The following is a 71,659-nucleotide window of genomic DNA, read 5'->3' on the forward strand; positions in this document are numbered from 1 at the left end:
GACTTCTCTGTTTTCACATGTTGTGTGAGTTCCTGACTTGGCCGTTGGTAACCTGTCACACTTACAAGAACTGTCTTAATTCCGCTTTTGATCATTATTTCAACATTCCACTTTCTGAACTATTGCCTGTTCATTATTTTTAGGATCTCTTCTGAGGTTGAACTCTGAGGTAGCCATACCAACACAATGGAATAAGTCGATGAGGCAATTTGAAATAATGTATTGATGTTTCATAGGTCTACATTTTGCTAATATGTTGGCTACACAACTGACTAACAAGGGCTAATGGCATCCTTGTTTGTTGGCTAGTTGTGCCATAAGTGTTGCATCCCACAGTGACAGCGGCCACACCTCTCACTTCTGCCATGCAAGAAGGGTAGCCTACTCATACCCAACAACCTACCCTTATTAGAGCACAACAGGGTAGGTTACACTGCAACCATCATACTAATACTTAACAATAACAACAAAGACACCTTGTGGGGCACCTCCCTTTCATCAGAGTTTCATTGAATTAGGCCAGGACACCTCCTGAAGACTCAACAATGGTGTCCAGTGGTGACACATGTCAATATCAGAGAAAAGCAACAAACACACCTCAAGTTAAGATACACCCTATGATTACTGAGTGATCCCCACAACAACCATGACGGAATGCCAGTCAAACCAGTGAACATTTTCCAGTTTCATTCTGGTTTGGCCACAGTGTAGGTTAGGCTATTGTATTACAAACACCCTGTTGACACCCTGAATATTCATACCTAGCATAATCACATCCATATGACGTGTGTTGACAGACCAAGTGAAGCATGTAGCATATGCAAAAGATATTCAAAGATCAGACCTCTGAATAATTCAGGTTATGTGTTCTTCTTCGTTATTATCCCATAGGCTACTTTGTGTTATGCCAATCTGAAAATGTTAATGTTATTGATGATCAAATGTTATCCTTTATAATTCAAGGTCTTGAAATAGCGGCTATTCATGAGATAAACAAACCTTGGTGCTTCCTCCCTAATACTGACTGATGACCATTCGTGATGAATGAACACATTCATTTATAGTTTATAACACATTATTTAATGAAACTATTACATTACTCATTCAAGGGACAACATATGGAGACATAATGTGAAAGAAAGATAGTACGTCTCATAGAATTGTCACCAGATGTCCCAAACAGTGTTTGTAATACTGTGTCACATGCACCATATAACCTCCAAATTGTGGTCAGCTTGTTCTATCGGTGTTTTGGCACAGGATATCTCTGACAGCCATGGGCCCATTCCTGTCAAAATAAGCCTCTAACTGGGCATAAGGTGGGACCATTAGCTTCCATTGGACACTACATACAGAGGCACCGAACAATGGCAATATGCTGAGGCTGAAAAAAGCCCTACACAATGTTTACAATAAAGTTTGGAGAGTTGCCTGGTAGCGGAATGTACACAATTAAAGAGCACTGCGGCGCTGCTCTTTACATGTGCAGAAGGCCTGAAAGAGCGGCCTTTGTGCTCATATGATTCTCATTCGTGGAACTTGTTGGAAATGAACAAAATGAGGAGCCAGAGCAGCAATAATACCCACCATGCTGCTGCTGACGGTCTCTGCCAAGAGATTTTTTTTTTCAAAGAGAGCGAAAGATGGATGGAGAGGGAGCAAAAAAAAGAGAAATGGAGGCACTCAAAGCCTCATCTGATCGTCAGAAGTTACCAATGAGGCACATGTGGGCCACTCAGGAAATGATGGTCTTGAATTTGTGCTTCCTGTGTAAACATGTAATCAAATAACTGTGCAGGCATGAAACATAAATTAAATGAAGACCACTGTGACTGCATCTCAGACTGAATATTGAAAAACCTTGATTAAATCTTTCAAACAATCATGAGGTGGCACAGGCACAGCTAAACTCCCTCTACACATAAAGAACAAACTAGGAGGAGGAGTACAGGCAGAGAGTATGACAAAGGAATTCATTTTGTTTCTTCATAAGAGGAGTATGTATTATTTATGACAAAAGCAGATACATTCATTATAATTATTGCAGTTTGATGTCTATGGCAGGGCCAGCTTATTAAAACGTCAGGGGAGACCGTAAGAAAGGTAACAGAAAATGAACCTGTCAATCAGCTCTTCTATGTAAGCAAGTTAGTGTTTTTAATAAAGTAAATTTGAATATGGCAGATTGCTGAATATAATTTTTGCATGCAATTTAAACGTGTCCACCATCACTGAAGCAATCTTTTATTATGTAGTCAAAACATGATGAAACTAGCTTTTTAATCTGCCTTTATTTATCCAAAGTCACATGCCACTCTCATCCACTGTCTTATGCTCTGCATTCAGTCCTGCCATTCAACATGTTCATAATGAGCAATGTTTATTAAAGACCTTGAATGACATTACGGCTGTTTCAGGCAATATGTTACACGGTCTATTAGGTAATTCACAAATATAATTGTGTGTGACTGTAGAAGTTATGCTATCAATACTGATGAGTGCAGACACGTGATTCTATTAAGGCATTGCCCTTTACAACATATGCAGTAGGTGAGCAAATGAAAATTTAAAGAGCAGAAACCTGACGCTCCTTTGTGGCACTGCATTCCCCTGAGTTCCTGTATTCTCCTTTCTCCTCCTTAAATCACATAACCATTTGGCAGCCCCGTTAGCCTCTGCTCCACCTTTTACCAACCCACTACTGAACCCTCAAGTCTCAACCACCCCCCCCCCCCCCCCCCCCCCCCTCCCCCAGAGCCTCTCAGGCAGCCAAGCGCCCGGATCTGCTGTAAGAATGTTCTCTCTTCCTGTCTAACAAGCACGCACATACACACATGTATGCAAACTCATAGGCACGCACACACAGTCTGCCCTCCTTTCCTCCTAGCTCGCCTCTGCGACCAGAGTGGATAGGAGCTTCCGAAGATGATTCTGTCGCCTCCCCGCAGGGGCTTCTGCCCCCGACCCCACTTCTCCCCGATAGGCTGGAAGGTAAATACTGAAATGTTTGTGGAACGTCACGCTGCTACGGTGGATTCATTGCATTGTCTCTAGACACAAGACGCACAGACTTTGTGACGCTAAGCCAAAGGAAGCTGACAGCTGAGGAAGTTGCTGTAGGAGAGTTTCTCAGAGGATGTTTATCAATGCAGCGTGAGAGCACAAGAGTGGAATGAATTCAGAGTTTTCAGATTAGGACAAGCTTCCTGTCACCCGACTAGAGAAGGTTGTCCGTCACACACACAGATGTTTAAAATACACTGTGTTTGTTTTATATTGGTTTTACATTGTGGTTAGGTTGTTGGTTCAACTCGTACTGTTGCAACATAAATGCATACAGATGTCGGACACAATAAGTGAGGAAGGAGCTGAGTAAGATTGCAGTACACCAACAGAAGAGAAAATGAAAGGGATACGTGATAGGGGAGGGGCAAGCCTGTCTGTTCGCTGTGGATGTTTGGATGTGCTGAAGTGACTGCATTCACTAGAAGCTGCAGTTCAAATGATTTATGCAAAGTTCACCATTGAACACAAATATTCTTTACTACCTTGACAGTGTTCTCTACAATTGAATTACATTTGGTTTGTGATTGACATTGAGCAGGTTCTGATGCATATGTGTTGTGATAACTAGAAAAAAGAAATTAAATTCGTTTTTCAATGCTCAAGGAATTGTGTCATCAAATATCCCACCTCTTCAGTTTCGTACAATTGCTGAATTAACGAGCTGTCTCAGACCAATCTACGCTTGCACTGACATATTGGCATCGCACATTGGCTTGAAACATTGGCCTGTAGCTCACTTAGTTAAGCTTTTATGTCTTTCCAGCTAGGGTGTCATGCCAAATGTGCCATTGCTATATGCATGTTCAGTTGGAAAAACAATACAAAAATTCCTATCTATGAACCATCTTTCATAGCATATCTGTCACTGTTAATCTGTAATATCCGCATACTAAATTCTTATAGCCGCAGTGAAATTTAGGCTTTGTAATGATTGGCTCTTTGTCTCTATCCCTATTTGTTTTAGCCAGTGTTGACATGCTCTGTTTGTCATGACTGCAACATCAGATGTTGCACAATCATATTAGCAATTGGTTCAAAGCATCTGACACAAAAGAGCAAACAAAAGAGTGTGCCGAGGGTGAGCTCTGGTACGATGCCCTCAATGGATGTGGAAATGAGGTGTTTACATCCAAAATGGCACTGGTCAACAAGTGATATCGATGTCAGGAGTGTCGAGCATATCACCGAGGAGGACCCATGCAATCTTGGAAAGACTCAAAATATACTCTGTACTCATCAGCATAAGATTGCATGGTATTTACTGTAAAAGTAAAGTGACAGTCTGTGTAAAAAGTAGTATATGTTGTACATTGCTAATTATATCGGGAACATAAGCCCAGGAAAGTAAAAGAATGTGCTTTTTTAATCCCTTATATCTCATATTTAGATGAATTCTAGATAGACCATTCAATACAATGTAAACAACACATCCTAAGACATAAAGGCAACAATTAGGTAGACTGCTAAGTAGACACTATAACAGTGGATTTCCTGTGCATGTCCATTACTTGAATGAAGAAGCATTGTGGGGCATATCTTTTATAAACTAAGATAAAGGCAGCGAATAGCAGAGAGATTCTCCTAGACTTACTCAGTGGAATTCATCGTTTCAAAATTGTTTGTAACTGAGTTATTCTTTGGTAATGTTTCACACATAGCATAATGCAGCCCTTCCATGCTTTTATGTTTTTATGATCCTAAAAATGCTTAAGAGCGCCCTTGAGTAATTGGCTCTTTTAGTCCCCAATTGGATTTTATAAATATAACTATACATTTCTATGTAAATGTAGAGTATAGATTATTATTGAATATTATTATGTAGAGAATATAAACTCTCATAAAGTAGTGCATCCAGAACTAACCTGCATGATTGTGAATTGGAGCATTTTGAGGGCTAGACCATATTGTTGTAGTCTTGCTCCTCTTGGCACAAACTGTCTTGTGAAATGTCAATAACAGTTTATGTTAGCCTACTGTTTATTAACGCATTATAGCAAACGACTATCATTTTGTGTTAGTCGGTTGTGATATTAGGGAAACCCTTTGTGGCGATAATGTAGAGAACTTTGTGGTTACATGCAAATGATTCAGTAAGCACCACATCTAGGTATCAACTCTTCAAACGTTCAAACCACAGAATACTTGATGGCCGCTCTTAGGAATGTTAGGTATGCCCGCTGGAATAAACTATCGACCGGGATAGGGGTAATGTGTGTTACAAATGAAACTAGACATTCACATTTTACACCTCACCAGGATGTAGAGGTATGTAAAATCTAGAGTAATGTGCACTGTATAATCTTGTGTTAACGAATAGATTTTAACACCATAATTACTTTGTCAAAACAGGAGCTTTTATTGTGACGGTAAACCCATTGTGGATGGCAGTGTGGTGTCGTCCCCAGTAGGAAGGTCCGTTCGGAGGGGGACTCAATGCAGATCAATGAACTCAGCTAAACAAACGAGTTGGGCGGTCGAAGTTGGGACAAATTCTGGAATGTATTGTCTTGGTTCGTCATTAACATAATTCAACCAGCGAGTAGTGTATACAATTAGTTAAAACAGATTGATGAGAACGAACATATATCTCTATGTTGTATAGAGTTACATTTACAACTTTACTCAGCCAGCCTGTGGAGACGAGAAAATCAAGTCAGCCAGAAATTCTGAAAGGAAACACTCCATCTATTGGGAAATTCGGTAAAAGAAGATGATTTTTGCTAATACTGGCAACCCTTTGAGGAATACGCATCGTAATAAACAGGTAACAGCATCGACGGGTTTAATTATTCACAAGCTGACTATTCACGTACTATTACACGATGGTGAAATACAGTGTCCTTGTGGGTGAATAACTTACAGAGCAACATTAGCTTGCTATCATCAGCAGCTTAACGTTAGCTAAATATCACATTTGTTTTGCCGTCCTTTGGTTGATGTTCGTGACAAATCCTGATGCTGACGGCGAAGTAGCCCAGCTAGCTAGCTAGCTAGCTCACTTGTAATTATAGAAATAATTGTTAACGCTGGTGCCTAAATCTGTGTTTATAAATACAAATTAAGTGAACCAAAAGCCTAACCAAAACAGGGTATACACATTAGTCCACGAGAAAGTTGGTGGTAGAATGTAAATAACGTCTGGTCTGTGTAGTAGAGTAACTAAGCCTATGGCTCCGGCGGTCTATACTGTAATTACATTAGTACGAGTTGTTAAATATTTTTAGTGAGGGAATAGAGCTTAAACAGGAAGTGTGGTTAAACTCATTACTAGTGATGTTAATGTTAAACAACCTTTAATGTCAACATTTTACAGAGGTGCAAACCGCACCGTTACCCCCGAGAAGATGATTGTGTCCTGAGGTAGAATTGGTGTTGACTTGTAAACAGACTTGGCTTCTAGTAACAACATCGAAAAGGCTGGCAACTGACTGCAATGCTACACTTAAATATTTGAAACAAATCTTACTCTCTCTAACAATCCCTTTACCATGTCGCGTAGGTCATTGTGTCAATGAAATTGACTGCCCGTCATGATATGTTGAAAGGTGGCCCTGAAATCTGCAGTTCGGCTACTGTAAATCACACTTCAATTTCCACCAGATTGGTACCTTAGAGAGGGTGCAGGAAATGTACTCAATCCCCTTTCCCGATTACCTCTGTATGGTGGATGATGACTTAATGTTATATGATTTGAAGGGTTGATTTAGTCGAGTAAGCACTGGATTACACTAACCACTTTTTTTTTGCCCTGCTGTGACAGCAGCACTTGGTGTTAGTGTTAGAGCTGGGCATGGAACAGTGTTTGAGGGCGAGGCCTCTTACTGGAAGCTCTGTGTATTTACAGCTCGGATATGACGAGCTCTCCTGGTCTGGAGCAGGCTGATAAGATGCCGTTCTCTCTCCACCATGGCCCTTCAGACTCCCTCTGCTCAGTTTCTCAGGAAGGGGCTTGAAAGCCACTTTATTTCACTGTACCCGAAGGGTGTCGATTTCACCTTTATGGAGTATGTCTTTTTTTCAGAGGATTTGTACTTTGTAGAAATGCTCTTTGACAACTAGAAGTCTTGACTGGGCCAGTGGTGTTGGGCCTGTCCTGCTGCGAGGTGATCAAATGATTGGGGGTGGTTTTTAAGACTCTCATGAGCCATCTCTGAAATGAAACCAGCATTCTTTTTCCCTTAGGAGATGAGTCAGCAGGGAAGAATACTTTGAATCCCTCTTTTGAGTGCACAATCCTGCTTTTAGCATACTAAAGTGATAATGTTAGTTTGTGTGCTGCCCACTCATAAGGTTATGTTCCCCTCCACCAAGTTAACGATTTTCAGCACCACTGCTTTCTTATGGACGAGCCTATCAACTCTCTCATCCTATAGAATCTACAGTGAATGCTTTTAACAAAAAAATATTTTGTAACGTGTATTCAGTATAATATTCATTAACGTGCATAAGTGGTGTATGGGTAATGATATGGACTGGAGGTCTGGGCAATGTGTGAGAAAGTCATCTTTTGCACAGGTGGAACTGTACCTTCAATGAAGCTGTTGTAGCCTGTGCCATGAATGCACATGCAGCTGATTGGTGGACTCAACAGGAGACTGGGGTACCTGTATAAATGGTGCCTTTGTCTGCAGGCCTCTATTGAATTTTTTTTTTTTTGACCAACGCATGTTTTCAACACCTTCCAATCCAAAATGAGCTCCATAGAACACTTACCTTTGATACAGGTATTAGCATTGCCTTTATAAAGCTGGAACTAACTGATGGATCTCTTAACATCTTTTAATATTGGTATTAGCTCAATAAACCCTTTAACTTATAGGTTTGTTTTTTCCGCCTCATCTACACTACATTTCTCTCTTTTTCTCCTCATGATCCTCACAAGTCTAATAGAAGGTTACCTTGGTCTTTGAACATCACAAATGTGTATGTTGGTTAATGCACTCTGTTTGGTCAAAAGAAACATACCGGTAGTCTATAACAAAATGAAAGACAAGTAGCCCGATAAAGTAAAAAGAAATGTCTGAGCCAAAAGTATTTCCAGTTGATTTAAACCACTTAGCTTGATCATGTCCAAGTGTGTTTTGGTGCCCTGTGCAACCAACTGATCTTCTTGTACAGAGGACTGTGTCGTCCCAGCTCCTCCTAAACTCTTGCAGAGTGACCTCAACAATGCAGAATGCATTTTGTGTGCCGAGAATCAGAGGATTCCTGCATTAATCTCCTCTGTGCCTCTGCCTGAACTGGCAGATGGGAGCTTTCCCAGATTTTTTAGAGGAGCCCTAGTCTGTTTTTATTACTGACTTAGCGCTTCTGGACTCTTCACAGCTGCCTGCCTTAGAAGGTGACAGGAGCAGAATGGAATTTGAGGTTGGGATTAATATTGTATTGGTGCAATTGTGTGTGTGGTTTCACATGAATGGGTTGATTTTGGATAAAAGTTAAGTCGGCTGTTATTTCTTTTCTGGAACCACTTGTGCATGCGTGCACGACAAACATCCGGATAAACACGATCGGCCTGAGGATTCGCGGGTCAGTGGACCTTTTGAGTGCACGGCCATTATTGAGTGTAAGGTCATGGCTCGGAAGGCAGCCCTCAGAGTTAATTGCGGGGGCGTCAGGCCCCTTTGTGGCAGGGCGGTGTTTTCATCCTCAGATCTTTTTGTTCACACTATGGAAAAATGGTAAGACTAATAAAGGAGAAATAGAAAACACACACACACACAAAACTCCAACAGGCCATCTGAGAAGGCCAGGCAGCTTGAGTTCTTGAAAAACAGGCTGCGGTCGGGTATGGAGGACTGAGCTGGGAGCACGTGAGTGTCTGGAAGGGAGCAAGTCCAGTCTAAGATTGCTCAATTCTGTCACCACTTCATTCCTGGGATTCCATCCTCTTCTTCACTCCCGCGATCTGAAGCGGGGGCGGGGGGAATGGGTTGTAATCAGTGCCTGAAACCGAACCGTATTAAAAGGGGGGAGAGCTCTCCAGATTAGAGCATCTGCTTCCATTGAAAAAAGAGAAAGGGCAGGCCGGATGTGATTGAGCAATCGCATAAGGGGCCTCTTTATAAGTGCAAGAATGAGAGGAGAAAGAAAGCCATTCTCAACAGCATGGTCACCATCTCATGACAGGCCACACAGCTTTTAGCCTGATATCTGAGAACTTGGATCAAGTGACATGAGCTCATGTTTACAAGAATTTCATACTTGCGTGAAATCAAATTCCCTCTCACAGTCCCCTTGTCTTATGTGAGAAACAAAACATATGGATTAATATTTGAGATTGCAAAGTCTCTCTAAAGACATTGCTACTAATAGACCTAGAGACTGGTACCAGCATTAATGATTTAATATCAGATTAAACAGTTTCAACTGAAAGACAAAAACTATTGAAATAGTTGAATGCAGTTTACATAGTCTATATAGTACATGGCTGAAGCCCAATGATTGAAGCCTTCTAACTCCTTGAATGCAGTTTACATAGTCTATATAGTACATCGCTGAAGCCCAATGATTGAAGCTTTCTAACTCCTGGTGAGGCCCACAGTAGTCTCATTCCTGGGTGGGGGTTGCAGGCCACTGCTCCCATGGCTGAGTGGCATTCACAAACATGCCTCTCTCTCTGGCTGCTTGGCTGCCTCTGCATATGACTGCGTCTGCATGCCCTCCCAGGAGCTCCTCTGAAGCAATGCTGGGAGTATGGAGCTTGACATGGCTGGGTGGGAGTCACTGGTGGGGTGCAGTGGGAGAGAAAGCCCCCTTCTCTCTCTCTCTCTCTCTCTCTCTCTCTCTCTCTCTCTTTTGCTCGCTCTCTCGACCTCTTAGCCTAGTCTCATTGCTTTGAGCCCCCATGGACTGGACTGATGCTGACTGCAGAAGTTGTGAAGAAGACTGCACTGCAGATGTACAACAGTGCTGTGAGATTTTCAGATTTCCATGTCAGAGACTTAGGCTAAGGGGCCCATGATGCCTACCTTGTGGTGAGAGAACCTTCAGTTATGTAGATATTTGGTGGTTAAACTAAAATAAATGCTTACATCACTAAAAACCATCACCTCTTGCACACCATTGCTGGTCTCTTGAAAGAAGTTAGCCATGAAACAGAGTCTGAAATCAGTAGCAACGGCAATGGCCAGTCCAGCGTAGGTAGTCACAGCCCAGTGACCCCATTGCAGTGGGTGGTTGACTTTCAGACCCACTTAGCCGGTCAACATATTGGATTATGTTCCATTTGATGCATATCACAGACATCCTACAACCACGCGGCCCTTTTCTCTTCTACCCCGAGCTGCAGGGCAGCCGTTGTTTGTTTGCCTTTCATACCAATCTGTTGTTCTACCCCCCTCCCCCTACTGATGCCATTTTGTGTGTTTCTCCTTTTGGCAGCCTCACGTGGCCCCTTCCTCACACCCCATGGCTCCACCAAGCCCCAGCACCAACAGCAGCACCAACAACAGCAGCAACAGCAGCACGGCTGGATGGGAACAGCTCAGCAAAACCAACCTGTACATCAGGGGACTGCCTCCAAGCACCACCGACGAAGACCTGGTCAAGCTCTGTCGGCCGTGAGTACACTTCCTTTCATTACGCTGCATATTGATTGGCTATTGATCTACCCTTCAGCCCCCGACTCCCCCCCCCCCCCCCCCCCCCCCCCCCTTTGACCTGAGAGGTTTGGTGTGAAAAGAAGGGGCGGGGGGATAAAAATCCTCACAGCTGTCCTTCTGGGTTTAGATTTGATAGAAGTGTCAGTGTTTGTTCTGTAGTCTGTCCTGTAGCACTGTAGTCCTTTTGTCCTTGAACTCTGAAGTGCCAAGCATAGTAAAGGGGGGAAAAAAAACATGCATCCATCGTTAAGAGCCTCACTAAATACACTTTATCAGGAATGATGTAGAGTTATTTTTCTACCTGACCTCTAGAAAGATACATTGATTAGGTCACCAGTCATTTATTTCCTCTCACATCCATCTTTCAGAACAATGTGAATCCAATCAGCGCACACCAAGCCCCAGTTACAAGGGAAAGATGAAGGTGTATTTTGTGTGTGTGTGTGTGTGTGTGTGGTTGCGCGCTTGCAGCTCTTGCATTTACATCATGGCTTATTTTCCTGTCTGCAAAAAAAAAAAAAAAGAGTTAGCTAGGGTATCTTTTAATCATGTTCAGGAATCCAAACAACTTTGAGAAAAATTGAGGGGAGAAGTCACTAGGTTGGAACCGAGGCTGGGCTCTTTGATCTGACCTGATTGAAGAAGGGGTGGGGGTGGAGGGGCCTTGGGGAATGAACAAATGATGAAGTCCAGTACAGGAGCAGGTTTGACAGGGGCGTTGGATTTTAATTTCAAATGAAAAATGATACAGATGACTGCAAGGGCAATGAGAGAGAGAGAGAGAGAGAGAGGCAAGCAGTATCTGATCCTAAACCTTGAGAGGGGTTCAGGTACGCTCAGTGGTGGGTAGGCAGCCTGCCTTAGCCTGGCGCTGAGCTCTGGAACTCATTGTTTCATTGTAGCCCTGCCACACACTGAAAGACCACACTGAGGTGACTTTGAAATCTCATTTTCCCAAACCCCTCAGACCCTCCCACCCCCCAAACCACTACCACTCCACAATGAGATGTTGACTTTGCAGCACATTCAATCTCCTATCCAATCCGTTGCCGCGTCCCCGTGGGTGTTCCACAAGGAGGATGGAGCTGCTACAGCAGGTGCTGGTTACAGCAATATCAGTTTTCATCTCATCTCCCACCCCTGGTGTTATTGCCGTCACATAATGCTTTCCATGTGTAATAAACATGACGGACATTTCTCTCGTTAGTTCATAGGCTAGTCAGGCACAGCGCTCCATTTGTTCCTGTGTTGGAGTCCGCTGTGGTAATGGGTGTAAAGGTTATCCCTCATTTGGTTGGACAGCGAGCAGTTGCCTCAGCTGCAAGCTGACTCCTAAATGGAACCAGAGATTCTGGGAGGATCATGTTTCGGGACCATTTTGCGGGTATTCAGGTAACATTGGTTTCCGTCTCGCGTGCCAGCTTTATCGAGCCGTGGTACACTGTGGTTAACCTACCCTTTGGACAGCACTTGCCTTTTGAAGAATTAGGATTAGCACTTGGGAGTTTAAAGTAAGTGTGAGGAGTTTGTGCTGCTCTAAACGTTAGATGGACTTAGCCCTAATCCTGTCTCGATAGTTAAAGCGGTTTTACCCTTTGACTTTTGGGTTTGCCCCATCCCGCTCCAGCGCTAAATGCCGTCTGTCCTGATCCTCCTGGCCTAACAGACGACATGTACAGAGTTCATATTTGACGAAGGGGAGTTTTGAGTCCTGGGAGGTTGACTCAGTTTAGTTTTCAGTCTTGCTAATTGTTTGTCTGGAGATTAATCAGCACAGTGACGACGATGAGCAGCAGAGCTCCGGTGACTGTGGAACAGAGCGGTAGGGTCTAGAAGGAGACCCAGCGGGTGAAACGGGAGAGCACCTACACCGTTCCCCCCAGCAGCCATTCTGATTGGCCTCTCCACTTTCATCCACTCCTCCAACAAATTCTGATGGATGCTTTTTTTTTTTTAAATGGACAAGTGCTGATGGGTCAAGAGGCTTGTTCTGTGCCCCTTTAGTTTCCTTATGTCATTCTTATGGCCTTTACTCACAAAGAGGATCTGTTTAGTTCTGTGCTGTCAGCAGTGTACCAGACTCCTAAGTGACTATACTGCAGTGAGGCACTCTCTGCTTCACCATATGTCTCCACCGCTCATTATGCTGAAGCTGTCCTCTCCATAACCCACCCCACCCTGCCTTACAGCACGGGTAATCCCGTGCCTTTTTTAACCGCTCATCTTCCAGTATCTCTTTGCTCTTGACTGCGGGGCCAGGGGTACAGGGGGGAGGGGGGGAGGGGAGGTTACTTGTAATTGATTCATTTTGGGTCAATTAGCAGGAACCTCCGGTGCTGTGTGCTCTCCGTTCAGTGCAGAGGCAGAAGGTCAATGTGGCCCGCAGAGACCGACACGTGCTCTCAACGTCAGCCTTCGTAATTGGATTTCAACCCTCATGGAAGATTTCTTTTTTTTTTTCTATTTGGTCATTAAATACAGGCCCGTACTCCTACACCACGGTGGCAGTCCGAAGGTACAGACATATCAAAAGATCCTGACAGGGTATTCTGGTGGCCCTGGATCGTAGGGAGTCGAGATTAAAAAAGGAAAATAAAAAAAAAACAGCTTCCAGCCCTCCACCTCCCAATGCAGGTCAAGGGTCATGCTCTCAATTCCATTCCACCGCGGCCCCTCTGCCTCTGCTTTTTTAACGCCCCCATAAATCATCTTTTTCATGACACCATTTTAGCATAACAAATATATCACCTCCATCAGGTAGCACATGTGGGTGCAGGAGAGCAGACCCCAGCTCTCCATTCTTGCTCTGACAAAACCAGTGGCTTGTTATTGTGGAGAACCTCATCACTGTCATCTGTGCTTTGGTGGCCAGTGCTAAATTCATTCGTCAGAGCTGTCAACCACACTGCATGACACAATAAAGCACTGGTGGTTTCGCACGGTGACGTATCAGCTGTGTGAATGAGGCTTGACTATTGCCTGCATTTTAAAAGAGAAATGAGAAGTTGAGGTTTAGGAAGGGGGCTGGCAAGTTGTGTTGGTTTATATCATTCATCTTTATGCTCACTACTGTGAATGAAGGGAACTCAATACAGAATTGAGGTTGTTAATTTTTTTTTGTGTGTACCTGGAATAAGAATATTTCATAAAAGTTGGATAGGTTTAAAATAATAAAAATATAAATAACACAATATCATTTTATTTATCTTTCATGTTTTTGTCCCTTGGTTTCACAAAGTTTTGTGACTGTCCTTCACATCATTGCCTGCAGTCGTAAATGCGGTGCACGACACTTTAATTAGTGGAGTCTTGTGCTATATGGAATGCTCAAACACGCATGGAGACAACTTCCTGCCCGGCGTACTTTGGGAATGATGTCATAAATTCTTGTGCAAGCCTCCCTCTTTTGTGTGTTTTTATGGCAGACTCCCACTTTCGGCCAGCTAATCCTGCTCGACAATGAACCTCTCACTCACTCTGTCTCTCTCTCTGGTCTTTTTACAGGTATGGCAAAATCGTATCAACAAAGGCCATCCTGGACAAGACGACAAACAAATGCAAAGGTGTGTACGTCCTGTTTTCTTAGGGGTGTTCAGCCTCACGTTTCAGGCATTCCTCTCATGCCTTTCATGCCTTCCTGGGAAAACATTGCTTGTTTGCGTCACAAATGAACTAGGCAGGGCTGCTGCAGCTGAGGACTAACTGAGAAGGGTCATTTCTTGAAGCTTCAAAAAGGTCCTTAATCCTGACACTGCGTACTCTGATATTAAACGTTTTGCATTCAGCACAAGTAGTATGGGAGTGTCCATGGTGTTTGATATTGCAGTGCTCACCCTCGTATTTGTAGGTATTGTGCCAGTAAGTGGCTCCAGAGCTTGGCCTCCTCTGCTCTGTTTCATTTAGCTGCCCGGAGGGTCTGATTAACCGGATGAATCAGGCGACAGGCAAAGACCCAGGCAGAGGTCTCCTGTTACCCCCACCCCAAGCTCTCAGTGTCCCCCCTTCCTGGGGTTATTTTTGGTCCCGGCCTTGATTGTTGGGCTGTGAGTGCTATGGGAGGACCTTGGACTGAAGTGACAGATCCTGCACCTCCCTGTGCAACACACCTACCAAGACCCCGGGCAGAGAGCCCATCAGGGCTGCACTGCAAGGGCAGGCTCAGGGCATGTTAACACGGAGCCTGGATTGTCTGAATCCGAAAAGAAATGTTATCGGATTGGCCTCTCGTCCGCACGAATCTGCCGGATTGGGTCACTGAATTGCAACCTTTTGAATCCGGTCTCCAGAGTGGGTAGATTCGAACCCTCCAGCTGATCCGTGCACTTGTTCGTTTAGACGCCCAATCCGCACACTTTCTAACCCAATGACGTAATTGCCCCACGTGAATGCCTTCTAACCTCAGCCTGAACCCTCATTAACCATGCTGCTTCACTTCATAACAGCAACAACATAAACTAAATCGATGTTGTTAAGAAGCTGGTTAGGAAAGGGATGACATTAAAAAGCCACACTTTAATATATTACTGTTTAATCTATTTCCATCAGACCATTGTTTAAAAACAGTATGACGAAGTGCGCGATTCTAATTAGTCCTGTTTGAGTGCTGTGGTAACACTTTATGCGCATGCTCCATGACGTCTTTACAGCGGATTCAACCACTCCGCTCCAGCGTTTCCGTCTGGACACAGATTTTTCTTGACACGGCTCTGTGTGGATGCGATAAAAATCATGGACATGATATTTTAGCTGCGCTGTGCATGTCAGGTCCATTGGCTGCTTAAGTTAAAGTCATAATGATCTTCCCATTTGTCCACTCAAAAAGTTATAGGCCAGTATCGTATTATTGTCTATGCAAAATATGACTTGATGTCTCAATTCAGATACATTTAAATACTTTGCATATGATGAGGTATGTTTACCTACTATTTGTTCAATTCACTGTTCATTTACAAAAATGCAACGATTACACCACATTGGAATATTGTGAAATATTTATTTTTTAATTGAAATCAATTAGCTAGGCAGACAGGATTCTTGCTTCTCCCGGTCGATGGATATATCTGCAGAGCAGAGGAGCTATCTGTGGCGTTGCGGGTGTCTGAAGGTTACGTGTCCGCAGAGTCGGGCCTTTAGTGTAGCCGGGACTGAGGTTGAGCCCGAGTGCGCTCCCAGGAGACAATGAGCCCACCTGATCTCCGAGCACCAGGCCCCCACAATCTGCAGCCTCTGCACTTTCCGCCTGAAAAGCTGGAGGTCAAACGGCCCACCCGCATGTCACCCCACCGCTCCCTCACCAAGGCTCCTGTTACACCGCGCGCACACATCTACCCTGCAACGCTATTAAGCAGATTACCTTTTCCTGCTGTGCTGCTTTAATATCGCACGATGTGATATGCAGTGGATTTATTGTATGTTGCCCCCTTCCTGTCAAAAGATCTACCATGTTATTGGCCTGTATTCTGTATTCTCTGTATTCTTATTTGCCTACTGTCTGCATTCCCCGTACTCATATGGGTCTCTGCGTCTCCAGGTTATGGCTTTGTGGACTTTGACAGCCCGGCTGCAGCTCAGAAGGCCGTCACCGCCCTGAAGACTAGCGGGGTCCAGGCCCAGATGGCTAAGGTGAGCACATGGCTGACACACATCCTCCTCTTCCCCCCACCACCACCCCCACCCCCCTACCCCATTGCCCCTGCACGAGTAAAGAGCCAGCACATGGTCAGCGTGGCTCTGTCATCCGGAATTTCAGAGCACAAGAGTGTCAGCTTTCATTCCAACACCACAAGGGTCTGGGATCATGTCCCATTTATAGCTGGCCTGAGTTGAAGTGGATTACTGAATCGGATAGGCATCCGTCTGAAAGGGGTTCATGTCCCCCTTCGGTGGATCTCGGTGTGTTGTTAGAGGCCAGAAACATGAACCTTATGAGTATGTGTGTGTGTCTGTCTGCATGGTGGGTTTGTGTGTGTGTGTGTGTGTGTGTGTTGATGTTTTGTTAGGGCATTGTGTAGAGTGTGCAGTGTAAAGCGAAAGTCGTAATTTTTCAGCTGCGGGCCAGCATTTTTTACAAATTCCAGAATGTTTGCAAATCATAACTGGGTGAATGCGGCTTTTTAAAATCGACAAAATATTGCCTGTGGTCGTTAAATAACTGCTTGAGTTAACTGTAGTTAAAACGCTGCCTTTGTCTGTTGCTATCCGAGAGGTAAATGGACTACAAAAAAGTCACTTAGCTAATGCGTCACTAATTTCACAAGGTGAGCAGAAGCTAGCTCCGGGGTCTGGGATCCCAAGTGTTCTCACAACAATCATGCAGGTAACTTAAGTAAACACATTGATTACCTAAGGGTTTGAAAGACGCAATCTGTTCCATAGAATAAATCAAACCGTTTAACGCTTCTTTTCTTCTTAAGCATGTTGGTAGCAACCTCACACAACAGTTAATTACAAAAGACAGACCAATATCTACATTTTAACTTGTGTTAAACTTGTTGTTATTTCACTCAAACCAACTTTGCAAAAACCCATTCATTTTTCATTATTCATTATTGCTTTGGAACTATGTTTAAATGCCAACTTGCATACTTTTACATGGGCTGCATTTGGTTTTTGCTAGCCTGGATACCAGCCCAAACCCCGCCCACTAACATTTTTGTCAGGGAGATTTGGTCTGGCTCTGGGTTAATTGGGAGAGAGTTTCATCGGTAGGATCAAACCGGACCAATCAAATTGGCAGGGCGGGCTTTATACGTTGATGGACAGATACCAACGCTTGAGTTGAATTAACCGGTAGATTCGAACTCCGACCAAGATGGCCGCGTCTCGGGTGCTTAGTGGGGAATATTTTATGTGAATTAAGCTATCTAGCCTACACGACTTTTTAATGTCTACATTGACTCGGTTAGTTGTGCATGTGCAACACGAATGTTACAGAGTATTGTTTGTCTTAACTAAAGTTCTCTAGACCATTATTGTTATATCATTGCTAACGTGTACACAAAAAACCCATCGAAATAAACTGTAGCTTGTAGCCTTAATGCTAATTAATTAACGTGAGCAGGCATATCTCAACAGACATTGACAGCGCATTCATTTTGAAAGAGGAACAGAGAAACGCGATTGAGGCATTTGTCATTGAAAAGATGTTTTTGCCGTCCTTCCTAGGGATCAGGTAAAAGTTTAATCTATCAGATGGTAATAGGCTACTACGTTGCTCTGATTGGTTCTAGGTATCCAATTCAGCGAATAGGCATTTTCTTTCCTGGTTCGTTGAAACACGCCCCATAATCACAGCCCAAAGGTCCGGTATCAGACTCATATTCTGACTAGAATCATGAGTATGACATCGTCAGGCTAGGTTTTTGCTATACTTTATTCTTGTCTATTCCGTTGTCGTTATATTTAGTTTCTGTAAATTGCAGACATTGCGCTTAGTTTGTGTGTCTGAGTGCATGTGTGCGCCTGTGTGTGTGTGTGTGTGTGTATGTGTTTGTGCGTGTGAGTGAGTGTGTGTGTGGGCGTATGAGTGTTTGTGTGACAGCTCCCTCTTGTTATCAGATGAGGGCTGACCAGGCTGCAGAGTGTGGTGCCAAGAGACTGATTGCTGGTTGGAGCCCACACACACCAGTGATGTGCTGGTCCACTCACAAGTGACCCAAACTCACCCAAGGCTTTAATTCTCCCTGACCGCAACTCCAAACACTAATATGTTGCCTGGCCCACTACCTAATTTATCCAAAAAAGTGCAGTCTTGGTTACATTAATTCATGCATTCCCTTGGCTAGGTAAAACCTCTACTTTTAAACATGATCAGAAAGCCCTGTCACACATTAGCTAAGCCTACCTGGAACATTTACAGTCAAATACATTTGGCACAAATACTTAACTTTCTTGTACATTTCATATTAGTCTATAAGGCAGTTTAGCTGACAAGTACCATGTGTGGAGATTATTGAATATTTTGTGAGTTGCCAACAATGCTTGTGAAGAATAACAATATTTTACTGGGCTACTTATCATTGGCCTAAATCCTGTGTTAAGGCTGTTGATAATTGTCCCCAATGCTGCTGTCATCTTTGCATCTTCACACACTTTCGTCATTGTGTGTCTCTGTACTCTCCTGATTTGAGCTTTTCCCGCACTGTTTTCCGGCATCTCTCCACACACACACATGCAGTTGTCAGTGGTAAACATACGCTGCATCTTCTTTCAATTTGATTCCTTCAGCCAATGATGCTTTTGTAAATTATTTCTTAAATATTGATATTACTCTTTAAGTTATATGTGACTAAGCTGCAAAAACTTAATTTAGTCGACTTGCCCGCAAAAAATATTTTAGTTTGACTCATAACTGCGGGTATCCGCCCATTCCACATCACAGAGACACACACACCGACACACACAGACAGTGTTGACAACAGGGTGACGCATGAGGAAAGGAATCCTCCCAGGGGACACGTGTCCCTGGCTCACTGAGAGCTCTGAAGAGCACGCTCATCCCCCACAGCCCCCTCACACACTCTGATCCATGCTCACTGCCATAGGGGAATACTGTTTCTTAAAGGCTCCCTCACACTCACTACGTTCCTTTCCTCATGGGCAATAATAGTGTCTGAGTGAATGCGTGAGTTAAGAGGCATGTAGCTGACTTTGACTTTTTGGTTTCGGGGAAGCACCAGTTATGGGAGGAGTGCGATTAGGGTTTGCGTAAAAGGGAGTTACTCAGAGTTCTTATGAAGCGGCTTTTTTACCGGTGCTAACCGCTTGCACACTCATTCAGGAAGCAAGGTTCATTCCTGAGGGGAAGTCACACCAGCTTGTGTCAGAATGAAAGGGGTCAGAGAAAGAGGGGAAAAAAACATAATGAGAGGAGATTAAGGGAAAGGATTTGCAGCTGTGCAGGTTTTCCAGGCTGATATTTTTTTCCTTTCTTTCACAATTAGTCACAATTCTTTTATTTCTTTCTCTTTTTTTTGGTCTCATATACCTCCTGCTGGCTCTTTGGGTGAATATGTGATTTGCAGACTGTGACATTGGTTGGATGGACCACAGAGCTCTGGCAATTGTGTTAAAAGTGAACTTTTTGTGACTCCCTGGTTGTGGTGGGAGTCAATTGGATGGAGATTTCACATTGTTGGTCTTCAAAGGGCAACAGCTCGGTAATGAGTGGGAACAAGGTAGTTTACATTCTTGGACAGAAGAAAAGGAAGTAAATAATTGGAGGTCGCCATGGCAACTGGCCCTCTGAAGCCATGGAGCCCAGGCCTGTAAAGCCCAGCAAGAACACTCCGATTCAGGACCCCGTGAATGTGCAGGCTCTGTGCAGGCTCTCTCGATATGCCTCCATGCACCTATTTCATTTCCATTTAAAATAAATCTGGCCTTCCGGGGCCTATTGTTAGCCTTCGCTTGCGAGGAGGGTCATGGAAACAGAGGATTTTGTGTGAACTTTTGGTCCTTGACTGTTCTCAAAACTTTGTCTAACTTTAGTAAGGCTGTGGTAGTTGGTTGAAGGAAATTGTATTATTTACTTTTTTGCAGTTCTCCCTTATCTAGCTCGAAGAAAAGGTACTAATTGCGAGAATATCTGAAGTTTACAAGCAGTTTATAAATAACCTTACTTAATTGAACAGATTCAAACAAGTATTAAAATACATAATCCACACATAAAACAATGCCGTTATGAAGGCTTGACAATGCCAGCAACCGACATTTGCTAATAAGTCGTATATAAACATACATTTCAATGCTGCCAGACTGTTGTTAAGTAGCAAATATAGTCCTTTTCATACAGAGATCCTGTCATTATGCAGGCTTCGCTTGTTTATACTGAACCTAACAGAGGTGGCATAATTACGCCTCAGTGTGTCCTTTTGCAGAGCATTCCAGTTTGCAGAAGCAGAGGCGTCATGTTTACCATATCATGTAGCTTCACCTATAATGCACCGTTTGAGACCACTTTGAGAACTTTGAGAAAATTGTACTAGAACACCACTTGAATACAACTCAGAAACTCAGAGAAAAAATATCCCCTGGTACTTTCAAAAACAATGACTTAGTTTCGAACTTAGTGTCGGCAGGCTCGTGGCGTATACATTTACCAAAGTTGATGTGCTTCATGCTTTTCATATCAGATATGTGTGTTCTGACACCTCAGTAGTCCTGCTTCATTTTCGTTAGCTGCTAAGCTGCGTCAGACCCCTGTTCCACCATTGTGACTGTCCCTTTTACACAGACTTGTGTCCGCCTCTATGACTACCTCCACTGCTGGGTCGATGGCGGAACAAAAATGACCCCTCAAGTCCGCCTCCATACCTTTCTACACAGAATGGTGAGGTGGAATGACAGCGCTATATTCGCGCCTTGTATAAAGCCTCTATGACAAGTGATTGACAGTGATCTAATATAAACCAGCTCAGTCAGATCGACAGGTCTCACTCCTGTCTCACCTTCTCCTGATCTCAGCTCTCTTTGCCCCATAACCTCAAACCTCCCACTGAGAGTGCTCTCTCTCTCTCTCTCTCTCTCTCTCTCTCTCTCGCTCTCTTTCTGTCATTCTCTCTATGGCTGTTTGTCTCTTTGTCCCACTAACTTCTTTCCATCTTTTCCATTTCTAACTCTCTTTCTTTATATCTCTCTCTCTCTCTCTCTCTATCTATCTATCTAAACCGCTCTCCCTCACACACTCTCTTATTTTCTCTTACTCTCGCTTCCACCCCCAGCCTACACACTCTCCCCTCCCCTACCCATTCTCCCCTCCCCCCCCCACCACCTCTGAAACGCTAATCCCATCCCACGGTCACGCTGGCGCGAGCTTTCTGAGCACGCCGGGTCACATGACGTCCGATGACTGTTTAGCTGCTGACCCCCTTTTTCAGTACAAAAACAGATGTCTTATCTGCCTGCCAAAAAACCGGGGCCGCCACCGCTGCACTCCAAGAGCAGGTCCTCACGCAACCAGGCTCTGCTCTCCCCGCCCTTATGTCACTGGCAGGATAATCGAGTTTATCTGTTGGTTTCGCTTCCAACCTACGCTATGAAAGCTTTTCTGTTCTGAACACACAGCAGTGACCATTCCCCATCCTGACCTTCTTTGAAGCGCCAGACCACATTACTCCTCCCCGAAAAAAAACCACGTGTTTAAATGCATTATCGTGTTGGCAGGTACAGAAAGCTCGCTGTTGCAGAATTCTGTTTTCCTCATTTCTGCTTCAGCTCCTAAGTCCCGGAGTTGCACAATGTTCTCTTTTCGTGTTGTTTACAGCTGTTTCGCAGACGTTAGCTGCAGAGACACCCTGGCCTCATATGAGCAAAGAACCCAGAGCAGTGTTTTCCAGCAGACGATGTGTGCGTGGCTCTGTGGAGCGACCATAGCTGCAGAGAGGTCCTCTGGCCCAGCTCAACCTGGCACTCCTCTTCTCTCCTTTCCTCTCCTCTCCTCCGACCGAGCACTCTTTCCAAGCACTGGTCTCTCCTTTGTGGTCTCGGAAAGTGATTCATTGTTCCAAATAGTTGGCTGTTGATTTTTCTGTCAATGCATTACTTAGATAATCCAGCCTCGTCCTCTGTGAGCCTGATTGCAGCATGCAGCTGATGAATATTAATGGGGAGTGGACGGGCTCCCAGGAGAGCTGTTTCCGTGGCGTTGCGTTTCTGCTGACGCCGTTGAAATACGTGGGGGAGGAAATCAGCTGATGTGTGTGTGTGTGTGAGGGGGTCAGGCAAGAGCTGCATGCAAATCACCGCTCATCGCTATTCACACTATCCCTTTTCTCTCGCTAAAAGAAACAACAACAACAAAGGACGAGGTAAAGAAAGGAGAGAGAGAAAAAAGAGAGTTGTCATCAGAGTGTGGCAAACAGAGGGTGAAACGGAGAGCGAGAGTAAGCGGGATAGACATACATGAATGAACAGGAAAAGGGTGCATGGCTAAATTGTGTGTCACCTAGTCATACAAAGCCAAATGTGACCGGAGGTGTGCCATTATGTCAGCAGTCCAGGTGTTCTGTGAGGCTAATCAGTAAACAAGGTCTGTGCGACCGTGACAGAGAATCCAGCTCACGCAGTCACCTGTCTGCACTCACAATGGAACAGGCTAGGATTTTGCACATTCGCATATTTTAGGCGCATTTGCAAATTAATATGCGAGTCTGTGTGTGTTTTCATTCACTGTAATGCGACTAGCGTTGGGATCAAAACGCTGTTAAGGCAACTTCTACATGGGAAAAATGAAATTGCAACAAATTCAGATTCCCCCGTTTCCAGTCACATTATACCTTATGCGAATAGAGAGTTAATCCACCCTTCTCAAGCAAATTGATATCTTATTAGTTTTAGAAGATTGTATGCGAATATGAAGCATGTCCACTCCAATTGTCAAAATTCGCATTAAGAAGTTGGAAGCCCAGCTACTCTCTCCTCCAGACGACTTTGCATTACCGTCTTAATTTGATTCTGTAGAGACTAGCCCCCACTTTCTGCTGGCACACTTGACACGGGCAGAACACCATCAATTGTATCCAGTGTAGCCTAGTCGGAGTGCAGTGCTGAATTAATAAATAAGCACCTTGCAAGCCGCTGTAACAGTAAAACTCCCATAACCGAAGAGCGCTGTCATCACTGCCACTACATCTTTTCGTACTGCACACTTGGCGTCAATTAGAGGTGTGGCTGCTGATTCGGTCATCACTTCAGGGGAAGTCGCGGCCCTTTAGGGGAAAAGGTACTGTAGGCTGTTATAAGGCTGTTTCGCTTTTCAAACTTAAACGTCCTGGTAAGGGATAGCCAACGTTTTGTATGAGGATTATTACTGGACATTTTCACTGGCAAGTTTTTAACTTATTGGTTAAAATGTACCAGGCAAGAAAACGATAGTTAAAGGGAAACCCTGCAATGTAAGTGTAAGGCCAACGTGGGAGATGATGAAATTTCACAGAGTTCTGGGTGTTTTTTTTTAGCTGTCTGCTCCTTCGATAGATGTTATCAGACTTTCCGTTTTGTTTTCCCTTCTCCTCACCCTCTGCCTCTTCTGGTTTCTCTTTCGTTTTTCCCCCTCACAGCAACAAGAGCAGGACCCGACAAATCTCTACATATCCAACCTGCCCCTGTCCATGGACGAGCAGGAGCTGGAGAACATGCTCAAGCCCTTCGGTCAGGTCATCTCCACACGGATACTACGAGACTCCAATGGGTCCAGCCGTGGAGTGGGGTTTGCCAGGTGAGGTCGTAAGGTCAAAGAATAAAGTATTAGGGGTTTGAGGGGACATTGAAATGATGACCCCTTCTTTCTTTTTCTCATATCGCACACAATCAGAAACTTCCTCTGATTCTCTTTGCCCTTAAAGACAGCATGTCTAATTTTAGCACTAAGTTTACACCTTCATTTGTCTCAAGGAGGAAAAACAATGATCGATTCCATTGCAGATTTGCAATGAGACCTTTCAGAGGCTCACAGAACTGCACACGCACACACACACACACACACACACCCACTGTACAGGCACGGTTTCATTATGACCAGCCTGGGATTATTTATAGCTTAAAAAAACCTGGGCCACTTCACTAAGTGTGCTTACGTAAAGGGGAATCTTGGGTGACAGCACCAACCGAAAAATGCTGTCAATGATTTACACACAACTTGTGTGGGTGCGTGTAGTTGTGTTTGAGCACTGGTACTGGAAGAAAAGCTATGCACAAGTGGCCAGGACACGTCCTCACATGCCTCTGCTCCTCGAGAGCAAGGGAATCTTTGTTGACCTCACATACTCCACGGCGCACCTGAATCACAGGATTAAAGTCCACTGCCATTGAACGCCCCCGTAGGAGATGGAAAAATATAACACAAACATTTCACCCAAAGATCCCCTCCACAGGCCCCAGCTCCCCTCCTCTCCCCCTCAACCCCCTTTGGCCCTCCGCAGATTCGACGGCTCCTCTCATCTTTGTCTTTTTTGTGTTCCACAGGATGGAGTCCACGGAGAAGTGCGATGCCGTGATTAATCACTTCAACGGGAAGTTTATTAAAATGCCACCCGGTGTTCTGGGTAAGGAAGTCATACATCTATTTCAGCCTATTCTTCAGTCCCCGGCTCCACCCCCAAAGTCTGATAAATCATTCGTTTATAATTCATGTAATCGCCTCTCCTGTGAATGAGTGCGTGCCGTGGGCGTAGTGCTCTGACAAGACTACAACTCAGCCGGCACATCTGAATGAGTTCGATTGAATTAAGAGAGGTGGATTTCAGTTAGGGATAAAAAATGGATCAGTTGCCCTAATCAAGACAGTTGTTTTTTAATGGATATGACTCACAACCATTTCCTTTAACATACTCTGACGACAGCACAGCTTACACTCCATGCACCCTGTTGGTGTTAGATAAGAGTTCGTAGCAGTGGAAAGGCCTTCACCTCCTGGATGGAGAGAACCATTTTGAAAAATATGTCTTATCAGGGCCATCCTTTCTCTTTCATCATGTTTTATGATGTAGAACTATGGACAACCGTCTACAGTCCCTCCAATATGTCTTTGTCATTTGATAACTGTGTAACAAATAGAATTAGAGCTCTTGTAAGAGCTGACTGCATTGCAGTCCCTAGAAACCCAAGAACCCTAGAAACACGAGCGTTCCTAATCCCGGTGCCAGGGAGTGAGTGAGTGAGTATTGATTTGTTTTGTTGTGATGCAGTGTCAGTGGGCTTGTTTCTGAGACGGATGGCTGTGAAGCGAGCCATGGAAGTGCAGGGGAAGTAGGGAAGTAGGAGGAGCGGGAGCGTGGGGGAATGGCCTGGTGCGGCCTTCTTCCCAACTCTAAGCTTTTTAATTGGATTATTAGACTGGAATAGTCCTCATTTGGCCACAGAGCTTTGAGGAAAGGGATGGCATGGGATGGGGGTTGGTTGGGGTGAGGGGAGGGTGTGTGTGGGGTGGGGGGGGGGGGGGATTACTGCATGGCAGCTGCCAAATCAGATGTCTATATTCTTTCTTGTTTATTATGAGTGAGGGGGGGGGGAGTGGACGTTTTTAGCATGAGCACTCACGGTTACTGACAGTACTGAAAGCTGGGCGGACAGTGTCAAGTGTATTTTGGGCTATGTTTGAAAACCCCTTTTCCTTCTCTCTCTTTCTTTCCTTCTTTCTGTGACTGTCTTTCTCTGTCTTCCTCTCCATCTCTCTCTCTCTGTCTCTCCCTCTGGATCTCCCCTCTGCAGCCCCCTCTGAGCCCTTGCTGTGCAAGTTTGCTGATGGTGGGCAGAAAAAGAGACAGAGCCAAAACAAATATGTTCCGAATGGCCGTGCGTGGGCACGAGATGGCGAGGCCCGACTCGTAAGTCTGCCACTCTAGCTCTCTGTCCACAGTATGTCTGTGTGTGTGTGTGTGTGTGTGTGTGTGTGTGTGTGTGTGTGTGTGTGTGTGTAAGTGTGTGTGTGTGTGTGTGTTTGAGTGTGTCTATTTCTACCTGTCTATCTCTTCACTTGTCTCAAATTAAACAAAACCTGTATGGATGTCTAAAGAGAACCTGGATGATAGACTGTAAATGTAAACACTGTTTATAAGCCATGTTGAACTCCAGTCCACCTAATGAGACGTGGGGTTTTCCATGGGCGGACAGGTTGGAGGATCACATTCAGATAGTCACTCCCATCCGTTCAGGCAGGTGTTTGCTCCAGCCATAAAAGACCTCTTATCCACCCTGAACTACCCTGACTGACCTGACTGCGGGCTCACGTTGCAAGCCCTGCAGACATGGTTGGCTGGGTGAATGTACAGCTCCTGCATGCGTGACATGTAAAAAAAGGCATGTCGCCATGCATTGTTGTCGCTGAGCGAGCCGCAGAGAACAGATTGAACTCCGAAATGCATGTGCTCTGTGTTGTTAGCTTCGGTCTCATGTTCTATTGACTTTCTCTGCAGGCCGGAATGACTCTGACATACGATCCCACCACAGCTGCTATGCAAAATGGGTAAGAGACACCAGGAAGGAAGGAACACAGAATTCTCCATTCGACTACTGTGTCCTGTGCTGATGGATCCGTGTCCTGCTATATAAATCTTTTCCTCATTGCTCTCTCTCTCTCTCTCTCTGGCGCGCTCTCTCTCTCTCTGCAGATTCTATCCGGCTCCATACAGCATTGCAAACAGGATGATTGCCCAGACTGCCATGTCTCCATACTCCATCTCGCCTGTGTCCACATACCAGGTTAATATCTGCTCTCTGCTTGGCCCTGTTAATCTCGTCGTTTGGCCGATGATGTCAGTATAAAGAGTAATTGTGCGGTCAGGGACCATGGGCTTGTTTGCATCGCAGTTAAGTACCTGTGAGAAAGTCCCTTGGCCCTGATAGTGCTGATCTAAACAGCAAAAAGTGAGAACGCCCAAAAATAGCTCTTGGCAAAGCAAGCTGTGTTTACAGTGTGTGTGTGTGTGTCCGTGTGTGTCTTTGTGTGTCTGTGTGTCTGTGTGTGTGTGTGTGTGTGTGTGTGTGTGTGTGTGTGTGTGTGATGTTCCAGGTACAGAATCCTTCCTGGGTGGCCCACCAGCCCTACATCATGCAGCACCCGGTAAGAGCATATCAGCCTCACTGTTTGTTTATCCACCACTCTATCTGTCTTTCTCGCTCTGTCTCTTTATCTAACCGTCTGTGTGTCTGGCTGGCTGTCTGCCTCTCTCCCGACACCATGCCAGTTCAAAAGTTTACTTTCTACAACAATTTCTTGTCTGCCCGTTCTCATTCTGGCCCTGTGGTTGAGAGCTTTGGTAATGTTCCGGAAGGCGAGCGCCAGCCCCGCTACGCAGAACCCACTGCAGCTGTAGAGAGTGTGCTGCATTCACCACATGCCCACCATCACTCCGATGCTGAAGACAAATGTGTGTTTGAATGGAGACAGATGAGACAGGCGATCCTGCTGAGTCATGCATCGTGGTGGTGGCCTTGTGGGAGATTGGATGCTGCAGGATTAGCAGGAAAAAGACAGATTTCTCTGTTTCACTTGTGCTGCTCTGCTGCTGAGCACAACCCGTCCTGAGCCTGGCTACCTGCTACTGAGCCTGTGTGAGGATGGAGCCCGTTGGCGTTTGTGATGCACAACAACTGAATTTGTTCCCCAAGCTCCAGTTTCTGTAGAAAGGCATATGTATTCTCAACTGCTATTATGCATGACTAAGAAATGCTAGGTACCAAGAAATCCATTCTAACACCCATCTCGGCTCACCTTTGTTTTTATCGGATGGTGGCCAATATTCTTGCAGTAGATTGGAAAACGATACCTTCTGATTGATATATACTGTATTTGGAAGTAAACCCTGATAACAGAAACAGATGGTTAACAGATTTAACAACAGAAAGGACCCGCTGTCAAGACATCAAACCAACTTCCTGTAATGCAACCGTGTAAGAGAATGTCACGTTTGTGAGCCGTGAGATGTGCATCCAGCGAAAGAGGCCTGACACGTCCTTCTGCTGCTCTCAGCTGAGCCCACAGCTCGTCGCCGCAGCAGTGCAGGCTAGGCGTGGGTCTGGGAGAGGAAACGGTGGCGGTGTTGCGCTGGAGGAGATGCGTGAGTGCGGTTGCAGTAGCTGGTTAGAGCAGCGCTTCCTGTGCGAGTGGGTGGGTGGCGGGCTCCTGGCGGACTCCTGTCGCTCGGCGGAATTTTTCCTGTCGCTCTGCGGATGTGAGGTTGCAGCTGATGAACCCCCTGTGCAGGGCTTGGCACAGATGGAGCAGAGGCTGGGCTCAGAGCCACCCGATTGTCCCGAGTTCTCTCTTCTCTGCCCCTCTCTCTCTCTCTCTCTCTCTACACTTCCTGACCCCTCCGCCCCTCCTCTCTCAGTTTCAGTTTCATCTGCTTTTTTGCATTGAATGCAAATTTGAAATGCGGATAAAGAGCAGGTAGTGGTGTGGGGAAAGAAAATGCACAGAAAATGGCTTCCAATGCAGCACCTAGGGATGGTGCTGCAGTGAGCCTGACCAATGCAGTTAGCTGGTGGTGTCTCTCAGGCGTAGGCACAGCTCTGGGTTTCCTTCCTCTCTTTCTGTCTAATGGTCTTTCTCCCTGTGTCTTTGTACACTATCACAATGTATACAACATACTCTGTTACTCCAAATGTTTTTTCTACGATCCAGCCACTGCAAGCCAAAAACACATGCATGGAAGTGAAGTTAAACCGCTTTGATTGTATCTGCAGTAGGCACTTTCTCTGTCTCTCTCTCTCTCTGTCCCTGAACTCACCCTCTCACACTGTGTCTGTGCCAGGGAGCGGCGATATCGCCCTCTATGGACTATTCTATGTCACTGCAGCAGTCGTCCATGATGAACCCTCTCGCGCAGCAGATGAGTCACCTCTCTATGGGCAGCCAAGGAACGGTGAGCGGACCCCTCAGGGCTCAAACCCCACAACACACTAGTAGGGTCAGGAGAGAATGACTCACATAATTATTCACATTTCTGTTTTGGGGCGAGGGGGAAGACTCCAGTAATTTGCATCATGTGCTCACATAGGTTCCCTTAAGTCTAAGAGAGTAAACTAAATGTTTGATTGTTTGTTTGTTTATTTATGTATTTATTTGTGTTGTGTTTTGTTTCTCATCTCACAGTTCATGGCCGCTAACACAGCTATGCAAGGAACCTACATCCCCCAGTATGCACACATGGCAACCACAGCCGTCTCTGTAGAGGTGCGGTTGGGTTTTTTCACACTTTGATGTTTGTGTCAGTGCTGTGCTGGTTTACAGTCATAATACATGAGAAACAATCTATTGTATATCTTGGGGTACATTTTTATGACAATCTTTCCATGATAGCTCTGTACTTGAGGATAATTAGATGGCGTTTTTATTTTATTTTAGGAAAACAGTCCACAACAACAACAGGTGGAGTCACCTGGGGATCACTCCCCATACACTTATCAACAAAACAAGTGATGACGAGGTACGGCACGGCCTTTCTAACACACAGCATCGCCTAAGCCTCATTGTTTGTCCTATAAAGGCCTAGCTAAAAGCATGCCCCCTTATTCTATTTTCTTTTGTGTTTGTGTGGTGTCCTTCAAACAGATAAGACTGAGGATCCCATGGGGGCGGAGTGACGGCTAAAACAATCATAACTTCCTGTGATGAACTCTGGACACATCACCCTTTTTGCACAGGTTCAACAGTGACTCGCTTCCGTTTGTCAAAACGAAAACAGCCGAAAAACTATTTTCAGTAGTGCAGACTGTGTTTGATTTGACTTTCATCAGTGGATGCTAATTCTGAAAAATTGAGGAGGAGGAAAAAAAAAAAAAAAAAAATGTTTTATTTTATTAAAAAAAGAACGTTTATTTTTTACCATGAATTGTCACATGAATGCTAGGACTCCAATGGGCATGTGACACAATGTTTAAGATGCATGAGAGTAACCTTATCTGTTGTTCATAATTTTTTTCTATGACTTTCATTTTGTTCTTTCTTTTTTTTTCTTTTTGTACTGAAATAGATTTGTGTGTGTGTGTGTGTGTGTGTGTGTGTGTGTGTGTGTGTGTGTGTGTGTTGGAAAGTGTTTTTTAGCCAGACATCCTGAAAAAAAGGATGTTTTGTGCTTGCCGTGTGAGTGTTGCTATGGTGAAGTGTTACATGTCTTTGCTTGTAAAGTGTTTGTTTAGTTTAGTTTTTTTCTTTTCTGTTTTATCATACAATTTGCCTTAAGATGTTCCACACTATAGCTGTACAGGCAACCTCTGGAGCTAGGACAGAGAGCAGGAGAAAGCAGCTTTAAACGCTCTTGCCTTGTAGATCAGCTGGATAGGGCTTGTTTTAGGATTTAGCTGAGCAAATTCGCTGTGGTTTTGTCGTAATTTTTTGCTTTATCTCCCTGATCTGTGTTGTGCTTCTTTTTTTTTTTTTTTTTTAGATTTTTGAAAATGTTTCTGAGTGATATGACTTCCAGGATCTGATGATTTGTGTGTGTTTGTTTGTTGGTTTGTGTTTTTTAATAGGATGTAATGTTAATATAATCAGAGGACCTTCTGACCCTCTGGTTGTTTGAATGTGGTAGAAATTCTGCTGAATGATCACATTTGAATTTTGCCTTTCTAGATTACTTGGTGTTGTAGATTTAGCTTTGACTTTTAACATGTTGGGGGTAGGGATAAGGGTTCACTTTGGTTTGGAGTCTTTTTGAGGGGAACCATCCTCTGTCATTTGGCAGGATGTTTTTTTTCTTGTTTTCCTTTAAGCATTTTCAGTTGAAATGCAAAAACAAACTTGGTTGTGTAACAAAGCCTTCCATTGCACCCTCTGCAAATGTTCAGTGGCGTTTTAAGTTGAGAGAATATGTAGATTTTAGAGCATCAAGGTTTCTTTAATAGGAAGCTAAAAAACAACTTGGCACTTTCAACCGAAGTTTACTTCACCAAAGACAGTGAACTAGTAAATAATGGCAGATCGTGAGATTGGATTATTGTCCATTTTTCTTCTTGTGAAAACAGGATGTCATACACTTTTTGCTGGACTAGGTCGCAGTTTGGAGAATGTGCCTTTTTTGTACATTTGCATTCAGTCGTCTATAGTTGTTCAAAAATGGACACAAAAAAAACGCACGACAGTAGGTTTGGATCCAACAAGTGCCACGCCGATTTCATCACTACAGACACAAACAAATGTTATTATTGCATTAAAGAAGTAATGGCAAACAACACAGGAGCGGAAAACTGTTTGAAACTATGAAATGAAGAACGCAATGATGAATTTGCATAGGCATCGTGCGACAGTAGTATACCACAAAAAGTTGTCTATTGTTCTATTCAGGCATGATAGGCGTAACAACAGCAACAAAAAAAGGCTTTTAAAATTAAGTTTGTCTTCCAAAAGACTGTGTTTTTTCCTTTTTAACCTGGTGGTCGGAGCGACCAGTTATCTACCTCAGAGTTTCTTTTCCTCCTCTGTTTTGCCGGCCGGGTTAGCAGGTCCTGCCCGGTCCACCAGACCAAACGGCACGCTCAGGAGCTGGCCCAGACACAGCTGTTTCCTTTCAGGTTATTTTAAAAATAAATTAGATTTTTTTATTTTCCTCTCTCTCTCTCTTGCTCGAAGATTTAAAAAAAAAGAAAACATTTTTATTGACATATTATTATTATCATCATTATGAGGAACATTGTGCGTTGAACGTGTTTTTTCTTTTTTTTTCATTCTTTCTTTCTTTTTTTAAAGATTGTGTCTAGACATTGTTTCATAGTTTCAAAAAATTAGAGTGAGGAAGAGGAGAAACATACTGCTGCTTAAACCATGAGAGACATATATCTATCCCAGTACCTGATGAAGTCCAGAAAAGAGATTTGAATGCCAGAGGCTTTGAGAGAGTTGTGGTATTAACTGCATCTGTACTCCTTCTCTAAAATCTCTGTCGTTTTGTCCGAGTCCCTTGAGAGACTTGCAGCCGCATTTTGCTCTGTGGTCGGCTTGAAGTCCAGCTACCAAAACAGAGAAAAAGGCCACTGTGACTATACTTGAGATTTCTGTGTATTGCCTGCGACTGAAACGAAACAAAACGACGCTGTTTGAGTTCTTGCAAGGGTTGTGCTGCTAGTAACACCTGAAACAAGTGCCATACTGCTTCTGGGAGAGAAAACGTTGGATAAACTAAAGCATACATGCAAGGAAGAAATGCTCATTAAATTAAACCATCATGTTCTAGACAGCCATTAAGTTATAAGTGAAAAAAAGTAATAATTTATGAAGCAAGAAGTTTTGTACAGACTGTTTGAAGAAATAAAAGATTTTCATAGAGATATCTATATGAGAGTTAATTTTTTATTTTTTGTTTTACATGTGCCACACACTTGCCAGTGGTAACTTGTATGTCCGGTTAAAGAAAAGAAAAACCTTCCTCTTTACTTTTGTTTTGTAGTGTTTGTTAAAGCCAAAAAAAAAAAAAAAACTTTTTTCCAGTAGATTGTTACTTAAGCTTTATTTCTGTTCGATTCTTTGAAAAACTTTAAATAAAAATTTCGATTGAATGTGGGATGTCTTGTTTGTGTTTGGTGTGTGTGGAGCGCTGTAATTACAGCATTTGAGATTTCACACACAGTTGCTGAAGTCATCACACATCCCTGTATCAGGCAGCTTGCATGTGCTCCTAACGTGTTACAGTGTAGTTGCAATCAATCAACACAGGAGCTGACATAGATTTGTTGAGAACTGCGATAACATTCATACTAAGGAAGCTTGTTTAACTTGCAAATGAGCAGAGTGTTAACGCTATACGCAACTGCTATGAAATGCATACAAAATTCACAGGCAAATCAACAGAAGGCCAAGGCATTTTCTTTTTGGTTAGATTCGTACGTGATTCTCATGACGGGAGCTGAAAAGTGTCACACAATGTTTGTTAATTTGTTATTCAGTCATTTAAAGACATCGCAAATGCCACGTTTGCTTCAAGGATGCATGAGCAGCTGTGATGGAGAGTATAGAAAAGATCCTTTCAATCAAGATGCCTTGATCTGTACAGGCTGAAATAGAATGGGCAACATGAATGCACTTTTGTTCCCTCCATAGTGCTGTTGGCCAGGGAGATAAATGGGCCTGCCGGGAATGATTTCATCCCATCAGACTGAAGAGATGGTTGCATGTCTCTCTCCATAACCTTCAACATGCGCCACCCGGCAGGGGCGTGTGCTTATACACTCAGGATCTGGGTCATTGCACCTGGACATTCATGCACATGTATGTTGTATTGCCACTTAATGCAGTCATCCTTACTATGATTTGATGTAGTGCCTCATTGTTGCTGTTCATGATGATGGAGAGAGTAAAGAAATTATATGTTACAGGGGACCATTACTTTAATAGAATTTGCTGCAAATGGTCAGAACGGATGTGGTGTGGGAGACGGAGTCGGCTTAATGCATCCTGGTGAGTTACAGGACCACGGAGCTCCTTTATCCTTATTGTGAGTTGTCCATTAAATCAATCATCTGCCTCCCGTGAATATCAAGCATCTCAGGTGTCAGCAATGCTGTAAAGGTTCAGAAATTGTAGATGTAGCCTTGTTATTGAAGGTGAGGCCCTTGACGGAGGCACATGCCACACAGCCCTGAGCCTTTCTGTGCAGGGGCCTTCGGCGCGTCGCTCACTCTGAGCATCTCTGTGAAACTGTAATCCTTGAGTGAGATAGTGCCGCTGTCGACTGTCAGCCATCACGTCTGCATCCAAAGCAGGGAATAGATACTCCCTCAAGGCCAGGGAGGAAGACTATCCCTATGCTACTTCTTCAAACCCGATGGGAATTCAAGTCGTTTGTCTCAGAAGACTGACACTGACCTTACTGTGTGGAGGAGGAGGATCTGACACCTTCCTACAGAGATACCATCTCCGTTTGATTGATTCATCCCCATCTTTCTCTGTACGTTGCCCTGTCCACCTCCATTTCTATTACGGCAGGCCCCATACATTCATCACCTCCATTAATATGTAACAGGAGTTGATGGTTGTAATTTAGTATATGGGGCGGTTGAATTATACTCAGGCAATCACCGTAGTGTTTCTGTAAAAAGCTGTGACAGCATCACAAACGTCTTCCGAAAGCCACCACAGCGATGTGATCACGTTACCCTTCCCACCCATATCTGTCTCAAGGAGGAGTTAGCGGAACACAAAAACCAAAGTGTGAAAGTACCAAGTTACTGGGAAAGAGGAAAAACGCTGACATTTTGAAAAAAAGGGAACACGCATACACAAAGCCACAGATACAGTGGAAGACGACTCCCGGGTTGGCCTGGGTGTGGGGGGAGGGGTGTTTTGCTTGATCAGCAGCAGAGGGGTATTTTATGTCTTGTTATTGTTGATCTCTGTGGTGGATCAGAGTACGCGGCCGGGGCCCGGTGCTGTTCCTGGCTGGTGCCGGGCAGCGAGGGCTGGAGAGGGAGCAGGCCCGGGAGCAGATGGGTCCTCAGTGGGATCCTGAGGGGTGTGGGGCCACCCCATGGGGAGCCGCGAGGAACAGACGAGGAGCGAGATTGGGGCTGCAGCTGCCCCCTTCTCTGCCACCTGCGCCCGCGGGCCACACTCCTCTCCTGCCACCAGACACAGACACCGACACACAGACGCCCACACACACACACACACACACACACACACACACACACACACACAGCCTTTCTCTCCGTCCTTCCCAGTCTCCATTTAAAGTCTCTACCTGTGATTATATGCACTCATGCGCTCACCTTTCTATTCCTCTACCTTTCATGCAATCAAGGACATCCTGGCGCTGTTTTACACTGAGCCATGGATTCATACGTTAGTTAACAAGAACAATATCGGGACACTTTTCAGCATCAAATTCTGTGTTACTACCTGTAACTTAACCAAGGTAACACTTTACATACTAACAACACACCTGTTATCATGGGGCAATGGCATTCATTAAAGATTTACACATGCAACATGTAATAGCACATTGATAGTCTGTTACTACATGAAGGGACAGTATGTACAGTGACTGTGTACTGAACAATCACCTCTTGTTCTGTTTCTACATCAACCTGAAGTCCCTAGTATGTGGACACGCCCTTGCGGTTGAACTGTTTGTGCTATTTCTGGAGGCATTTGTGTTTCAGTCTACAGTCACTGTGTCTATGTTCTACCACACCTCCTAGGCACGAGCGGGATGTCACTACACCTGTCAGTTTTGTCTTCATGGCTCAAGTACGTCACTGAGTGCACAGAGTTCACTTTGAGATAGACGCTCCACCACGGCTGCAGACACCCACAACACTGCCACACCCACACCCTGTTCCTCGCCATGCTGGCCCTGGTTTCTCTCTATAGCCAAGCCAGGATCAGACTGCACCAACCTCCCGCTGGACAGGTTTGGCATCTTTGCGTTACTTAAAATAAACACGAGCATTTGTCCTTCTAGAAAACCTGATACGCTATGGCACCCACGTGAGGTCCAAACCTGAAATGAAATGTGAAGTACTAACTGACAGCACTAGCTGAGCTTAAAAAACACACACACACACACACACACACACACACACACACACACACACACACTTCAACATTATCACTGCATTGTAATAGAAAATGGCCTGTATAATTTTCAATCTGCCAACATTATGCCATTGAAGTCAACCTTTCAACATGAAGTGTTCTTGAAATAATCTGTGAAATGTAAATATTGTAAAACTAATCTTGGTCCTCTGTGGATAAAAAGCATTGATCTGTATTTACATATCTATAAAAGCACTTCGTCTTTAATTTACAACACTCCAGACCCCAACAGATTTAAGTACTGCAAAGTTATTTATTATTGGCCGTTAAAATAACCGACATTGTTGGCATTGCTTCCCAATGTCTGGAGTGACATGGTGTGACAAATAGACACGGTGGCTTTGTTCCTACTGAGATTTTCTTTCTCTCTCTCTCTCAGTGAAGTGTTTGCGTTTCTTTTGTGTGGAACTGTTGGATTCCCATACCCCACAGAGTGGTCTGTCAAATCAGTTCTCACCAGCCCTCTTCTCACTCCTCGTGCTCAGTATCCCACCTCATATGGCCCTTCAGTTGGCCCGTAAGCCGTGTGCAGCTTTGAGTGAGAGAAAGCTCTAAAAGACTTCTTGTTTGTGTGTCACACAGCACCCTCTACTGTACTCCAGATACAATTCTTTCAACATTGACATAGTAACTGCAACACATTAGAAAAAAGTATACTATTAATGTACTTAAAGACATTTGTGAAGTTGTGAAAGTTAAATATGCATCATTGAGGTTTTTTCTGTCTGTGATGATGATGTATCATTTGGCCAAAATATTCTTTTTGGCTGACCGAGTATTAAGTGAGAAAAATAGAATACAATGCATACTTCATATTTATAGCAGGCCTACATCATTTACAAATCTTGTAGTATACAGCTGATTTGCAATACAATCGACACAATAACAATATTTAACATATGGTTTAGACCTAAGTATAAATCAGAAGCAGCATACTGCTGTTTTATTAATCTGACATTAGGCTCAATGAGCCCCATTTTGCACTAAGAGCACCACCTAAAGGATTATTCGGGTGATTCAGAAGACTACATTTACTATACTATCTTTTAATTACGTGGTAATGTTTACGCTGTTCCCATGTGTACTCGCCATTACTACTAATAAGACAACCGTCATTACTAGATTATATGGCTTACCTTTTCATCAGAGCCTAACAGTTTTACAGTTTTAGAATGGGGGGAGTTCTTCTTCTTTGCGTCAAATTGTGTAATGTTGCAGGTAAAAGTGTCTGTGACACTTGTAAGAAACAACGCTTTACTAACACTTTACTTAACGCTTTACTTCAGTGGAGGTTAGTTTGTGTGACAATGGGTCATATGCCTTTTGCTTGTGGTGAATTCTGGGATACGTCTAGCCCCCTGCGTCTGAAGGCACGTACTGCACGGTTTCAGCCCACATAAACTTTGGTGTTGATATTCGTCTTCACAATTATGGAGTCAGTGAGACGATATCACCTTTCCTTGTTGTGCCGCATTGTTTTGTTTGCGGTTCTATGGCAGTCTACCAGAACTGGTAAGTGAAACCTTTTAGGCTCTATATTTTGGAAGTTAAAAGCCTGGCACTGAAGTTATTCATGTAGCGAAATATCACTTACGAGTGTACACTGACAGCGTGATTATTTTGTGAAATATATCATAGGCTAGTACTTTTTCTCGTGTATTGGACATAGGCCTTCCAAACATGACGCTTTAGTTAAGTATCCCCGAATCATTCTAGACTTTAGCCTATTTGTCTTAATGTGTTTTTGGAGTTGGGGGTAGCGTAGCAGCTATGCATGTGTTTTGGAGAGCTCTTATGCAATGCATGCCCATTCGTGTTGTAGCCTAAGTTAAGAAGTTAAAGTGAAGTGTTGAGTCTTAAACATGTTTCCTCGTTCTTTATCACGAGGTACGACCTAGAACTCTTTAAGAGGAAGTTGGCATCAACATCTAAATCAGAGTGTTTCGCAATTTCTATGTAAACGCAAATGTTCTGAAATAAAAAGTTGGCATGTCTCTTTAGAACATACGTTTGTTTGTGTATTAATTTTGTTTGTTATTGTCAAGGGCCTTTCTTGTGAATTTTGGGAATAGAACATGATGCTGACTGATCGAAAAACTGAGTAAAGGTCGTGTTAGAACAGGTTCCTGGTTTTCGTTGGTCATCAGGATTTGGTGTCTTCAAAACCGCAATATTCCTGCACATGATTCCCAATGGTAGCATGTCACGTACGCAGCCGCCCACAATGGGTCAATTAGTCAATACGATGCGTAAACAAGATGCTTCACAGCTCTGTTTGCTAAGCGTGGGCTACTTTGTGATGCTGTTGCCAACTGTGAAACGGATAAAAACAGTTTATAAAAGTAAATTAATAACATATACCATACCTTTTTCCTAGATTGCCCTGCCGATGGACGCACCTGGGTGCCTTTTAGAAATAGCTGCTATCATTTTGTACATGGAGAAGAAGATACAGCAAAAGGTTATACTATTACAGAGGCCAAGAGATTCTGCCAAGCAAATGGTAAGCCCTAGTGGTAATTGTTCACAACGTATAGTGACGCTTATTACACATCGTTGCCTTCGAGACAACAGTCTCTGCAGTATTAATTTATCCACCATATAGGTACAGGACTTCTGCAGATCTCTAGTGCAGAAGAAAATGAATTCATCATTAAATACAGTCCCAGTGTTTGGAAAGGCAACCTGAATGCGTGGCTGGGCATGTCCTATGATGCCAAAGGTAAGACCGTTAAAGATTCCCTGACTCTGGAACTGTAATGAAGTCGACTATAGCCTACTTGTTTCTGTGCATGTTGACGGGAAACCTGAATCATGTAAAAAGGATTACTGAGCTTAGCATGACCACTTCCTCTTTCTCCAAATGGAATGTTACCACTCTTAATCCACAACACCAAATGACCTTCTGTGGTTGTTTAGCCTGCCCCACTGCGATAAGTGTGTTAAAATCACTTACACGTGTTGTTTGAGAGCATGTAGCTCACTATGCTTGTTACAGTGCTAAAATTGGTTGCAAGAACATGGAGGGTGGATCAAGACAATAACACTGCATGGAAACACACAGGACAAGCTATGGGGTGGCTACCTCACACAAAAAATGATTGAACAACATCAGGAAATCCTGTTTTTTGTGAAAGCAGCCTCCATGGCGAAGGCTAAAGCAATGGATGAAAAGAAAAGGCAATTTACATGCAGATATGAGTAGCTTTCAAGTGTGCATTTGAAGTACATATTATAGATGCTATTGATGTTTTCTTTCTTTTGCATGGTTATTTTAACTAGTGTTATCTGTTTCCCAAATATGACATCTGAAACAGACTCTATTGTCTTTTTTTGTTGTCAAATTGAGCAGATTTATAGCTTTGATTGTATTTCCCCCAATTGTCTTTTCAACATCAAAAACAAAAACAATATATGATTTTTAACACATCATTTGTGTCCTTTTTCACATTTTGCCTAGAGGAATTAGTAAAAATGCACTGATGCCTCAGATTTTGTCTCTCAGTGAAGGCATTTCAGTGGTTTGATCATACGACTCTGAGCTATAAGAACTGGGAGAACAGTTTGGACCTGTCACCTGTCGACACCTGCGTGGCCCTCCACCTGAGCACAGGCATGTGGCTTAAAGTGAGCTGTGCCGACGACCCAGAGCATGGAGTGGTCTGTCAGGCTCCAGGAGGTAAGAGACTTGTGCTGCTGTAACCACAACTGCATTGAAGTGTATTATATGTCTCATTCGGTGTGTTTACGTCACTTAACCTCTTACCCATGCTAATTAATAGAATTAGTATTAATAATAGTAGTAATTCTTGTGACAGTAGTAAAACTAACAAGTGCTTTTCGAGTGCAAGGAACCTTGAAAAAAGGCTCCATTCTCAGTCATTGTCATTTGTCATTCTCAGAGGCGTTGGAAGATTGTCCCAACGATGGGCAAAAATGGGTCGCCTCTGGGATCAAATGCTACCTGTTTGTCCAGGCAGGAGAGGGAGCACAGTCATTCACATTTGAAGCTGCCAAGGCATTATGCAAAGGCCACGGTAGGGCTATGAGAAGGAGCCTGCACTGCACAGTTCATCTTCAGCTGCATTTCTGTTATGTTACTGACTTATTACTATTTTGCTACTTTGCACAGAGCTTCTGCAGATAACCGACGCAGAAGAGAATCAGTATATTGTTGATTACAGTCCCAGTATCTGGAAAAGCAACATCAATGTGTGGTTGGGCATGTATTATGACACCGATGGTAAGACCTCTTTCACACTGAATGTATATGTGTTGCCCTCAAGTATTGCCAGTAATTTAACTTTATTGACATTGATATTATTTAATCATTATTTGAATGCCATTTTCATTATTTTCCCTCTCTGAACCATTAACATGGAGCAACTTTTCTCCATCCTTCGGCAGCGGATGGTCTCAGTTGGTTTAACAATGGATCGACGGCCTACAGGAACTTCGAGGACGACGACAACACGCTTGATGAGGACACCTGTGCGGCCATGCACCTTAGCAGCGGACAGTGGATGCAAGCGAGCTGCAAGGACAACATGCAGCACGGCGTGGTCTGCGAAGCTGCTGACAGTAAGGGTCTTCAGGTGCTGAATGTTGTCACATTTTGCTGCCAGGCCTTCCACTAACCTGTTTTTTATGTCTCTTCTCTCTCAGAACCCGTCGAGACAGGGAAAACCAGTGAGTATCTTCATCAGTGTCGCTCATCAGTTTGTTTTTGTTATAATTCTGTCATCTTCTCCAGGGTTTTTTTCTAACCTAGTTTTTGATTTGTCAGAGGGCAGTCCTTTGATGTCTGCGCTGGTCATCCTGAGTGTGGTGGCCATTTTGGGCATCTCCGCGGTGCTCTGGTTCGTGCATCAGAGGAAAAACCCCGGCTCTTCCATCCTCAGCGCCTTTGAGTACCACCCGCCGTTCGGACCGGCCGGTGCTGACGAGACGTGCCTGGTAGAGGCGGAGGAGAATGATGACCAGCCTTAAAAGTGTTGCTTAGACAGAGCTTTTGAACACACATTTCATTCACTTGATTCTGTCTTGTATTCTTTTCATTTCATCGTATTGAGTCACATTCTCTTGATTGTGTGTGAAAACACTATGAGATTACTGAAGAACGTTTGTCCAGCTCTGATTTGCACAGTCCTAATATACTTCAAAAGGTCATGAAGAGACCGGAGTATATCATACACACAACACACGCGCACCCACGCACACACACACACACACACAACACACACACACACACACACACACACACATACATACACACACACACACACACACATATATTGCATTCTTCACATGAACAAGATATTTTCTTGCTTTCTCAACTTGTAACACTGGGCATGTGACTCAGTCTGCAGCCACATATAAAAAAGATAGATGGATAGATGGATACTTTATTGATCCCGAGGGAAATTAAGGAAAAAATGTGCCTTAAACCAGTTAGCTCGCATACATGAAGCAATACTGCTTTCAGTATGTGGTTAAAGCCTGTCCTCAAATGTTTGTGTGAGAACAGAAAGGTAAATTGGAGCACCCTCATGACTCTTCCCTTACTTTCTTACATCCCAGACATGTTTCAGCATGCCACAGAAGGCCACAATCCAATCTGCATCTGGGCTTGCACAGTCGAGACAATCACAGAATAACCTTGATGAATGCAGCCTAAATGTTTTTTAGGTTTTTTTTATTCAGTGTTTTTATCCGCACCTATAATCATTCAGGATCTTTAGGAGGCCGTCCCATTCTGTGGCCCGTTTTATTGTGTGTTTGTCTTTGTCACTGCACCTCCCCAGCCCCACAGGTCAGTATGCAGTGTGTTAAAGGATAGGTGGACCTTGACTTCTGTCAAGGATTGTGCAAGGGATGTTTTCCCAAACATTTGGGTTGAGGCTTGTGCTCAGGAAAAAGAAAACAACAGCCCAACGCCCTTTGGAAATGTAAGAATTGCTTGCCTTTCATGTTCAAAAGGCTTTGGGGTGTTTGTTCTTGTCTCCATTTGTTTTCTTGCTGCAAAAATACTGATATAAGCGCTTGCACTGTAGTTACATGGTTGCTTACAATTGCAGAAGCTCCTTTACAGCTGTTGCTAATCTTTGAAACAAATTGGGGCTCGGGCATTCTGACACAATTTCAATCATTTATTTTGCCATTTGTGTGATTTGACAGTGTTTTGTGAACGCTTTTGTGTGAATGTTTGAAACCTTTTTTTTTTTTCAACTCTAAGGACTTGCTGTTCCCTTGAGGAGTAATACGGTTCGTCCTGAAATCCCACTGTGCACTATTTGATAAGAACTTCCTTCAGTTCAGTGCTTTTTCTTTATTGAGCATGGCATCCAAGCACTTTCATTAAAAGCCAAACTAATTGGTTGACTATTCCTGTACAAATTTTGTTCATGTTTTTCCCCCCTGTCTGTGAACCAAATGTAAACCAAATCCCTTATTATAAATAAAACCACTTCAAGGCTGTTTCTGTCATTTGTCACAGACATGAATAAAGAATGGTCTTAGTCAGTGTGTGAGTGCTTACTTTTTGTCTTTGTAGGTAAAAGCTATGTAAAAATATTTCACAGAATACATTTGATATACATGTATATAATATTAAAACATGACTGGGTGTTGACGGTTCAATGCAGAAATCAGAGAGCTCATTGAGCAAAGTCGTTTTTGCATTTTCCTCTTATCATATACATGATGCATTTGACTTTTCCCATAAATACTTTGTATTTGCAGATATGGGATTCATTGACAAAGCTGTAAATCACAGCTAAATATACATCTTTCATTGCATAATTAACTGGAATGTGATGAATTGGGACAGCAAATCGAGGCCAGACTAATTGCCCCTGGAGGGACGTATAAATCACTGTCAGTGTCACACCCTGGAAGTGTCAGTCTACCTGTTCTACATCTGTAGGGGCTTCTCAGGTTCACTTTCATCCAAATGGCATTTTCTCTGATATACTATTATGTAGTTCTGAGTACACATCCACACTGTCCATGTTAAATGGCGTTATAAGTAACCAAACATGAAAGTGATTCCATCGCCCCACTTCAAAGAGCATTGTTGTCTATTTCATATGCCTACTTCCTGGTTCAACAGCTATATATAATTACCAGTCATAGCAAAATATGGCCTTAATTTGTTAAAGCACAGTATTGACAGCAGTATAAAACTCATCAATGCTTTCGGTGATATGGAGTTTGGTGAAGGACAGGAAATTAAAATGCATGTTTTTTTTTTAACTGGTAGGCTATTCACTTCGCAGGTCAGACGTCCTCGTGTCACCTGACAGTCCTGGGAAGGTGTACCAAGTCATTTATCCTGTTGACCACTAGGGTGTGCTGTGACTCATGTAAGACTGCCTCCCATTCTGGCTGTGAAAAAGTAGAAAGGTCCCCTCTTTGTGTTATCAGATTGTTTGTGTTATCATTGTTGGAATTGTGTAAATGGTTGTAATTGGGTGAGTTGTATGTAGTTTATTAGAGATGATCAATGTTGAGTAACACAAAAACACGGAGAGTTCTTACATGCCATTGCAGACACACACATTATTTGAAAAAAATTAAGTTACCCCCCACTACTGTTTATAAAGATAGAGAATCACTTTTTTGTCCATCTATACATATTTTAAAAGCACACAGCGCCAACGAGGCAGAAGAAAGAATATCTCAGGCAGTCTGTGAACTAATCCCACAGATCAGATGGCAACAAAGGCTGAGAAATTATGTGAGGCGACACACGGAGCCTGGTGAACCCTGAGGAACATTTTTCCCGGACTAGTGTTTCACAGGTCATGTGATCTTCCGAGACCCCCAGCAGGCCATCCACTGGCCACTGCAGCCGCTATTTGTACCCTGTGTGGAACAGACAAGACAGAAATGTTTTTGCTGGAGTTTTGTCACCAAAACAAATGGTCTATTGATGCAGTGCAAGAGTGCCCATGTTAGAGACACTGTTCTGGCTTGTGGAAATCCCATCATGTACATTTGCGCCTCATGAGAGGGAGAAGAGGGTGACTGTACATATTTCATGTCTGCTTGTGGTCAAGACAATGACTAATACTCTGGCCTTTTCTGTGTGTGCTTAAGTAACAAGCTGAATGCAGTCCGATCGCAGCCCCTTTGCTGTTCAAGTTGTTTTTCATCTCCTGTTTCGCACCAGAGTTGTCACAAAAGACACTTCTGGGGTGGAAATAAACTGACAGAACTCGAAAAATGAAGTCCTGTCTGAGTCTCAGCAGATGTCCAACCACTGAGGAATGCGTTGTGACTTTTCTACTAGTTCAGCCCCTCGCAAACCTGCCCTCGACCTTCCCAGGGCCCAGGATTCAGTTGCACACTCTTACTGTGGGTGAGGGAGGCATGAATATGCGACAAAGCGTAATTTATTAGAATGAAACACAATAGCAGCTCACTGAGAGCATTGCAGTCACACTCCTGAACACAGGGCAAGCTCAAAGAGCACTTGCAGGAGGCTTTGTGTGGGGGAATTTTTCTTAAGTGAAGTGTATCAATTTCCACATAAAACAATGTCATGAAAAATGTTTGTGGAAATATAGGTTTAGCTTTGGTCAGTAAGAGTATTCAGATATCATATACTATGTATTGTTGATATTGCTGTACATGATATCGAAAGAGTATTTAGATATCACATATCTATCGCTAATTGAGGTTAAGGTTCACAAGTCATTCTTCTCTCAAAGTGATCTTTTCATGTAACAAACAAGTAAATAAGACTGATTCTAGAGTCATGTAGTGTGAGGAAAAGCAGAACCAAAACAGAATGTGCATCTTCATGATGGGTTGGTGTGTAGTGGTCTGTGGATGGTTTGTTTTTCATGCATTACCATAATGAATTGCGCTTCTTAATATGAAAATAAATAAATCAAGAGTGGGGGAGGGAGAGAGAGGGAGAAAGAGAGAGAGGAAGATAAGGGGGGAATTGCCAAGAGATTCCTGAAAATGATGGGACTAGCTTACACGATAATTACATTGTCTGGCGTGGTCCTCTATTTTTCAGACAGTGCTGCACTTTCGTGCTCCATCTTGCTTTTCCCTCCGCTCTCTCCTTTCTGTCCCGCTGTTTCATCCTGAGATGGATTGCTTGAGGAGAGCATGCATTACAGGAGGGCTGTTGCCATTATGATTATGGCGGTAATGGCCTATTTTTGATCAAATAACACTGAAGGCATTTCATTCACACGTCTTCTTTCCCTGGCAGCCCGGAGGAAGATGGGGTTAGCGGTGACCTGAAATTGCTAATTAAAATAGACAGTGGTATGCATAAATAAGATGTGACACAATGTGACAGTTGGCATAAAAAATGTGCAGGGGGAGAACCCCGGCTACACACAATATATTTGGCTAACGAATGTCTCTGAGCTGTGTAACCTACCACAAATGTACACATAGAAACCTTCAAAACAAATGGTTGGAATGAATGAGAAAGTGTATTCTCTTTTTCCTTAGCACCACAGACATCCAAGCCGTTTCTTCCTCTAGTCACTCGTTTGTTTTGGCCCCAGCCAAAGGTTTATTTTCAAACTCATTGTTGCATTAAGATATCAATTCCTCCAGGCCTTTATGTGGCCGTTGCCTTCCACCTTTTCAGAGATAGGTGCTGGTCGGAGAGGAGTGTCGAGCAGCTGTTTCCCATGTTCTGGATATCTCATGTTTCCTCTCCGTCCTCCCCCTTGGAACATGCTCCAATTAACAGAACAAAAACAATGGGCAGTTTTTTAAATGGCCGCCCACTGCAGGAGTCTGAAAGAGGAGAGCGGCGTGTCTCTTTATTTCCTCTGCCAAGGGTGGACTGCATAATGCAAGTCTTGTGATACGAGACTCATTTATCTCTTTCAAATAAATGGGTGTAATGTGTGCTGTGTTGGGATGCGATGCTTTTCCTAAATAGAACATTCCTTCTGAGATCTTTATGTTGTGGGCTTGATGGAAGTAAGGGTCACTCCAATGTCATATGACAATGCTTTCTCTTCTGGCAAGAGCCCACTTATCCTTATGATGTTAAAAAATAAGATGGATTTCTTTTTTCTGAGTCCATCTTTTTTTTTTTTGCTTTTTTTTTTTCATGTTACTTGAAGCAAAGGAGAGTTGTGAAGGCCTTGAAAAACTGCACGCACAGACTAGCCTTCCTTTCTGGCGCTGCAAGTAAGGACTGAAAAAGTTTACCAGGAAGTGTACTTTGAGATGATGACTACAAAGTGCACTCGAAGCATTTGTACTGCTCACGCTCAAAGATCAGTGTTGCGTCACATACTGCAAACACCAACTTCAGACACTCCAAAGACAAAAGCATCCACAAATTGCATTGTGGCAACAGATTCACAATATACAATGAAACCAAACTCTAATTTCCAGAAACAAGGAACAGACATATCTTTGTACTTCACGCACGGTTGTTTGAAAATCCTTGGTAATATGTGACTAGCTGGTCCATCATTATGAGTTCTCAGTTTTAAGTCCCTGTTCATTTCCTGTCTTAAGTGTATTGTGTGCAACATGAACCCATTTGTGAATTTCTGGTGACCTCCTCTATTGAAAATGAAAATCCCCCGCCCCCCTAAAAAAAAGAAAAAAGCTTTTGGATGGGAAGTTATGAAGGCTGGTGCTGCTAAAAGTGCTCTGGACATTCTAATGTGTCACCCTAACCCTGACCAACCCGCCGTCTGAGGGTCACCTTGTGCTAGGGTTAAAGGCCAGAGTATTACTCATTGTCTAGGCATTCTCATGGGACTCATATGATCCTCTGGCCTTTAACTGGCCAAAAGGAAACCCTGTGTGGAATACCACACAGACACCATTAGGGTTATTGCATGTTCCACAGCTCATTCTTACAAGTAAAAAGATTGATAACAATCTTCCTAGCAAAACGCAATAACGTCTGATATATGACAGTGGGATGACAGAGGATTAACTGCTCATGTCAGCCAACACCATTGGTTCATAAGGGGCAATTTCTCTGTGTTTAATCAGTTTGTGTTATACCAATATCACATCAGAACTTACCCGGATACTTAAAAGATTGTGCGAGAGGGGTTGAATGTTTACATTTGATTTTATTAGTTCTGTTTGGAAAAATAATTTTGTAAAATACTGCACTTGCACACATTGACAGGGAAATATACAGGCCATTTGAAATAACAACACTGCACAAACACATACTATTAGTACTGTTGACAGAAATTACAGTTGGCTAATAACCATTAGAGCATCACACTACTAGACTTTGATTCAAGATCTGGTCTTTAGCCCCTCATTTTCAGTAATGATCATCGTCATTATGGCGGAAATATTTATGTACATGCGTAAATTATGCATCAGAGTTGGGGGATTTTTTTTCCATTTAGAAATACAAATAGAAAGCATAGACACATAGACACTTTGCATTTGTGAGTATATTTCCCATGGCATCACTTCATATAGACTGTAGGCATCCCATCCACATCAAATGCATTGTAGAACATGACAGCAATGTATTCCCAAATCTCTGTCTGGCAAGAACAGTGGAATTACTCATAAATAAATTCTATCAAATAAAACAAAACCCGTTTTGTCTTTAAGTGCAAGTTAGATATCAAACATTTTCAGTGAATGTTTTTTGGGGCCAACATGAAGGGCTACAAATTCAATCATGCATCAACCTTTGGCCCTTTTTTCTATGAAACCACTGTACAAAGCACACATTTTGATCTCTAAGAATGGAATGTTTTGTTGGGTTTTAAGACTCACATCGTTAATGGAATTACATAGTGCCATGCATTGGAAATCCGTATTCCCTGAATATGTCAGGCAAAAATCAATATCTGAGAGCACAGCTTAAATGCCTGATGGGTCTCTTGGACTTACCATGGACTAATAGAAAAATAATAATTAAAACCAAATCACCACATTAATTTGTTTTCCATCAGTCTCTGGAGAGATCATCTCCACTATTTCCTTTTTTAGTTGTCTCATTAGACTTTCTAATCAAGACACTTTAAAAATCCCTTTTAAGGGGATGGGGATAGAGACGGAGATAAAGACAAGCTCTTTGCCCTTCCCCCCGTGTACTTGCATTGCAGTCATTGTACTTGCACTTATTATGTTACAAAGGACTGAGGTAAGGCTGACATTTTTCATTGGTTGTAAGAGGGGCCTGGACTATGAAGCTCCAGTAATGACAGCCCAGAGCTCACTCCCCCACTACCTCTAATCAAGCTATTCTGCTACAATTAAAATCCCAGCATCCAGCAGCCCGGGTGACAAATACATCAAATGCTTTTTTTTCCCTTTCCTCTCTGTCTCCCTCTTCTTCTCCCCCGCCATATTTGATTATTCAAGCAAGGTTGTTTCATCCTTCTCCTTATGAAAGCAATGTCTGAGCATACCCTCATCCCAGAGAGAGCACACACGCAGGAGCGAGAGAGCAGGGTAGGACGAGAGAGAGAGAGAGAGAGAGAGAGAGAGAGAGAGAGAAAAATCAATGACCACGACATAGGGCGGTGAACGAGAACACAAAGCTGTTTTAAATTCAGGGAGCTGAGTAAGGACTTTCTTACACAGCTTTAATTCTGGAATGACTATTTCTATGGCGGATTCTAGTTACCCTCTGGGTGCATGTTTATGCTTTCTGCACAAAGCTTCTGTCTTGAACCTCATGAGTTGGATGGGGTTGGAGTGTATGCGTGTGGGTGGGTGGGGGGGTGAGACATGACGCAAGATGCATCTGTGTCAATAATCAGATTCATTCATGATAATTTCCCATTACCATGTTTGTTAGGGCTAACAAAAGTCTGTTTTCACTCTGCTGTACTTCAGAGTTCCTCATTTATGTTCTCAAGTAATTGGTGGTAAAAGTTTGCAAACACAACCGTGGGTTTTGAAATCTAGTGTCACTAAGGGTTGGTACACAAGCACCAGTTGCTTTTAAGTTGCGCTTTCAGACAGCATTTAGCTGTTCAGCATATCTCTATGCTTGTTGAATATAATAATCTTGGTTCCCTCTTGTCTAAATCCAGGCTGGGTCAGAAGGTCCCTGCTCAGCCTGTTGTTGATTGTTCACTCAGAGAGAGGGGAAAAAAAGCCCCTCTCTCTCACACACACAGACGCAATTAGGCACAGATGGTAGCCTTTGCCCAACTGTAGTGGGCTTACTATTAGATAAAAGGGCTGTGTGTGTGGTGTCATGAAAAGTTAAATTTCAGCTTATTTTTCTTAAAAAAAAAAAAGTTAGTAAAAAGAGCAGCCATCTTTATGAACAAAGTTTGAGGCAAAGTAGCTGGGGAGACCAGGTGACCTTACAGTGTAGGCCTGTGAGTATTTGATACAGCAAAATTTCATCATTAAATTATGTTGTCATATAATCATGGTTAAGCCTAGGCTACAATCCAAAACTTTTCTGATCTAAACGTCAGTTTTTAAAATCAATATAAATCTGCAGATTTTTTATAGTTTGAGACAGAGATGGATGTTGGTCTAAAATAATGTATTCATTTTTGGCAGCTTTGGAATCTAATTGCCGTTTTGGCTGTGATCTGACCTACAACCTGTATTATGGATATTGCCTTAATATCGTGCTCATATATTTTCATATCTATTACTCCAAATATGAGTTTCAGCAGAGTCGCTAAATCAACGACTTCGTTTTTTATTTTCGCTTTCAGCTCCAATGTTGCCTCTCGTGTTGTGCAGATGAATGGAAAATACTGGGCTACGCAAGTGAGCTTTGATGGGCAAAGAACTGTAGGCTATCCTTAAATGATAACAACTTTTGGATCTTGACAACTTCACCTTTGTTGACATGACTTTACCGTTGTTGACATAAACGTGCATTATTATCAATACAAGTTTTCATTGTTGGAGAGCTGGTAAAGCTGACGTCACGTCCATTCCTTGAAGTGGAGCTGAATAAACCTTGAGCAGAGACTCCTTCAATCTGCTGGTAGTAACTAACACACACATACGCACGGAGACTCAATTACTGCCCAGTTCCACTCTTGATCATCTCCAGCTACCGGTCTAAAACAACACCAATTCCTCAATATAAAGAAGAAGGAAAAGATCCATTAGGCTATATGAAGACATACTAGAGTCCACGGAGTACATAACGTCAGATACGTACAACCGTCAACAGAAGGTGAGTTTTAATTTGTTTTAATTTGTGTTCGCATACGTTATGTTCATAGAGCCATGGTAACATTCCGTGCCATTTTCATTAGCCAGCAAGGATAGCGACCGAACCAACACGATTAGCCGGATTTGTTTAGTTTAACGGCCACCTTGCTATCTTAACTATTCATACGGACAGCCAAGAGCTTGGTCTTTTTCGTAATTGTCTTAAATAGTGCAGGTTGATAAAACTTGTCAGACGTAGACATTCGCCAAGTTTAACGCATGTATTGTTGTTACATATTTCACTTGATATGGGTCGTGTTGTGTATTTCGTTGCACTTGCTAGGTGGTCCTTATTCAAACTTCATAATTTGATTCATGTCTACGTTATGTTGACGCTTATGATTACGGCTATTACACTTGGTTGAGTCAACTGCTGCTGCTAGCGGGCTAGCCACAGATATACTGTCTTTGTGTCCATACACTCGTAGTTTAACAGTTCCCCGTGTACTTGAAAGTGTCACAAATATTGTCCGAACAAACCATTTGAGCTAATTAGGTACAAAACTGGACTATTAACAAAGTGTTGTCCTTCATTGTCGCCTTCACTCTACTGCGTAGATATCTTTACAAGTGAGGTTAGAAGAATCGGTGCTTGGTGTGAGCACCGAGTCTCACGCTAAGGGTAACTGGCTATCTTGAATCTGTTACGCTTGTCCGCAGAGATAATGGCAAAATGTCTCGAAATCTTCACTTGCCAAACAAATACATATTGAAGTCTTGAATGACACAAATGGTTAGGTATTATATTGTTGAAAGTAGGCACACGTTTGTCATTTGCGGATTTAGAAGAATGAACTCGGCGGAAGGCAGTGCGACGGTCTCCTTTTCTCTTATCTTTTGTGCTGCTTCCTCATAAAGAGAGGCAGCTGCTGGCCGGCTGAGTTGTTGAAATTTATCCCTTTGTGCATATTACAATATCCTCCATTTTTCTGCCCTCTCGACAACAAGCCACTCGCCATCTTGGGTGATTTTTTAATTCCTTCATAGTTAACTTCAGAGAGGCAACCTCTTGGTCTGAAAGAGTCAAAGTTATGAAATGTTTGGAGAACAGAAAATGACGTCATGTTAAGTTTTAATATGTTTCCTTTCCGAGATGAGTGAATTATTAAAACCTTTCTGAAATATCAGCTTCAGCACATTATTAGATTTTTTTTGGAGGGGTATGGAATATTCATAATTTTGGTATCTTAATACTGGCGGAATATTGTTGACATTTTTTTAAGCTGGTGACAGGTGGCTGCCATGGTCTGAACGAGACAATTTCTTGCATTGTTTTTAAACATGAAGACGTACATTTGAATTGATCTGTACATTTGTCTGTATTATATTAATTTATATCAGTGTATGTGTCAGAAAGAGGTGGATAGCGAATTTTCGTTTTGATTTGGAGTTGTTATGTCAGTGGAGAGTGCAATATTCATCAATACTCACCTTGCTGGACATTTCATTCGTTCATTACGTTCATTTATTCATTCATCCATTCATCCATCTTCACTGAAAGGAACTCTGTGTTCTTCTTTTTATAATCGACATTGTGTGCAGACTAAAAGAAAACAAAGAGATTTAGTTTGAGAAACAGAAGCATTATTGCTTTAATGAGCTTTGGGGCCAAGCAGAGCTGGTCTGTTGTCTCCTGTCTCCGAGCTGCAGCACCAGGCAGATGTGCTGATTGCCCAGCAGTGTCCCATCGTTCTTAACAGACCAGGTGCCTCACAGAGTCTTCCCCAGTGAGCAATGAGGCCTCGGCCATGTCATTTCCAGTCTGCACAGATATTAGCGACTCCTAGCCTAATTCAATCCAACTGCCTCTCAAGAGAGCCACGGTGATCTTCTTGCTAGACATGCTAGTCTGCCTTACCCCTTTTTCAGTTGCTCTGTATTGTTAAGGAGCCAAATATTTAGCCAAACGTGCATGATGTGCTACTTTTCCCTTCTTATGGGTTGCTCTTTCTTTCCACCCTTGCTGATGGATTGAATTGACAGTTGCTTGATGTTGGAGAGTTTCTTTGAGACCATTAGTGGAAATGAATTGAACCCACCCCCCACAATAGAAAGACGAAGACACACACAAACTCTCTCTCTCTCTCTCTCTCTCTCTCTCTCTCTCTCAGCTTCTCTCTCACTGAGTTTGGACTCCTAATGTCTATTGTTGCTGCCCCCACCCTTTCCCCCCTTTCCATGGTGGTGCAGCTGAAGCCACAAAAGAAGACCTTAATATTGTTGTTAGGCTGGTACCTCTGCTCAAGTGAGCTGTCAGGGCTTGTTTGTGGTGTTTTGTGTTTTTCTTTTTTCTTTTCCTTTCCTTTTCTTTTTCTTTTTTTTTCTAAGACATAGGCCTACTGTAGCTTTGCGAAGCTACCACGAATGCTAAAGCCACATGTTGTAAAAGTTGGGCTTAAACATTGGGCTAATTTCTTCACGTATTCTAAAAGGAATAGGTTAATTGTGTGGGGCTTACTGCATTCAGAATGTTTCATTTCTTCAGTTAAACTGAAACGACATTAGGCTATGCAAGTCTGGGCTGTGCAAAATGAAACAAACCTCAACACTATTAACACTCCCACTGACAACAGTACAGATGGATGCCAAAGTTTCAGGGAATCTTTCTCATGGATGGCTTTTTGGTATTTATTTGTGTCCCACAAAAGGAAAGTCTTTGTAAGCACACACTTCACAAGTTAGTTAAAATGACCACAAATAGCTGGCTGTATGTCTGTGTCAAGACACGTCTGTGTGTCACGTCTAGCTCATTATTTGTTTGTCAGGGTCATTGATTTCATAAGCAGCATACGTTACTCTTGGCAGTGCTTTGCTATTGCAGGGACTCTGATTGGATTGATTTGCCTCTGTAAATACTAGTGCTTAATTGATAGTAATGAACTATTGTGCACAGCCTGGTGAAATGGCAATAAACAATGTTCTCCTTAAGGCCTGTCATTTAAAAAGGCTCATGCTGCAAAAGGAAGCAAGATAAATCAGATTACCGTCCCGATGTGTTATGCATGCATCCAGTAACTGCCAATGAATCAACCAATAACCAGATACAGCACTAGAAGGTCAGTGCCTTCGCCTCATATTTATTCAGAGCTCATGCCCTTGGAAATAGTCTCGGAGTAAAAGGACAATAATGCATTACAGCAAATCATAGGCCTCCGCACCGACTTGTTTAACTTTATGAAAAATAGCAGGGTGGCATTTCGGTGTTTTGAATATCACACTATATTGTTTTTCAAGGATGGGGAGAAAAAAATACATATTAGCTCAAGGTTACAAAAATATTGCTTAAAACAGCACTTTTAACTGCGATCTGGCTCAGTGGTCAGGTGCAGGTTAGGATTTGGCTGCTGTACATCTTGATTCTTTCATTCTGAGGTACAGATTTAGTAACCTAGACCTAATCATTTGTATTTGTTCTCCCTCTTTAAATGCTTAGCGTATACATTAGTCTGCTATTTGAAGGTTTTTCTTACATAGTGCAATTCAAAAGACCAATTGTTTGTGTGCTGATATTGACCCTACTTTGTATTGCCATTGAGCCCCTGTGTATTATGTTTTAAATTATACAATGCCATTTAGTCTTATAGATGCAAAGGTAGAAAAAGAAAGTTTCAACCCTTAAGTGGGTTAAGGTATTCAAACTATTTGTTGGGTCAAGTGAGTCTTTTGAAATGCTAAATCATGTTGTACTTTGGGGTAATGTGGTCCTCCAACGAATTAGTCACTGTATCGTGCTTGAGTGTGATGCCATTAAATAAATCTGAATAAGGGTGTTGGAGGGCTTCCACTTTTTTCCTTGCTTTCTCTCTCACTCCCTCCCTCCCACTCTCTCTCTCTCTCTCTCTCCCTCTCTAGACTCTCTGTCACTTTCTGTTGCGTCTTTTTGGGATTTGAAAAGGGACCCCCAATGTTTTGTTTAAAAAGATGAACCCGACCCATCAGTAATTGTGGCAGCCATCCTGATGGAGGCCTGGCAATAATTGTGCGTTTTCACCCTCTTCTCCGTATTTTCTCCCTCCCCCCCTCTTTTTTCCCTCCCTATTCTTACCCTTTTCCACAAGCTTGCACTCATTAATCAAAGACGCTGAACTCCTGCTGAGGGCTGAGAGGTTCATCAAATTGGCAGCCGGTTCACTGTAAAGAACAGCAGAGCGGGCCTCTTAATACACAGGCATAAATAAATCCCAGGTCTTTGTATGCAAACCCCAGAGGTTAATACTGTATAATTCAATGTCCTCACGTTTGTCTGTCTTTCTTTTCTTTTCTTTTGGGGGGAGGAAGGGAGTGAGGAGTGTGGGGTGGGGGGTATGATTGATGTTTTTAAACATTTAAGACACGAGTCCTTTTGTAGGTCAGGTTTGACACTTTCTGATTGGATGAGCGCAAGAGGCATGAGGAGAGATGGTTTATTAGGCATATGTCAGGGAGATTATGTTTTTTTTTCTCTCTCTCTCCCTTCTGCCTCCCTCTTTTCTCTCATCCTTCTTATAGATGTTTTTTGTGCCTCCTCCTTCTCCCGGTGATGGTTGTCATACATTGGCGGAGTCAAGGCAGTAACGCTGCGATGATGGAAGCGCCCCTGCTGTGATAATGGCTCTGATGTTTGAAATGCCAATAGTGTGGCCTATTTGTTGGGCTGCTTACTTGCTATTTGCATCCTTAGCCGGAATCGCATGTCAGACAAGCAGAAACTGCCGGGGCCTCGGGAGCAACCTGGCTGCCCATGTCTGTGGCCATGTCTGTGCCCATGTCTGCCGGTGAATCGGCTGCATATTCATAATTCAGGGACAGCTGGTTCAGGAGGCGCGCAGCCGTTCCGGGGCGGCCAGGCTATTATAAACCATTCTACTCACACACAGAGATTGCGCCTCAGCAGAAGCTCCCCTTTTATTTATTGATCCTCCCACATTTAAAATCTGGTCACTGCGGCCACAAAGGCTTTCCTTTCTAGCTGCGCTTGCAGGTCCTGCTGCAGTCGCATAAAAAAAAAAAAAAAGGAAAGAAAGGAAAAAAAAGCCTATGCTCTTCTGTTTTTATTCAGGCACTGCATGAAGTGACAAGGGGGAGAAGCGAGACATGAGGCGGTCTGTCCCTTTTCTTTTCTTTTTTTTTCTAAAGAATGTGCACATCATCAGAATCATCAGAATCCATAGCTGCTGCATGGCCTCCTTCGTCTAGACAGCTAGCACTCTCAGTGCACATGGGCAACGCCTCCTGTTCGTATGAAGATGAATAACAGAGGAGCAGGCGGTCCGCAATGCCCTACACACACACACACACACACACTCAAACACATAGACACAGACAGCATAGGCTACAGCAAGTTAGAATTTCAAGGGATTGCTGTCCCATGGAATGCTTCAATGCGTGACATTGGATTACTCCATACAGAGCTACTAGTCAGTGTAGCTCCAATGCTAGAGGAGAGAACGAATGAGGATATTGACTTGTCTGTACGTTTTACCACAACAGCACCAGAAGGCTTGTATCTCCTATCAGTAATCATGTGCATAGTCAGCAAGAGTGTCTGTGTTCATATGTCAATATGACAAGAGAGCCAGGGAAATCCCTTTTCCATTCCTCAGAATCTGCATTTCTGTTGGATCTTATCCTTTTTTGGTTGGAGATTGCAAGAGCAGGAGGTCTTCTTGATTGCATGTTTGCGTAAGGACCAGCTCCAGAGTTGGGTTCACGAAGAAGTCTGAAAGCATGGATATATGAGGCAAAGAGTTTAGCCAACTCAATGCTCGGCCACTTAACTCGCCAGGAAAGGGGGAAACTTTGTAATGTGTTACAGCTGTTTTTTGGTGGATGGAAGGGAAAAAGCTGGTCTTTGGAGGACCTCAGCTCTGCATGTTATTACTCATTAAGCTGGACTACTCTCTCTTTTTTTTGTTTTCGTCCCACTGTAGGAAGCCTTATATTGCTGTCCTCTCAGTTTAAAATATGGGGCAGAGAAAGACAGCTGTAACACAAGAAGGCTCAGCCTTAGCAGCAGTTCAAAGAGCTACCGGGAGAAGACCTTTATGTGAGGCTTTGGGAGTGACCTTTTTTTTTTTACTCCCAGGCGCTGGTTGAAACATCTGAGCATAAAAGAAATAATACCTATCTCCCTTCAACTGATGTTCACTCTGTAAAATGGCACAGGTGAAATGGCAGGAAGGACCTGTTGTAGGTGAGGTATAAATGGGAGTATTCATTGCTCTTTGGTTGCTATTGATGTGTGTGTGTGTGTGTGTGTGTGTGCGTGGCTCTGAGTGTGTTTGTATATGTGCGTGCGCGTGTGTGTGTGGGTATGGAAATATCTCGGTTCCTCCAGGCTCAGAGATCCTCTGTGTGAGCACCCCAGTGCAATCCAAATATTTAGAGCTAATTTAAGCAACCTAGCAGGAGTAGTGGCTTCTTTTAGGAAACAACTTAGATCCCCTCCGAACGGCGCCCGTGGGGGGGAACTCTGGCTTCCTCCCTCCCTCCCTCCCTCCCTCCTCACCTGTCAGAACGACTCCGTCTTCCTCAAGCGGAGGATGTCTCCCAATCTAGATCACCCAATGGAGCTTCTCATTGACACACCAGGTAGAGGTGAAAGAGGCAGGGGGGACTGAATATATATATATATACTGTATATATATATTTTAAGCCTGACTGGGCTCATAGTGTTTTTAAATCTGTTTTTGTTTTCTGAAGGACACCGTATGGTGGTATCGGAAAAGATATTGCACAAGGGTAAAGCGGCGCTTAAGCTCCTTGAGGGTCTGATTTAGCTTTTAGCGTCCGACAGACAAACAGGAGGTAAGAAATGAGCTGGGTTGTGGTCCTGTGGAACCCCTGACAGCTGTGCTGGTTGGTTGGAGGTTTGACCTTCACTCGCCCCGCCGTGGAAACTCCAGGCCCTTTTTTTTTTGTTTAATCACGCTGCTGCTCCTCTGGCTTTGAAGCTGTGTCCACTTGCCTGGTGAGGATCCATCCTGGCCCAGACATTCATCTTTGTTCTGTGTTATTTTAGATCTCCGTCGGCTAAAGATCCGTTGCCAGTATCTTGTTTCCACCCTCTCTCTCCCTCTCTCTCTCTTTTATATTTCTCTCTCGCCCTTTCTTTCTTTCTGTCTGTGTGTGGAGTTCTCCTCTATGCCGGTGGCGTGGTTTGTGTTTTTACTCAATACGAGATTGTTGATTCTCCTTTCTTCTCAAGTGTCTCATGCCTTCGCTTCCCTTATCCTTTTGTGCGTTGGCTTCTGGGTTGTGGTGGGAAAACTTACCCAGTGGTTCCTTTTACACCCAATTCATAGAGCAGAAGCGAGGACAGATTTCTGGAAAAAAAACCTGGGTGGCGCAAATCTTTTGAACATTTCTGAAAAGGGGTTTGGGTTGCTGCACATGACAAACAGAAACATAGGGAGTGTTTTTCAAGATGTGTTTTCTCACATGTTTTCTTCATCTGGTGGTAATTTACATAAACCTTACAGCTGAAGGGAAACATATGGAATGGCTTGCCATGGCGTAACAATCGCCCGCCCTCGACACGGCTTACCCCCGCGTGCCCTGGCCACACAGGCGACCCCGAGGAATCCGAAAGGGCCCCGTCCATGTTTTTGCAAAACTCCCGCTTAATGGGAGCAAGACGAATACACACGCGGCACAGGCGCTCTCTCTTGGTTCAGACAAAAGATGATTAAATACGGATGGATTAATCAATTAGGGGCTGAATGATTCCAGTCATGAAGATGGAGGAACACTGTTTAGGTAGCGGTAATGGGCTCGAAGCCATTTTGTGAGAGAGCATTAGCCAGAGCTGGGAAATGTCAGCCACACGCTGCAGGATTGAACTGATTGAATTGAGGTGATTTTTCTCTCCCTCTCTCTCTCTCTCCCTCCCTTTCCCCCCCCTCTCTCCTCTCTTCTGCCACATCTGCTGAGAGTAAACAGAACAAGGGCATCTACTAAAAGGCAGTGGACAGATAGCTTAGCGCTTTTGTAGTCTGCCACTGAGAAGGCTTTGCTGCAAACACCACAACAAGCCCTAAACTGTAATGTTACACATAAGTGGAATCCCTGCTCTCTTTCAGATAGTTTTATTTACAAAAGCAGCCGACAAGGCCACCAGGAAGAATCAACATCCGTTGTGCCACTGCAGGGCTCATCAGCACAGTCCCTGAAATAAATTGAGGACAAAATGGTCTGGTTATTCCATTTTGCATTGTTTTGTTTTGTCATTAACAGAGGGGTGTGTAAGTGTGTGTGTGTGTGTGAGTGAGAGAGATTCAACTTCCTCTCGTGTGGCTCGATATTAAGGGGTGTTTAGTAGGTCAGCGAAGTCCTAAAGTGATGACGATCATTATCATAACGCGGCCGTCGTTATTATTATTGTCTTGGCTGTCGACGCCAGCGACTCTGTAATTATCTGTTGTAGCTGCGGCGCAAATGATGTGTGCTTCCTCTGGCTCCCTGGTGCTCTGCAGTTGGCCTTTAGACACATCGCGTGGACAGGGCTGACGTTGGGGTGGGTGGGTTGGACGCTGATGGAGGCGGTGGCGTGTTTGAGTGATGTGCAGGGGGCTATAAATCACGTGTACTTGAGGCTGCTGCTGCTGACACCGGCAGGGAAAGGGCTCCCATCACTGCTGCTACTGCAACTGCTGCCCTCTTTCCCTTCACACACACACACACACACACACACACACACACACACACACACACACACACACACCTTCACACACTCTATCCCCCCTGACATGTGTGCACACACACACACACCTTGAAAGGCTGCCCACATGGAAATATTTAATGAAAATAAGAGAAACTTGCTGGCTCGCCATAAAGGCTTATGCAAGTGCTGTTGTTTCTTGGTGATAAACATCTTTAAGCAGAATGATCTGGTGCTCACTGGTTAAGAGGGAGAAGGAGAGAGATAGAGAGCAAGAGAGAGAGAGAGAGAAAAGGGAGGGAGGAGATTTGTGTAGGAGCTGAGATTAGGTCTGTCGGTATCAGGCTCACAGAGGGATATGACACGGCCACTTCGGCAACGTGAGAGAGGAGACACCAGGGTACGGTCACGTTGAGCCGCCTCGTCTCCTCGGCAGAAATGACATCAGGATAATTGTCTTTTTCTTTTTTTTTTTTTTTCCTGGAATGACTCCATACAATGGCATCTCTGTAGCCACTGGGTTTCTTCTTGGCCGGGTGCTCCAACAGGTCTAATCGCGGCAGTCATTTTGTGTGTTGAACTGGCAAAGCAGTTTTATGGCTCGTGCAATTGTCGTTCTCTGAACGGCAAGGCCCTGTTTTGTTTGATCTATCCACATGACCATAGCGCCGGGGTGCTTTGATTTTCAGTCGATGCTGAAATGGATAGGGTACCCCCCCTCAGGGACCAAGCTGTACCAAATTAGCATTTTAATTTTATTTCCATGGACCTTTCAGGGAGGACTCATGGCGAAATGAATAAATCAATAAAATATAGCAACCTGGCTGACTTATTGTCTTTTGTCTGTTCAGTTTGCAGGGCAGCGATGGCACAGTGCTGAGGGGCTTTCTCGAACAGTAAGTGTTCAGTCGCACCCGCTGCATTCTGGGATTTCATCACCCATCGCTTGACAATTTATCAGACACTGCTTTTGATTTATTTGTAATTCTTTTTAACCTTTTTTTCTTTTTTTGGTTCATCACAAAATGAGCAACCATGTTTGGAATCTTGCAAGTGAGGTGTAAGCATTATTCCAGAGTGAGACTGCAGCCTACCTAATTAAATTTAACCAGGTCCTTCTCTGTGGAAATTAGTTTGTGCAACATCACACACTGTTGTCTACTCTCCTTTTTTTTTGCATCGCTGATTAGACTCTTGCTTGAATGTAATTAGCATGTCAAAGTCGAGGGGAAAATGTGTGAAAAGGAGGCTTTTTTTGTGTTTTTCCAAATAAATTACTGTCAGCCAAATTGGAGTAATTGGTAGAGCCTGAGCTTTGGCCGATCGCGAAGCTTCGCCTGCTCTTTGTCTTTCTGAATTTGAAAGTGGCTCCTTTTTGCATATCCTCCTGCTCCCAACGAGGGGCTGCATGGCTGACTCCGTCGGTGTCGGTGTGGATCTCGAGAGCGCCGGTCTCGGCACCTCTCACAGACAGACAGTCCCAGCATCTCCCCTCCTGCTCTGTAATCATTAGCACATGGCATCTGGGGGCCTCGCTTGTTCGACGAGAGAGTCGGAGAAAGTCACGAGTGTGTCCAACACATGTTCACAATCGCACTCGTCCAGTTTTCTGCCTCCCCCCCCACTCGCACGGGGATCGCTCGTGTTAATTGTTATAAGGAAGCCCAGCTCTGCAGGTGTCCGTAAGACAATATGGCTCCCGAACACTGTCATATATACACAAGATGCTCGACACATCCGTGTGTCATTAATGGTTGTCGGAGAGAGAGAGAGAGAGAGAGAGAGAAAAAGAGTGTGTCTTAACGCTCACCCACTTCTCTGTGAGTGTTTGACTGACGGTGATGTATCAGCCACTGTCTTTTTTGGTTACAAAACAATAGCAGGCGCTTAGCGCACGTGACCCTCCTCATCCACCCCCTCCACCGGGTCACGGCGCCACGGGCTCCCCGGCCGTGGAGAGAAGGGGTGCGGCAGTGGCAGTGGGAGGGGGGTGGCGGTGGTGGTGGTGGGAAGTCAGGCTGAGCCCCTCGTGGAAGAGCCCCATCATCTGTGATCTACTGCAGGTTGGGTGTAATGGAAACCTCCCAGGATTTACAGGGATAGTCATCAGTAACCTTCAGTTTGCCTGGCAGCCCGGGCTCCTGACGCCCAGAGTGCCGTGGACTCAGTGGTGAGGAGAGGAGGCGAGGGGAGGGGGCCTCTACTGACTAGTATATTTCATGGAGATCACAGTCACCGTGGGTGTGTGTGTGTGTGTGTGTGTGTGTGTGTGTTTGGCATAGATAGACAGGGGGGCGACGAGTTGCTGCTGATATACTGGTCTGATTTTCTATTTCTCCTTTTTTAAATATTTATGTCCTCCTCCAGTTAACGGTGTGGCTTCAAAGAGTGTGTTCTGTGACGAGAGCAGAATGGCTAACAGATTGCTGTGGCTGTGTAATATGATGTGGTAGTAAATACTGGAGCCGTCTCTTCTTTCTCCCCCGCGCCTGGCTGAGCTCAGAGGAGAGGGGGAGAGGGAGAGAGAAGAAGGGAGAGAGAGAGAGGGCCAAGAGAGGAGCAAGAGAGACCTGATGAAAAATCTCTTGTCAAACCTCAATCACAATGCCATGGTTTCAGGGGCCTCTTGGAGATTGATCCGCGCGGCTTGATTGAATAACAAATCATTTCCTCCAGAAATACCACGGGTTCGCGCATTTCAAGGCATTCAGATTGATTGAACTTGGGACACGAAATGTTTTTTTTTTTTCTCCCATCCTCCTCCTCCTCCAATGTTTTCCTCCTGTCCGTGTGTGTTTTTAAGGTTGTTTTATGATTTTTTTTAAAGCCCAGTTTATAAAAGCACACAGGGTTACTTGTGCCAGAATTGCCACAGCAGTAGCCATGATGGTTGTGTGTGTGTGGCCGCGCGACGCGAGTCCCATCAGAATGCTCGGCCGCACCACCGTGCCGGCGCTGTGAAGGGGAGAAGCACTGCTTATCTGAAAGGGATGCACTTGAGTGGGTCTGGAATGCAAGGTGTTTTAATGACTAACGCCGGCTCGGCGGGCGAGAAGCACGGAGCGAACAGAACACATCCCGAAGGTCAGGAGCAGCGGGTGGCCGGCGAGAGACAGACACCGAGCCTTCAGATTGGATTGCGTCAGTCGCTCTCTCTCTCTCTCTCTTTCTCCCTCCCTTCTTCCATCTCTCTCTCTCTCCCTCCCTCCCTTGCTTCCTTCCTCCCTTCTTCTGTGTCTCTTTTTCTTTGTCTCTCCTTCTCTGGCAGTTGGTCAGGGTTCCAGAGCCAGGCGTTTTCTCTAGCCATGAGCGCAGTCTGCCTAACTTAATGTTCTTTCATGTCGTTTAGAGGGGGGCATTTGCATATGTGCAAACTCCCACATTTCCGTCTTTTGCTCTGGCTGCCCATTAATGCACTCCCAGCTATCCAAAGGAGCGTGTCTAATGCGGTCGGCTCGTCATTAAGGACACGCTGAGATAAAACCAGTTTTAGATGTATTTAAAAAATAAATAAATAAAAAAAACGTCGTCCTAGGGAGGCAGGGTGAAATGAGTGACTCATTTGTGGTCATACTATGCAAGACGTGTGTGTGCCATGTCCACGTGTGATTTCATCGTCTTAAAAGCATGTTGTACCAGCACCGTGTATGTCAGACATACATTGAGCCATTCGCCGTTTTCCGTGATGCGGTTGGACACAAGTTCTCCTCAGACGTCCCGCACAGGGCCAGGCATGCCTCTAATATAACCCCCCCCCCCCCACCCCACCCCTCTTTTTTGCTCCTCAAACAAGGTTTTTTTTTCTTTTCAATGCAGCGGGCATAAACAAATATGCCTGAGAAATGATGAATGACAAACAGGGTCCTGATGGGCCTAAATGAGGCCATTCATCAGCGCTTCTCCTGAGAGGGCATTCATCCTGGCGGCCCGGTGGAATCGATAGTGTGTTTGAGGCGCGAGCGTCTCCACTCACATCCTCTCACCTCCGCCATGCCACCGGAGCTCTCAGCCTGGCTAATGTGTACAAACACAGAGAATTATTTATGTGCCGGAGAAGGGCAAACGCACTGTACGGCAGAGTTGAAAGGTGCTCCTTTTTTTTTCTTTTTTCTCCCTGCCATCCGGGGAGCTTTCTGCTCAAGCATTTGTGATTGCAGGTCAACTGAAGTGAGTGGTTCATCTGCATAAAGAGAGGCAGTGGGTCGCTGGGGGACAGGGGGGGGAGGGGAAGGGATTGTGTGCAGAGATTTGGCACTGGTGCTGGTGGTTTTGTGGGGGATTTGTGTCTAGCGGAGAGGGGGAGGTAAGGGATGTAGGTGCGCATGGGGTCGCGTCCTCTGCCGCTCCGTTGAAAATAGGCAGCTGGCGGGTCAAGCATGGCTGGGCTCTAAGAACCATCTAACAAGCGCTGATAGGGAGGATCTCCTCTTGAACACCCTGTTGAAGTGGTTCCCTCCAAAGGGCTTCATCCTGTGGGGGGAAGGGGGTCGTGGAGCAGCACCCCTGGAGCCTCACCCCCATCCCACTGAGAGAAAGAGAGAGAGCAAGCGAGAGAGAGCCCAGAGCTGGAACCAACCTGATATGCACACAAGCCGGTCCAAGCCATGCCGCCTTGCTTGTGTGTCCTAATGGCAGCATTATGCTTCTTAGTACTGGAGCTTCCAGCTAAGCCACTTAGGGAGTGTGCTGCGAATGGGCTTACTGTTCAGCACGTCCCTTCAGAAATATGCCCAATGCTTTCCACCCACAGGGCGCTGGGAAAGTCAAGGGCCTAGACAGGCCAGTTAGAGGCTTAAGAATGCCCTTGTCCTGGGAGTACCCTGTGTAATTCCGTTATCCTCCAACTGGCTTTCGTCTGTTTGTTTGTTTGTTTGTTTGTTTTACTTAAAGATTTAAAACAATTATAATGTGTAGTGGATGAGGAAGGTAGAACTCGTGGAAGTAATTACACAGACCTGTGGATGCTGCGCAGGACAAGCTCCGGCCAGCTGCGCTCACCGAGGCTAATTTGTCGTCAATAAACTAGAACTAATCAGCCTGCTTCCCTTCCTGAAGGGTACGGGGTCAGAGCGAGAGAGGGCCCGGGGCAGAGTCGACAGAGGCAGAGCAAATTCTGGGACGGGCTGGGAGTCAGTCGCCTTTAATGGAAGTCACCGCGGCCCATAAGTGCCTCTCTGTGGTTTGCTGTGCAGATGGTGAAGAGGGGGAAAATTGAATTTCCTTTAGTATCATTTGGATGTTTAGGACCAGCTGCCTGCCATCCCCCCACCCTCAACGCTGGCACTGCGATAGGAGCAAGAGGCAGGCGGAGGGCGGTGGTGGTCGGGGGGTATTTTCCTGACGGCTTGTGGCCCCTCCAAGAGTGCGGGAGGGGGGCCAGAATGTACACCAGGCCCTTTCTAGCACACAACTGCAAGGTCTTGAACACACTTGACATGCCACGAAACCAGCGATTGCACGAATCACACGACACGCTGCCTTCCGCCTGCCTCTTCTGCCTATTTTGTTGTCCCCCCTTTTTCTTTTATTCCTCCCTTTTTTATCCTCTTCCTCCTGTTGGGAGTCCAGCGCCCGTCTTGAGTGGGGAAGCGCTGTGGAAATGCCGCACCCTCCGCCCGTCCAACAGATCGAAAATGCTTCCAATAATATCAGTGCAGATAAAAAGCTATCCTTCCAGGAGTTGCATAAATGCCACTTAGCTGGATGAGGGCCGTGCTGGCAGCCCTGCGGTGCCTATGGAGAGAAGAGAGTGAGCGAGAGGAGGAGAGAGCGAGAGAGAGAGGGAGGGGGGGGGGGGACAGGATCTGTGCCGTCAGCTCTCAGACGTCTGTTAGAGGTGACGCCAAGGTGAACGCAGACTTGCAGAATGGTTGAAAATCATTGATATTCTGACTCTGAGGCTGCAAATGGCTCGGTGGCAGATGGAGTCTTTGTCAGGGAAGAAAAATGGCAGCTCGGGAGCATCCGTGCGCCGCTCCCCCTATCAGCGCAGCGTGCCGGCGGTGACCTTCCCCTCCTCGCCGGGATCCCCGGCTCACTTTGATCAATTATCCCGCTCCCATTGTTTACAAGGAATGTGGAAAAGGATCAAAATGCCCATTTTCATGGGGAGGAATGTATGGGGTTGCAAGGTAGCTGCGCAGTCGCATGTGTGTGGTGAAGGGGGGGTGGGGGGAGGCTGAGAAAGGTGTGTTTGCTGTTGTCTGTTGTTCTCTCCTTTCTTTTCCCCCCTTTTTTCCGGGAGTGTATCACAACACGTTTGCTGACACCACACATTTTTTTTTGCTGAAAGATCATACAATTACAGTGCTGCAGTTTATCTGGTTTGTGGTGTGGCTGTTAGGCTCAGTGTTGTGTTTTCGTTTCTTGAAGATGGAGGCCTAGTGTTTGGTCATTGGAGAGCTTCACATTTCTCCTCTACTCCATACACACGGTGTGTTTACATGAAAACAAAACCGTCCACGGAGGCACTTTCTGGCTCGCCAAACCATGGGAAAATCCTATTTTGAGAGTTTGCTCAACTGTATTTATCCTGTCCTGTCGAACAATTAGGATAATTAATTTGCCTAAACTCCCCTGATCGTTAAACAAGATTTGTAATGGATTACCTTTAATGACTCGAGCACTCTGTTACAGGCGACAGTGAGTGGAGGAAGTTTAAGTGTTTAGGCAGAGGGTAAACAGCCAGACTTTGAGTGATGATTACTGTAGGATTAGGGCCGTGATATTTGGCATCACTAGAATGGCACGCTTCTTTTTTCCGCTTGTAATCCATGAAAAAAGCGTATTCGTCAGGAATTTGAGGCTTGGTGTCTGGTTTCCATCTGTGAACAGAATTAGTGATCTACACGGCGTTTTGACACGAGATATTAGTGGCACATGCCTGAGGTACGACGACGCGCATTCATAATTCTTAGCCGAGGACGAATTCTTGGTAAGGCAAAATATTGAAAGGTCAGAGAGAAAAAAAAATGTGGGGGCAGAACAAATGATGCTAAAAAGCAAATGACACTGAGGTCCTGGTTTTAATATGTATGTATTGCAGGTTGATGGTTGATTTCATTAGTGCGGCTCATTGTTATGCATGGGCTGTCCTCCTGCACCAGAATGAATATTGTATCTTTGGCGGCCTGTATATTCAGGGGGAAAATGTTTGGATTGAGGACCGTCAGGGGAGGGAAGGAAAGGGGGGGAGGAAAGAAAAGGAAAGAAAAGCTTTTCTTCAGCGCTCATCACTGAGGCCTCACAATTAATTCGATTGTGGAAATTGTCATTCAAGCCAGATGCAGTTTAATTTGGTAAAAGGTGCTAGGTCGTTCTCGCCCGTCTTTGCTTTGTCTTCAGGGAAAGACAGCAGTTCTATTATTGTTTTGACCAGGAGAATTTGCTCCTACTTTGTTAAAGAATAGCTGTCAAATGCTGTCATTTCTCTTGTGCGAGGAGGGATCCAGTGAATGTAATGAATGGTCAGACGCTGTGAAAGTATGACATATTTCACTAATGTGTTGAGGAAATGGCCGTCATTGTCATGAGACGCATTAGGTTTCAGGATGCGCTGCCTGATTTTTCTGCATATTTTCAGTCAACCTTCATCTGGATTATTTCAACAGATGCTCCAGCCACTCCTTCCACCATTGCAAACGTGTCTCAAATGTAAAGGTCCATATTTCCGTCGTCACGTAGTTTTTGTATTAAAAAAAAGAAAGAAGGAAGAAAAAAAAAAAGATTGCTGCTTTCTTCTTCCTCCCCCAGCTACATAAAAGCCCTCTTGTGTTTATCATTAGACTATAATGTTATTCAAAATCGCCCGAGGGGTGTAAAAACATAACCGCGAAAACAAAAACAGCAGAGGAATCAAGGCATCAGCTTCCTCAAGGACAGCTTTATTATGGTGCTCAAGTGAAAGCATGCCGGTGCTATCTGTGCCATCTCACCCGGCGACGTCTGTATTTTCCGCGGCTGTAAACGTGGACAGTGGCTTTGCCTACTGATGCTGCACCCTGGCTCCCCCTGTACTCTCCAGCTGAGTAGTTAAGGGCTTTTACAGTCCGATTAACCTGCCAGCGAGCTGAACTCACTCCATACTTTATGGTGCTGGCCCCCACCGTGTCTCCATGTGCCGGAGCTCTTTCGTCTGAGCATCCATCTTCAGGGTTCCAGTGGCTCTTCCTGGAATTGATGCTGAAAAATTGGTGCTGGAATTGGCATTTACCTGTCCTGTTCAGCCCATCATGTGTCTCAGGATACTCTCCCTCTGTGTTTGGCAAATTATTTTAACAGACAGTGCTTTGGATTTTCATGAGGAACTCCATGTTTTTCCTCCGGCATGAAGAGAAGGCCTATATAGTACTGAGAATGTCATGATACGCACAATGAACTGTCTTGCTGCAGCCAAGGCCTCATGGTGTTGTGAAGACTAACAGCCTAGTAGTGCTTTTCCACTGCAGGGACTCGCAGGCCGTTTTAGAGGGCCTGCACCTTTTACGTGGTTTTCCACAGCAGGAACCGCCCCAGTATGACCTCTTTCTGGGTCGTTTAGGAGGGCATAATAAGTTCCTACTCTGGGTGTAGGTATTTCTGTGCGGCCATGAAACTGCTGGGACGCTTATCGGTTAAATGTGACGTGGATGGAAGACAACACCTAGATTTACCAGAGGTTGAATACAGCAAAATAAATTATAGCTTACACAGTTAGCTTATTGAAGTTACAGTCACTGAATGAACACAAGCAAAATGTCAGCTGAAATATAGCCTTTAATTAATCATAGTGGTGCTGGTATTCATTTATCAAGTAATTACAGCTGCCATGAAGCCATTTAATTGAGTGTTAGCAACTTTATAGCAACATTCAAATATTGACTTGAACTTGAGGGAATCCTAACGTATCTTGGCAATCTCTGGTTTAACAGTCTAATGTGTGTGCTGCCACTAGAGAAATATATCAGTATTTTGCCGTGCTTGGAATTGACACTGCGATCAGAAAGCAAAAAAGTAGGCTGCGTCACTTGAAGCTCCGTAGTTCCTACACTGCAATTGAAACAGCAGGCCGATTAGGGGGGCCATTTCTGTAAACGTTCGGGCCACCTGGGAAGTGCCCCATGTTCCTACCGTGGAAAAGCAACTAAATGAGCCTAGAGAAAGGGTCTCTGTAGGAGGGATGGACCTGGCCGAATGCAGGGGGCGTGGGTTGGTTTTCAGGGTTAAGGTCTTTACTTTGCATCAGCAATCATGAGTAAGTGAGTCTTAATTGAATGCTCTTGCTTCAAATTAGATTAAACCCTAGCACGGATAAACTAGCTACGAGTTAAATATTATATTAGTCTAAATGTCTGCCTATTAGTCTAAATGTCTCTTTTGTTGGCAAAATGGCCTCTGCCCTGCTCTGCTCCCTGCAGTGGTGTGTTCTCCAGCAGCGTGCCGAAGGTGAGCTCGGTCATGTGACTGGCAGGCATCGGCTCCGTCGTCTCATGGCTGTTTTTCAGGCCCTGCTGCACACCGCTTTCAGAGGGTACAGGGAAGGTGCAGTAACAGGAGCCATGTGGAGCATTTTCCATTAGCAGTATTTCTCTCATGGAAGGTGCACTATTTCACACCCGTTTAAAACCAACTACTGGCAACCGAAGAAAAAAAAACAAAAGACAAAGAAAAAACAGCTGTAATACCGTGGGGAAATGCAGGAGTCGGAAATAATGCAGACATTACTGCTATTTTGTGGGGCGAACTGCTGTCTGTGGTGGAATAGACCATATGTGATTTTCTCACAACAAAAAAGAGCAGTCTTTAAGGAAGTGCTCATTGCTGGGGTTTTCTGCGGGTTTGTCATGTGGTGTATACTGAGCATAGGCTAACTGGGCATACTCTTCTACATTTCTAAATACTGTAACTATGAGGTTCTTGTTTTTACTTGAGGCAGATTAGGTATTCGTAACTTTTCTTCTACTAGCTCACTGCTAGTTGACAACCTTTGTCACTTTTTTAGTCCCCAGCCTTAACCAAAGGCAACACCTCGTGTTACTTCCACATACACTTTCTGCCTCTTTGGATAACCAGTTTCAGTTGTTTACCAAGGTGTTTTGTGAAGTCATATCAACTCGCGTTTCATCTACCCTATCAAGTCTATATCTACTACAACTATGCTGTGGGAATTCAGCTCCCTTGGAGTTTAGTCTAAGACTTGTTCAAATGATCACACATTTTGACTGTAGAATTGAAAGATACCAAACAGCCATATGCTGCAAGGAAAAATGATGACATATTATAGATATCAGACACACCATCATATTAAATTCACAGCTATTCAGGAGCCCACTGCTGCTCCTATTCCAGGATTAGTTGGAGCTGGAGAGGCATATTGCAGAAAGCGCACCATGGATCCATTCAACCAGCGCTGCTTACAGTAGCCTCCTAGAGCAGCAATTACATGTGAAATATGATGCGCAATAAATGTAGCCCCTATTTCAACATGAACATTTATAGCTTTTTTTTTGGGCCACTGAGTGCTTGCCGGTGTTTGGCACCGGAGATGTTTCACATTTTAAAATCCCTCAAGATGGAGGTATCAGCCAGAGTGCAGAGATCAGGAGATGTGCAAACTGAGGAGGGGGTGGGGTGTTTGGGGAGGGGGGGGGTGGGGGTGAGGGGGATGATAGAGGTGTTCATTTTGCAGAGAGAGAGGTGTTCTTTTTTTTGTGAAGATAGCTCAAAGGCAGACAGGAAATTAGTTATTTTCTCCGCACATTCATCAAAATAAAAATAGTCTGATGAGTTTCCCAAGCGTCTCTCTCTCTCTCTCTCTCCCTCTCTTTCTCTCAGCCCTCACACGACTCTGGGCACAGAGGCAGCAGCTGTACGTTATGCTTTGTGCATTCATTGTGAGCTGCTCAATGATTCTCAGGTGCTTTGAGAAGAGGACTGAATCCACCCTCTGTTTTTCAAGTCTGTCTTCTGTCTCTAATCGGGGGGGTTTTAACGGTCAGATTAACATCGTTTTACCGCGCTGTGTACGGCCATGTTTTATTCAATTAGGAGACGTGGAAGTATAATTCCCCCTTCTCCCATCTCCCATTCATATTATTGAATTGAGTTACCGAAGTGTGCAGTGTTCTGGCATTCAATACTGAGATGACTCTGTCTACAACAGTGGTCTCTTGTCATTGTCTCTGGTAGCCTTTTATTGAATAGCCGAGAGACAGTGGCTGGATCCAGAGGTTATGTGTGGCAGAAATGGCTTGGTGGCTCTTGTACGAGGAAATGAAGAAGGGAGTTTTGTGCTCTGATCTGATAACAGTGTGTGCATTCTCTGTTTTTGTGTCGGCTGTGTGTCAGAGTTTGTGTGTCAGAGTTTGTGTGTGTGTGTGTGTGTGTGTGTGTGTCTGTGTTCATGTGAGTGTTTACATTTTTAGGCTCTTCTCTTTTTCCGATGGCGGAGAGCGTGAAGGTTGTTTGCCAGTGACCTGCTGTTTTTGCAGAGCTCCTTTGGAGCCGTGCAGGCGCCGTGTGCAGAGGGTGGCACTCTTGTTTGTCTCTCTGCCGCCGCGATAGGCTCAAGGATGAAAACCTCCATCTGATATCGCCTGTGGACTGGAGGCATCCATTATCATTCGACTCAATAAGATTGCATTTAGACTAAAAGACCACTCTTTAACGGCATGGCCGGTGCATCTTTGCTATTGACTCTCCCTCTAGTCTTAGGCTGTTATTGTTTGATATCTGCTGCTTTCACCAATGGGAATGGACCATGGTCAGTTTATTAGTAGCAAAGCTAAATGGGATTGTAGTTTTGCAATTGTAATGTCATTGTTCAGCTCTTTAAATATTTGAATAGCCCTTCATAGATTTTTTTCTGAGTGGAGAGTAAACTCATACATTGAAATAGGCAAGAGATGATGATTTTAAAAGCAGTTTAAGGTTTCATGAGAAGGACATCTTTGTAACTGTAATGCTGGCGAGGAACTGTCGTCTCCATGGCAGGATCCTTTGGCGCTGTCGCCGGCTGTGTTTGACTCTGGCATCTGACTTCGCCAGGTGCACCTGTCGTGGTAATGTGGTTATGTGGTTGTATTCCTCCAGAGATACCGAGATGGTGCTCCTGGGGTTTACACTGATTGACATCCCTCATTGTTTACGGTAGGTGTGAGGGAACCTCAACGGCACATATGCTGCAGCCATTTTTTTGTCCTACAACAGCACTAGTAGTCTTTTGGACAAACCGCCTCAGACGCTCCTTTGGATTTAAACTCTCTAGTAAAATACATCATCTTACATCATAGCAGGAATGGGAGGCTGCTGGATAGCCCGCCTGTTCTTTGAAAGCTTTATAATCAGCGGTCGAGAATGCCCTATATTTTCCATCATTAAACCGAACCGCCCTCAGAGGCCCAGACTGGCCCAGTTCTGTATGTGGAAAAAGAACCCTAAGATTACTGCAGGAGACCTCAGTCCTGCCCTGCATGTACTGCCAGTAGTCACCTGTCCTGCTGACCGATACTGAGAAGTGAGAGGGAGAGTACTTTTAAGTCAAAGGAATCATTACTTTTTAAGCCCCGTAGTTTCTATTCTCTGTAATGTTTAATGAACAAGAAGCACTCCAGTGCCACTGGATTATACAGGTTAATATTAATAGTAGGCCTAGATCACTGTCTGCCTTCAGTGCTCCGCTTGGGTCAATTCATTTCATTTTTGCTCTTGCTCGTCATTTATTAGAATTAGAGGAAAAAAAGCCTGGATGTATCCCCCGCATCTGGTATCTTAAGTATGGCCTCATGAGAAAAAATAGTTTAGCAACATTACTGTAAGTGCCCTGGAATGTGCCTGAATGGGAACAGACCTCAGTGGCAAAGGTTTGTCATCTAATCTTTAAATCCACAGTTAGCCGACAGCCACACGCTGGAAAACTGGTTAAATGTTCCATTGCTCATACGCTCTCAGAAGTTTGACTCCTGACTCTGCGCTAAGTAGCTTGGGTGCTGACCAACTCTGTTTTTTTTTTTTTTTATTATCCTCTTTTTATGTCCGCTGGTTTTGCTCTCTGTAAAAAGTGATGTGTGCTGTATTCAATCTGTGGATGTTACAAATGGGGTTCATGGCTCCTAAATTGTCATTTACACTTAGCCTAGGGTATGCCTGGGGCAAACTGGGGTCTCT

At 44.1% G+C, this 71,659-nt stretch overlaps 2 protein-coding genes across 5 annotated transcripts; both read left to right on the top strand.

The window, feature by feature from the left end:
- The first annotated feature begins 5,523 nt into the window (after nucleotides 1–5,523).
- On the top strand, nucleotides 5,524–31,095 carry rbms1b (RNA binding motif, single stranded interacting protein 1b). Of its 4 annotated transcripts, none has more exons than XM_080839469.1 (14): nucleotides 5,524–5,830; nucleotides 10,450–10,628; nucleotides 14,175–14,233; nucleotides 16,201–16,292; nucleotides 23,729–23,886; nucleotides 24,633–24,712; nucleotides 25,878–25,993; nucleotides 26,582–26,631; nucleotides 26,777–26,867; nucleotides 27,178–27,228; nucleotides 28,922–29,032; nucleotides 29,263–29,343; nucleotides 29,515–29,596; nucleotides 29,722–31,095. In XM_080839469.1, exons 1-13 carry the CDS (start codon nucleotides 5,777–5,779, stop codon nucleotides 29,587–29,589), a joined length of 1,197 nt encoding a protein of 398 aa, XP_080695595.1. In that variant the 5' UTR covers nucleotides 5,524–5,776; the 3' UTR covers nucleotides 29,590–29,596; nucleotides 29,722–31,095. The 4 variants fall into 4 exon arrangements, with proteins under 4 accessions (XP_080695595.1, XP_080695596.1, XP_080695597.1 ...); XM_080839470.1 differs by having other exon boundaries at nucleotides 28,967–29,032; XM_080839471.1 differs by having other exon boundaries at nucleotides 28,970–29,032.
- A 5,992-nt stretch (nucleotides 31,096–37,087) lies between these two features.
- Nucleotides 37,088–42,173, top strand: cd302 (CD302 molecule). Its single transcript, XM_080838758.1, has 9 exons — nucleotides 37,088–37,209; nucleotides 38,075–38,200; nucleotides 38,303–38,419; nucleotides 39,203–39,376; nucleotides 39,600–39,734; nucleotides 39,830–39,940; nucleotides 40,105–40,278; nucleotides 40,363–40,386; nucleotides 40,484–42,173. Exons 1-9 carry the CDS (start codon nucleotides 37,128–37,130, stop codon nucleotides 40,684–40,686), a joined length of 1,146 nt encoding a protein of 381 aa, XP_080694884.1. The 5' UTR covers nucleotides 37,088–37,127; the 3' UTR covers nucleotides 40,687–42,173.
- The last annotated feature ends 29,486 nt before the right edge of the window (nucleotides 42,174–71,659 follow it).

The sequence above is a fragment of the Sprattus sprattus genome (genome assembly GCF_963457725.1).
Source record: "Sprattus sprattus genome assembly, chromosome: 5".
Taxonomy (NCBI): domain Eukaryota; kingdom Metazoa; phylum Chordata; class Actinopteri; order Clupeiformes; family Clupeidae; genus Sprattus; species Sprattus sprattus.

What these genes read in the sequence shown, in the direction of transcription:
- rbms1b (XM_080839469.1), top strand. Translation starts at nt 5,777, where the DNA reads ATGATTTTTGCTAATACTGGCAACCCTTTGAGGAATACGCATCGTAAT. An exon ending in ATACGCATCGTAATAAACAG is followed by an intron (nt 5,831 to 10,449) that starts GTAACAGCATCG and finishes TCCTTTTGGCAG; the next exon opens with CCTCACGTGGCCCCTTCCTC. An exon ending in ACAGCTGCTATGCAAAATGG is followed by an intron (nt 26,632 to 26,776) that starts GTAAGAGACACC and finishes CTCTCTCTGCAG; the next exon opens with ATTCTATCCGGCTCCATACA.
- cd302 (XM_080838758.1), top strand. Translation starts at nt 37,128, where the DNA reads ATGGAGTCAGTGAGACGATATCACCTTTCCTTGTTGTGCCGCATTGTT. An exon ending in GAGATTCTGCCAAGCAAATG is followed by an intron (nt 38,201 to 38,302) that starts GTAAGCCCTAGT and finishes TCCACCATATAG; the next exon opens with GTACAGGACTTCTGCAGATC. An exon ending in CGTCGAGACAGGGAAAACCA is followed by an intron (nt 40,387 to 40,483) that starts GTGAGTATCTTC and finishes TTGATTTGTCAG; the next exon opens with AGGGCAGTCCTTTGATGTCT.